Source organism: Equus przewalskii, chromosome 20 (genome assembly GCF_037783145.1).
Source record: "Equus przewalskii isolate Varuska chromosome 20, EquPr2, whole genome shotgun sequence".
NCBI classification, from domain to species: domain Eukaryota; kingdom Metazoa; phylum Chordata; class Mammalia; order Perissodactyla; family Equidae; genus Equus; species Equus przewalskii.
The window spans coordinates 55,850,980-55,923,068 of NC_091850.1; positions in this window are offsets into that span (position 1 = coordinate 55,850,980).

Sequence of the window (72,089 nt, forward strand, 5' to 3'; positions counted from 1 at the left end):
CATAGAAGAATCAGAAGGACCCACAACTAAAATATACAACTATGTACTGGGGGTATTTGGGGAGAAGAAGAAGCAAAAAAAAAAAAGAAGATTGGCAACAGATGTTAGCTCAGGTGCCAATCATTTAAAAAAAATGTATAACTACAACACAACTACACATAAGTGTATGACATTCAAACCATAGAAAACCAAAGACAAAGACAATCTTGACAGAAGCCTGGGGTGGGGGAGCACCACCTAGAGAAGAGCAAATATCCCAGCAGACATCTCATCAGAAACCACGAAAGCAAGAGTGAAACCTTGTGGACGAAATATTTAAATTGTTAAAAGGAAAAACCCACAGACCTAGAATCCCATAGCCAGTGAAATTAACCTTCAAAAGTGAAGCAAAAATAAAGACTTTCTCAGACAAACAAAAAATGAGAAAATTTATCAAGAAATCATAAAAGAAATTCAAGAAACAATAAAAGAAGTTCTTCAGAGAAAAGGAATATGATATAAATCAGAAATTTGGATCTACGTAAAGGAAGAGAGTCACAGAAGGAGTAAATAAGGTAAAATGTATGGAGTGAGTCTAGGATGTGGATAAGTAAAATGAATGACAGTGACATCACAGGGGATGGGGAGGCGGGATGAGAATTCTCCGACCTCAAGTTCCTGCACCACACGTGGAGCAGAACAGTGTTTGCAGGTGGACTTAGATTAGTTTAATATGTATATTGCAAGCTTCAGGAAAATCACTAAATTATTTTTGAATAAGTTTAATTGATATGCTAAGAGAGAAGATAAAGTAGAATCATACAGAATCCTTAATTAAAACCAGAGAAGGGGGGTCGGCCCAGTGGTGCAGTGGTTAAGTTCGCACGTTCCGCTTTGGTGGCCCAGGTTTTGCCGGTTCGGGTCCCAGGCATGGGCCTACACAGCTCTCATCAAGCCATGCTGTGGTGGCATCCCACATAGAAAATAGAGGAAGATGGGCACAGGTGTTACCTCAGGGCCAATCTTGCTCAGCAAAAAGAGGAAGACTAGGGATAGATGTTAGCTCAGGGGTAATCTTCCTCAAAAAAATTAATTAACTAACTAATTAATTTCAAAAAGAAAACAGAGAAGGGCAGGTCCCATTGTGTAGTGGTTAAATTCAGCACACTCCACTTTGGTGGCCCAGATTCATGGGTTTGGATCCTGGGCATGGACCTATACCACTTGTCAGCCATGCTGTGGTGGGGACCCATATACAAAGTAGAGTAAGATTGACGCAGATGTTAGCTCAGGACTAATCTTCCTCAGCAAAAAAATAAAAATAAAAAATAAAACCAGAAAAGGCAGAAATAAAAGCCTTTGACAATGAAGAGAAAACAGTTACAAACGTGGTTGATCACGTTTGATCAACTCATTAGGTCAGTAATCACCTTAACAACAGAATGCCAAAATATTGGAGGGAAAATCTGAAAGAATTGAAAGGAGAAATAGAGTAATACACTATTATAGTTGGAGACTTCAGTGACCAAGAAAGCAGAAAGAATAGGATACAGTTGAGATTTCACATTCAGTAGATTCAAGAAACTTTACGCCTGTTCAGGAGAGAGAGACAGAGTCAGAGAGGCTGCCAGACAGTGCGGCTCTGAGGTCCTGGAGCCCAAGGAGGAAGCTACTAAGGGTGGAAGCAAAGGAAGCCAGCGAGGATGCTGTCCCCAATGTGAGCACCTCCGTCCACCGCAGGGAGCCCGTGGGGGTCACATAGGGCAGGTGGGCATACCTGAAGGTGAGATGTCCTCAGCAGACGTCAGGGAAGATCTGGGAGATGGGAGCTCTTCTCAGAAGTGCTCTCAGACTTTAAGGAGCATGAGAATCCCTGAAGACACTGGGCCCTCACCCTAGAAAATCGGCCTGACTTCATAGGTCTGAACAGATAATCCACAGATTTGCAAATCTGCAAAGATAGTGAGCACCTCAAGTGGAGATCCAAGGATGGGAGCTGAAAATGTCAGACTAGAAGGTTATAGGGTGCATTAGAACCAGGGGGAGCCCCACATCCTGGTTGGAATCTTGGTCCTCAGTCACCAGACAGACCCCAAGGCCCCAACGGTGCTCCTTGATGACAGGGACCACATGAGACTGCAGGGCAGCCAGGAGCCAGGCCAAGCGTCCATCACCAGAGTCAGGCCCCACAGCCTGTGCTCGCTCGGGTCAGTCGGTCTCACAGTGAGTGAGATAACCCATAGGAGGGCAGATCATGGCCCGCCACGATTCACCGCGTTGTGCGCTCCTGAAGGTGGGTTCTAGGCTGGGGAGCGCAGAAGCAACAACTAGTCACTATTTTTCAGCCATAAATGCCTCTCACAAACAAAGGAAGCTGGAGCCAGGAGTGAGGCACAGTTGGCAGGTCCCCGAGGGAGGCCGGGGCTGAGCAGGGAGCCGTTTCAGGTCAGTGCCCGCTCCATTCCATAAATTGATTCCAAAGTGACAATTCATTAAGTCGCGTACGTTGTGCGTGCGCAGCCCCAATTTGAGAAATGCCAAAGCAATCTTCTGTCAATAACCAGATCCATTGTATTATGCTTTCCCTTCCGGCAAAGAGGCAAATAATGCCGCCTGTTTTAGTCATTTATGGGAAATGGGCAGAAACATTCCTGGGATAAAGGTAAAGTGTAAAGAATATTTTTGATAGCCCCAGCTCATAGTTGTCCCTGGAAAAATGGAAGTGACTTACATTCCATCTGACCCAGGGAAGGACGTGAGAAGGATGTAAAATCAGGAACATTTGAACACTTGCGATGGTTGATTAAATTACTAGGTAACGCTAGTCACTAAAAAACAAATGCACACACAGAACCCAAAGTTGGCTATTTTGAACTTCACATCCCTGAGAAGCAGAGTCTCGCTGTCTTAGGTAAAGCATGCACCTGCGCCTCTTCCTTCTGTATCGCTCGCTTGTTCACGGGGGCCCCGCGGAGATGCAGTGGTTTGGGCGGGTTGTCCCGAGCCCTGTGATGGGTCTCAGGTTCCTGCAGCCTGCGCCTGGGCTGCGGGCTCACCACGTGCTTCTCAGCCTTGTTGCATTTGTTTGTCTTCCCCTCAGCATGGACAGGACGGCCAGAGGGCACTGGGGTTGGGTGTTTCTGTTCCCCCAGGTCCGTTAGGCTCTGATAAACCCTGGTGAGTTAGGCTCCGGTTAACTAGTTTCCCCTGAGGGCAGACCTCCTCAAGAACGGAGCCCTCTGGTGCATATTTCAAAATTGTTCCTTTTTCCCTCTGGCTTCGCAAGGTTAGAGGGATTTTCTCTGATCTTCACGGTGGTGAGGATGGTGGAGCTCCAGGAGGTGACACACACGGAAGTGTGGGGTCCCATCACTGGGTCCTCCTGGATTTTCTTCGTCTCAGCCGGTCCACACAGAGCCTCCAGCACGTCCACAGTGCAGTTCAGGTTTCCCACCCAGCTCTGATCCCTGCGTGGGTTTCTGCTCCACAGGTCGTGGTTCTCTGCATCTGTCTGTCTCTCTCCAATTCCGGGGCGGCCACTTGCCTGTGACCTCACTTCTTCGATGGATCCCAGAAGAGTTGTTGATTTTCAGTTTGTTCGGCTTTTGTTTTACTGTGAGGTGGGGAGTGAGGACTTCCCAGCTCCTCGCCTGCTGGGCCGGAAGCTGGAGTCTGACGCTTGCTCTCTTTAAGGTACATAAATGGAACATCAGTGGGCTTTATAACGAAGACGTGATTACTGCTCAGGGTGTGGCGGGCAGCTGAAACCCCGTCCCATGTGGGGTGATCGCAGGGCGGGGAAAGGCAGACCCTCGTCCACGTTACAGGGGCCAGAGCATGTGTGGGTGGTCTCCCCAGGTGTAGGCAGCCGACACAGGTGTTCAGCCAGGTGCCCGGCTCCCAGTCTGTATCTTGGGGAGGGGAGGGGAGGCTCAGGCACCAGGACCCTCAGGCACCAATCACTGTAGCTTATCTGAGTCAAGCACCAAGCAGCCCGGGTCCTGTTGGGCTAACAGATAAATGTACCTTAATGCTGGTGAGAATTGAGACTTCCTGTTGTCTGAGCCTCGAAGTCCTTCTCCAGCCTTTGAATCAATCTTGAGTGCTAGCTTAGGCCTATCCAGCAAATTCCTTTTCTTTTTCTTAAATTATTCAGAGTCCATTGCAGAGTTTGCAATGACAACTCCTAAGGACACAGACTGTAGCTCCTTGCAGCCAGGGCCACTCTCTCATTTACCTCTTTCTACCTCTCCCAGTCTTCAAAACATGTGGGATGAATAATGACTGGGCACGGCTGTGAAACTGAGTTAGCGGACTCCTCCTCTTCCATCAGAGCCCTGCATCAAGCGTGCCCTGCACCAGGCTCCGAGCAGCATGCCGAGGAGACAGCACAAGCGGGCGCGTCTTCCAGGAGGGCACGTCTTCCAGGGGACGTGACACCGTGTCCACTGGGGAGGAGTCAACGTGTGGGATTCCAGCGAGACCTGCCAGTGTGCGCCAACCACCGCTGTGTGTGGAGGGCTGGTGGCAGAGGGACACTTGGCTGCTGGAAATGGGATTGATCATTTTTAATTATTATTAATCTAAAATGATTCCACTGCAGACATTTTGATCTCCTGCTTTAGACGAAACCAAGAAGTGACTCTCTTCTGCCCAGTGAGGGAGAATAAAGGTGAAATTAGGGAAATCCGCTCAAGGGCAATGACAGAGCCTGGACCGCAGGGCCCTTCATGATCTCTCTCACAGAACGCCAGGCCCAGCTTTCGCTTCATCCCCGTGTTTTCCTGAATGTTCCTCCCCTCGCCGCTCTGTTGTGAGCACTCTCGATGTCCTTAAAGGCCTAATTACACTTGTTCTACTGATCAATGATTTAGGAAAGGAGAACAACAGGCAAATTCTAAGCCAAAAAAAGAGAAAACAGTGTCAGGTCCCTTCCTTGAATTCTTTACGAGCCAGGTTTTTGTCTTAGTTTTAATCTGCACTTGACTTCTGGGGGCCCTTGAACATTTTACAGACACTGGTGTTAACCAGGTGTGTATGTATTACACCACGAGCTCACAGGGAAAACCTCATAATGAACTGTGACTGCATCTTTCGTTTCTCCTGGGTTTCTGGGATGGGGATGGTGAGGACGCATGAGCTCCTTGCCTTCATGTTTGAAATACTAAGACGATGGGCACTGGTCAGCTGGCCCCCTGCCCCAAATGAAGGCGCGGTCCATGGCCTGGATATTGCAGGACGGGGAGACGTGGGCTATGAAGGACCCAACTGTGGGCAGAGACTCACGGCTCGTCCATCCTCCAAGCTGTGTCCACTCCACACACATAGCCCAGCAACCACACAGAAGGGACATCAGTCACCAGCAGCTTCACAGTCGGTTCTGTTCTTGTTCCTGATCTTGTCGTTTTAACTCTAGAGACCCTCAACTTGGCAGAAAACATTTACATAAACCAGTCCCCGATTTGTTTTAATTCAACCAAAAAAAGAAATGAGATTTGATGTTCATGTGATGGTCACATGACCTCCAATATTCTAAGCTGTCCATCTGGACAAAATGCTCCTGGGTTGCATTCTACTCAATGTCTGACCCCTGACTGCTTAGAAGCAGTTGCACGGTCCCTTGGTCCTGGTGTGAGCTAACGCATCTGGTGTGAGGGAATACACACAGAAAACGCCAAATAGTGAGATTGGTTATCTCTGCAGTGACAGCCCACTAATGATATTTTTTTCTTTTGAGGAAGATTAGCCCTGAGCTAACTACTACCAATCCTCCTCTTTTTGCTGAGGAAGACTGGCCCTCAGCTAACATCCGTGCCCATCTTCCTCTACTTTATATGTGGGACGCCTACCACAGCATGGCGTGCAAGGTGGCGCCATGACTGCACCTGGGATCCAAACCGGCAAACCCCGGGCCGGCGAGAAGTGGAATGTGTGCACTTAACCGCTGCGCCACCAGACTGGCCCCTCGCGACTGACATTTTGAGTTATTTTTTTCTGTTTTCCAGGTTTCCCTAGTAGAGTTTCTTCAGAATCGTTTTATGAAAATCACATTTTACCGCAACAGATATGAACTTTCTTTTGAGACCACCCCATTCCTGCCTGTGAAATAAACATCCCTCTATCCAAGGTGACTTTGAACCTAGTTTCAAGTGCCAAGGAGCTCTGAGGTTTTCCTGTGAGACGGTGGCCTTGGAAAGCGTCCCCCACTTCCCAAATGGCCGCGGCTGAGCTCCGAGGGAGGCGGCTGCTGGCTCCAACTGTACAGACGTGACTTTTCTCTCAATCGCTGGTTTCTTCATGGTCAATAATAACATAGAGCTTATTTCTGTAATTATACGGTTTTAACTTAGAATTTTGCCAATTTACTAGAATATGACATTATCAGTGTGTTCTCCTCCACCGTTTTCTTGTGACACGTTCTTTTGTTGAGCCCAAACTGGAAATGTATCGATAGGGGACTCTTCTAGTGTTTCCGCTTTTGGCACCAGAATTAGGGTGGCGCGTGTGCATTGACCCCCCTGACCTGGGTCCTTCCCTAAGATGGAAGGTGAGTGCCGTGCCTGGTGCACAGTAAGCACTCAGTGTCGTTAGTTCACCTGGACTTTAGAAGTCCCTCCAGGGGTGGGTTGGGTGATGTGAGAGACCTGCCCTGGGGGCAGGAAATGAGGTGGCTTGTCTGTAGAGAACTTAAAAACAACCGTCAAACAGTCAAAGCCAGGATTTCCATTTTCACCACGCTTGCGTCCAAACAGTGCCAGTAACGAGATAATCTCCCCTGAGAAGCCTTGGGTCGGTCTGCGTTCTCAACAGCTGCTTTGACGACTGTCGGGCTTCAGTAGTCGAGTGCCTGTGAGCTGCAAACGAGCCCATCCGTATCACCGACGCTTTCACAGCCTCGTGTTCTGCATGGAAAGAGGTTCATTTGGAGAAATCCTGACCACACCGTTGGCATACGTGGACTCCTTGTCACGAGTTCATTCTGAGAGGCCACAGGGTGCAGAACCCTCAGCTCAACTTGGGCAACACTTGTGTCTGGATCCCCTGGGGGCCCGTGTGTTGAATCAGTGGATCCGAGTGACAATGACAGCACAGGATGTGCAGAGACGAAGACAGAGAATCAATCACTGCAGCTCCATCCCGTGCTCAAAGGTGACTGACCAGACACTGCCTTCATTTGCTTTCCCTCCGTCTACTACCTGCAGAAGAAAACTTCTGACAATTTTACCCAATTTCAGAGAAATTTATAACAACTTTGCAGATGGGGATATTTGAGTGGAAATATTCTATGGCAGAGATATTTGTAAACTGCTAAAATCAATCCCAAAAAACAAAGTCATAGGCAGTATTGTGATTTCTAGAATGCATTAAAAATATTTTTTAAAATGAAGTTCTGCCAAACTTATCCTCATGATTAAGACTTTTCTTAACTATTTTATATATGTTGCTTCACATGAAAGAAAGTTTTCAAAGTTAAAATTAATAAAAGGTGTTATTCGATCAACTAGGAGTGAGGATGGCGTAACACACATGGCTGCACGTATTAAATGTTAATATGCTGAAAAGATCAATTCTGATGACATCATGGAAAGACTTGCAGAATTAAGGCTGGACCACAGAAATGGTAGCATTATTCACTGTGACACAGACTGATATGTGGGTGTATTTTCCCTTTTCCAAAGAATTACAGAAGCAAGTAAAAAGCATTAATGCATGACTTTTCCTTTTCATATCCTTTAATATTGAATGATTGATTGATGTGTGTATTTCTGACACAATTATATATGAAATAGTCAAGGAGAGTTTTCACTCCCTGCGCTTCTAAACGAGTCACTGCAATTCTTCACTTTAGTTGATTATTATGAGAAAATATTTTGTCCAATAGAGACGGGCCTGTTAAAACACGATATGGTCCAGGTTTCAAGTATGGGGAGAGGTCGCTGTCTCCTACTGACCTCACGTGGGAGCACCCTGCCCGCTGGGCACGGCCGCACCATGGCTGTGGGCACAGCACCGGGGCCACTTGACCAGGGCCTGGCTGCACAGGGGCCAAGGAGCTGGGGAATGAGCTGGGCCCAAAGGCAGGAGGAGAGGTGCTGGATGTGAACAAGAGAGGGTAATTCCAAAGGCATGGAACAGCATTTGAATTAGCAGCTTCAACTGGGGCATCAGATAAGATAGGGAATTTCACGGTGATGTGGGAAGAGAGGGATCTTGGAGGAAGTTAAGTGGACTTTGAAAGAAACAGCAACAAAACAGATGCAGGCTGGCAGGGCTGGCCCACAGGACGACAGAGAGGAACGCGGAGTGTGGAGACACAGTGGGATTTGTGAGGAGGATGACTGGAGATTCCTGACAGGGGCCATGTGCCATCACCATCCACAGTCCATGGGGCCTCACTTGCCCGTCCCCGATGGGCAGTACTGGGGCCTGATTCTCACATGGCCTCCAGGTCTCAGCGTTAGAGGGCCGTGCACACAGGGGCTAACGTTTAGTAAATTTAACCAAGAGGAGACACGGCCGGAGAGCTGCTGTGATGGAGGAGAAGGGACAGAGGCTGCTCTGGGAACACATGCCTGGGTGCGTCCATGGATCTACATGGACCACACACACACAGAGGCAAAGGGGGCTCCTCCAGCGGGACCCCCACAGTGTGAGCAGAAGAGACCAGTGGAAGAAAGGAGCCTCGGGACTCTGAGGGCCGAAGGAGGGAGGAAGCAACCCCAGGAGGCGGACTCTCCTTGGGCTGAGGGACTAGCAGATGAGGCGAGGTGAGGTTTGGCTCAAGAAGCCTCGTGCCAACCAGGAAAAGGTCGGGTTCAAAATGCTGCCGGGTACAGGAGCACAAAGCTGGCTGTGTCGGGGCCAATCAGAGGGCATTCCCTGTGCTTTGCCCTTCCCTGCGCTAGGCTCCTGCCCTCCTGAGCAGACGCAGGTGGAGGTGGAGGGGAGAGTAGAACCTCCTACCCACCCCTCCATAGGGAGACCACCTGCAGCCTCCCCAACTCCCTGCTGGCAGAAGGAGGCTGGGCTGATGGAATTCTTGCCTTCCCTTGTAGCCCTAGCTTTCGTTCTTTTTTGGGGGGGAGGGGCGGTGAGGAAGATTGGCCCTGAGCTAACGCACGTGTCAATCTTCCTCTATTTTGTATGTAGGACACTGCCACAGCATGGCTTAATGAGCTGTGTGAGGTCTACACCCATGATCTGAACCCACAGACCCCCAGCCTCTGAAACAGAGCATGTGAACTTAACCACCACGCCACCGGCTGGCCCCTCCAAAGCTTTTGTCCTTAGGTGGACTGCATTACTGGATTTTCCTTTTTGTTGCTGAACAGCAACTGTCGCAGACTTCAGGTGACTGTGGGGTTTTTCACAGATTGAGGCTGAGCAGAAAAGCAGGCATGGACCTGCCTGGGTCTCATCCTGAAGGCAGGGAAGAGCTAAGAGCCCTGAGCGGGTTGAGGAGCCAACGGAGATTTTAAATTCCTCTTGTGATTTCACCCCATAACTTGCGATTGTCCAGTCAGTGGTTACAATGGCATGGCCACTCACGTGTGCCCGGCTCCACGTTAGGAGTGGGCTCCGCGGATGAAAACCATCGAGGCAGCCATTCTCACCCTCCTTTCCTTCATCATCATGACTCCAAGAGGTCCCCCTCACAAACAGCAGCCAGTGCAGGCGCGGGCAGAGAGACCGTCCTTCTGCTGGGGCAGGAGCTCGGCTGGCTTCGGGCCGTCGGCATTTGGAGCAATCACTGCGCAGCTTATGGGGACAGATGACCTACCCATGATAGCAAGTGCTCGTCCTTACATACGATGGCACCGTGCTGATGGTCACGGAGGAGGTCTGCATCCCTGCTCTGGATGGCTCTGCGCACACCTGCGATGACGAGATTTTTCTCTCCCTCTAAACCACTTGTTATTTCTGCCTGGACGCCAAAAGGAGACTTCTTTCTCTTTTCTGTTAAGTCCAGGAAATTTTCTAAACCATGTCTTAGGTTGGCCATTTGCTCCAAATTCTGACACATTCTGTGCTCCTTCATGTGCCGTTTCAAGGCCTCATCTTCTTTCAATTTCAGGAAAGGTTTCCTGGATTGCAGTTTTTAGTATTTCTTCTGTTCCTGCTCACTTCGTTTTTTCTTTCTGGGGACACCTATTATGTACATGTTGAATTTTCTTTGCTTCACTTCAGTATTTATCCCCTTCAAATCCTTTTGTCTCATTTTTTTTATTTGTAAAACTTTTCTTGCTTCTATGTTTTATTTATTCATCTTTACATTCCTTTTCAGTTATTGTCCATTTCTGGTTCTTTTCTCCTAGTATTTCCTGGATTCCTTCCCTCATTTCTGCATGTTTCTAATTCTGATTTACCTTGGGTTTTCTTTCCTGTCTGGTATCATCTCCCGGCATCTTTTGTCTTGTTTTGAACCCGCGTGTTGGAGACTGGCTCTGCCTGCTCTCCTCGCTGCGTGTGGGATGTTACTCTGCTCCCCCTCCTCTTCCTATCAAGGCTGTGTTTGGGATTTGGCCTTGGTGCTTTTCTACTGCTCATTCCTGGGTGAGTTCTGTTTCCCTGGGCTGGAGAAGGTGGCGTGGCTCCGGGTAGGTCCCCATCTTCACAGAACTCCCTCTGCCGCTGTTTCTGTCTGGGGTGAGAGCTGGCAGCTGCTTCCTGTGACTCCCAGCCCTGCCCCCCCCTTTCTCTGGCCCTCCCTGCCTCACCTTCAGTGTCTCTGTCCTGCTCCACTCTGGGTCTCACTCAGTTTCTTCTCAGAAGGAGCCTTGTCCTGCTAGGAAGCCCGTAGGGGCTGGACTTGACCGACTCTGCAGCAAACCTGGGCTTCTCCACTCACGAGTGGACAGATCCCTCCCCGCGTTTCTCTGCTGTTCTCCAGGTGGCCTGCAGGGCTTTCCAGGAACACCTGTCAGATCCTCCAGGTTCGTAGACACCCTGTGTGTCCTCTGCTTTCCTCCCATGGAAGCCGACACCCAGCAGGGCTGGTGGTCATTGTGGGCTTGCCGTCATCCACATGTTCTTTGGGTTCATGGGGCTGCCTTATCCCATAGTTTTGTTGCAAAAGTTGCTCATCGGTGTTTATTTTGCTATTAATTACCCCGCCTGTTCCTAGGGGTAGATTGAAAGTTTCAAATCTATCCCACGACCACAGCCGCCATCTTCCCGCTACTGTCTTACTCTTTCTTTTAGTAAATTAGAAAAAAAGGGGGGGATAGTTTACTCAGTCTCTGAACCACTTTTACAAAAATGGCCGGTACCATCACGTCGGAGGAGGGCTGCAGGAGCCTTCGCTCACCTGGATCGAGAGATCCGTCCATGGGAACTACAGACTCTGTTACCTGTAAGCCCAATTTGGAAGAAATCTCAAACTAATAAATTCAGACTTTGAAATCAGAATCAAGCAAACAGAAAAGAGCTCGCATCTCACCCTGCTTCTTCTCTGATACACGAACACATCTCCTCCAGCAAGACTACTTTTCCTTGGTGAGTACAAACGTCAACACTTTATTGAGATCGCAAATGTGGTCAAGGGCCCCCAGCCCCTCCTGTGACAAGGTCCACCAGCAGAATAAATATTTTTCCTTCAACCACTGAAGGAAACACGGCCCCTTTGCTGCATCTCCTGTGGTGTTTGCTTTTAGTCTCTGAGCTGTTTCCCATACATTCAAAGACTCCTCTTAGCATCATCAAAGCTGAGACGGAGTGGGTCCATGGAAACCGGTTGTTCCCTTTGTCTGCTTTTCTTCCAGACATGTTGATGTTCTTTTTCACTTTAATTTTAAAGTTTACCTTTTTTAATTATAAAATGATAACTTATGACACAAGTTAATTTAGAAACATTGGAAAATCTGGAAAAACATGAAGGAAATAAAAACCAACTATGATTAGAAGATATCAAAGTTGATCATATCTTCCTTTCTTCTTCAGATGACAACGAAATAAAAACTTTAGTAACTACTATAAGTTCCAGGCAATATCCTAAATCAGGGTAAACAAACCCTCGTGCCTAAGCCAAATTCGGCCCGGGTTTGTTTTTGTACAGCCCCAAGCCATGAATGTTCTTTACATTTTTAAGTGGTTGCAAAAAACTCAAAATGAGACTATTTCATGACATGTGAAAATTAATTGAAATTCAAATGTCAGTGTCCATAAATAAGTTTTATTGGCACGCAGTCTCCACGTTGGCTCACAGATTGCCTGTGGCTGCTTCGGGCTGCAGCGGCCGAGCTGACGGCAGGTCTGACAGAGCTGCACATCCGCAAAGCCGAGGATATTTTCATCTGGACCGGCACAGAAGCCTGAAGACTGCAGGCCACGCCCTCGGCTGATCACTCCTCCCCGGGGCTCTGAGAGGCACCTATTATTTTCATTCCCCATTTTGCACTCAGAAATCGAGATTTAGAAATGAAGAAACTTTGCCAAATATCCCAGTCAGGAAAGCGTGCTGTCAAGACGGAAACAGAGCTCCTATTGGCTGAGTTATTCTGCCATGTTCTGAGATATTTTCTGTGCATCCCGTTTGCATATTTAAAGCCCAATAGAGATTATTCTGCACTGGCTTAATCTGAGTGTTATTATTGCCGTCCCATCTTGTTGCATAGTGTTTAAGACTATGCAAGTCACGTCTGTAGTCTGAGACCACAATTAAGGCAATCAAAGAAAGCCACTGGACTGTCAGACATTAAAGATTCTAAATTCTTTGCTATTAAAACTACACTAAATAAATTTCCACCCATATCTTTTATAATAAAGTCTCTGCCCATATCTATTTATTTCTTTATGGCATAGTCTTAGAATCAGAGTCAACGGGTCAAATTATTTTAGTATTTTTCAGGTTCTTGATCCATATTTGTAGACTTCTCTCATTTCTCTCATGCTATTTCATTCCACCCTCACGTATGTGCGCACCGTCCGCCAGCCCTGGTTAGGACTGGCTGGGCTGTGCGAAAAACTTTCATCCTTTTGAGGGGGAGTTACTGTATCCTATTTAAGTTACAATGTCTACAGTTGCTATGGAGATAAAAAAATTCTTGGTATTCTTTTGTGTTTTTCCAATCACCTATTGATTTTTTTGTTCATGTTTTCATTGCTTTTTGTTAGTTTATAAATGTATACAGGAAAACTCCTTATATTAAATCTGTTAGCCTTTATCTGTCACATTTGCTAAAAGATATATTTCTGTATTGGTGACATCGGCCTTTTAATATTAAATTGTTTTACAAGTGTAGGTATTTTAAAATTTAACGTAGTCAGATCTGAGTGTGTTCTCCCATTGCTTTTACAGGTGGAACATGCTGGCTAGCTCTGAGATGGTTAATATCCAAAGGGTATTCCTCTGTTTTTTTTACTGTTGGTTTTCACGGTTCGATCAAGTGCCCTCCTCTGTTCTCCTTCCTGCCCCCACACGCCCTTCCCACTCCTGTCTACGGAGGCTGCCCGGGGAGCAGCAGAGAGGGCGCCCCACGGCACCCACCTCCTCTTCACACAGACGGGGTCTCCGCATCTCAGGTGCCGTCTGAAGGATGGGCTCTGAAACACAGGATTTCCTGGTACAGAGAGGAGACTCTTGCATCGTCTTTTCAGATTCACCTTGGAAAGCGACCATGTGTCTGTTAGCAGCACTGGTCTAGGGGCGTTTGGACTCATGCCCTAAGTCAGGCACTGGGAGGGAGAAGGGGCACCCAGCATCTTCACGTGCCTTTCTGCTTGTTATCATCTGGCGCACGCTACACACGAGCTAAAGCAAAATTGAGCAAAACCAAACCACCAAGGCTCTTAACAAAACGGGGAGACATTTGAGCCATGACCTCTGTGCCATGGGGACCGTGGTTCCAGGAGCCTGGCCATTCAGAATGCAGGGACATCTCCCTCATGTAGAAGGCAGGGAGGGCCCAGCGCCATAAAGTGATCACGTGCACAAACAGAAAGGGACTTAGGAATTATTTAGGGTTGATCTTAGAGATCACGGCTGGTTTTGTAAGACCCTCAGTTCCAGAATCAGCCTATCAGTGTGCTCAGCTCGCTTGTCATGCAACTTTGCAGCTACTGTTGAAGGTGGGACCTCAGAGGGAGCAAAGGGAAGTCACTGGAAACAAGGACACTTGAATTAGGAAATAGAGCAGTCATGAAGTCAGATCCTCGGGTTTCGTCAAACAGAAAATAAATGGGGGTAGGAGAGCGATGAGTTCTTGTTTGTAGGGGGAATACTTAAATTATTCAGAATATAAGAAAAGTACTTGGCTGCTAAGCCTCAAAACTTCATAAAATCAATATTTTACAAGAGAATGAATTCCAAAAGATTCATTAAAGCTTAGTGAGGGTTTTTAGCATGCCAAGAAAAATCCGTGAAAACATGCCCTCTCCTCTTCCGTACAACTTCAGAGACCTCTGCACTTTCTTCTACGATTTTTCCCCCATTCCGTAGCTTTCCTCTTGTTTTCTGCTTATAACCTTTGTGATACTTTCATGAGCATATGCTATAATTCTCTCCTCTTTCTTTATCTTCTTGTTCCTACAAGCTGGCTTGAATAAAGGCGTCATTATCAGCAGGCCCACAATGGACCCAGACATCCTCAGTCAAGATGTTGTGTGGATGAAATATTGATCAGTGCTCCGTGAGTAATAGTGCGTCCATGAAAGGAGCACGCAGAAGTTAGTGGGTCTGTCCATGCGAGCCACAAACGAGGCATTCAGCAGCACGGAGCCCGGCCCGCAGACCATAATTACTCCCTACAACAATAAACGTCAGCACTGTTTTTATTTATTGACCACAATCAATGATCGTCTGTGGGCTACACATTGAAAATTAGTTTTACAACCAGCACCCGATTGGATTGCTTGCTTTCTTCCAGTGGCTGCTGAGAATTAACCCTCAAGCTGCCTGCCCAGCCCAAGAGCCTGGGATGTGCTCCGGGAGACGCAGGAGGACGGCGGGAGGAGTCCTGGGAGCTCCCGAGGTCCGCCCAGCACAGTGTCACGGGGAAGGACCCTCGGAGGAGGAAGGAGCTGAGGAGCCAGCTTGCTGCTGGCAGCAGCCCCACTCGGCACCCACCACCTGACGGGTGTGGGATCTACAAGCCCCAGCCCGCAGGCAGCGCAGTCAGCTGAGATGGGCAGCTGCACCAGCCCCAACTCTTTCAGACTCTGGTGCCCCCAGATTCCCAAGGAGGCCAAAATAACTCAGTTCAACTTGTCACTGGAAACAGATTTAGATATTAATAAACTTAAACCTCTTCAGTTGTACGTTCAAAGTGCCAATCCCCGGGAGCACATCGCACCCTAAGACAGAACATCGGTACTGCAGGTAGGAAAGGAGACCTGAAGGGAATTGCTGGGGGCTTGTTCAGGAAACACTGAGAGGGTCTCCTCACACCTCAAGGTGACAATATGCAGTGGTTGCGTCTCTGGAAGGACGGAACCCCCAATCCGCAGACCAGAGATGGTCACGAACCACAGACCACAGACGGTTCCTTCAACATGCCTGACGCTGTGCTGAAGTCTGCCGGCTTGTTCCAGACCAGGCTGGATCCTGCGGGATTCTCTGATGGCAGCCCAGTGTCACCGCCCCGTCTCCAAGGATGCCTCTCCATCACAGAAGAAAGCGAGGAGCCCGGGGAAGAAAAAGGGCACCTGCATGCGTGCAGCAGGTGTGGGCAGAGCCCCCTCCAGGTGAGGCCTGGGGAGCACCTGCTGCAGAGGGACGGCTGGTGGGAGCTTCGCGGAGTCCTACAGGGTGGGGGCAGCTCCCAGCAAGGCTCTGGGACACTGCCCACCGGGGCGATGTGGGCTGAAATCCTAACGGTGGCTTTGCTGACCACAGCTCCCAGCCTCCCAAAGGTCACCGAGCCTCCAGTGAAGATGGAAGCCCTCCCCTCTGGATGTACACACCGGCTTCTGCTCCCCTGGTGGAATCCTGCAGATACATCCAGTTTGGGTACAGAAGATTTAATGCAGTTCTGGGTCCAAGTTGCGTTCTTATTTCAAAATTAAATGTCACATCACACATTATATGAGCAGCAGCTGAGTTGCACTAAACACAGGCCATGCCTTTGAGGAGAATGTGATCCAGCATCCGTTCTCACAATGCAAAGAGAGCGATTTCCAGCCCAGAGCTGCCCTACCTACAGGTGAGACCCATGTACTGGGTTCCTAGGAGCTCCAGATTCCGGGTGATTCCCAAAGTGAGGTGATTCCGGGGGTGGAGGCCTGGCCTGGGCACGAGAGCTGGGGCAGGTACCACATCCCATCTGAAGTCCTTGCATCTTCTCACTAGACTTCACACACACACACACACCACTCTCGGACCCTGACCAGTCGTAGGTGGGATTAAGACAAACCCATGGAGTCAGCCACAACCACGGGATTCTCCATGCCACCACCTCTCAAAGCGCGGGAAGAAAAGCTGATGAGACAGTGGTGAGGAGATATGCGGAGGTGGCTCCAGCATTCAAAGCCACGTGCACATTTACCAGATCACCCTCAATAGTGATCCTCGCAAGCGCGTGACCCTCGACAAAGAGAACTTTTAGAACCCGGCCGCTCTCCCCAGGAGGAGCGGATGTTACTTATCTTACACCTGCCCTGTGAGGGCCTCCTGTGGACAGGCACCTCGCCAGGCCACTTCACAGAGAACCGTGGTGCTGAAGCTGGGCAGGCCGCCCTTCCTCTAGAGATGGACCCTGCATGGCTCAGGATCTACGCACAGCATCTCCCGACCCTCTGAACTTCCCTCTCTGAAGTTCAGCTTTCTTGTGTGGAAAGTGATAAAAATGCTTCCTAACTGAAATAAGATCTGGGGCCAGCCCTGTGGCTGAGTGGTTAAGTTTGCATGCTCCACTTCGGCACACCAGGGTTTCGCCAGTTCGGATCCTGGGTGCAGACATGACACTGCTCTTCAAGCCATACTGAGGTGACGTCCCACATGCCACAACTAGAAGGACCTACAACTGCAATATGTAGCTATGTACTGGGGAGCTTTGGGGAGAAGAGGAAGGAAAAACAGAAAAAGATTGGCAACAGGTGTTAGCTCAGGTGCCAATCTTTAAAAAAAAAGAAAGAAAGAAAGAAAGAAGATCACAAGTGTGAAACCCTAGAATGGTGCTGGCAGCTAATGGGTATCCAGCCACTCCCCTCCCCCCCACTCCTTCCTTTCCCTCTTCCCTCCCTCCTTCCCATCCTTCCTTCTCCATCCCCTTCCTTCCTTCCATCACCATTGTTAACCTCAGATTAACAAGCAAAGTAATGTCCTGTTCTTGCTTTGACCAAGACAGGCTGGGAGAAGAAGGCAACTTCAGAAGCCTGCAGAACAGGAGGACTCGGGAGGAAACACCCTGGGTCCTCTGAGCCTTTGAGAGTTACAGGGGCTGGGGCCTGGCTTGTGTGTGTAACTTTTCTTTGTAAGAAAGAGCTGCTTTGTGAAGGGAACGATCCAAGGTGTTATTGGCTGAATTATGTCCCTTAAAAAATGATATGTTGAAGTCTTAACCCTCGGCATCCTACGATGTGGCTGTATTTGTATACGGGGCCTTTAAGAGGTGATTCAGGTAGAACAAAGTCATTAGAGTGGGCGCTAACCCTGCATGAGGAGTATCCTTGTAGGCAGAGGAGATCAGGACACAGACAAGCACAGAGAGACCACCACATGAAGACACAGTGAGGACACGGCCGTCTACGAGCCAAGGAGAGAGACCTCAGGAGAAACCAGCCCTGCCCACACCCGGATCTTGGACTTCCAGCCTCCACAACTGGGAGGATAAAGTTTTCTTGTTTAAGCTGCCCCCTCTGTGATTGTTACGGCAGCCCAAGTAAACCAATGCACAGGATATCAACAAAAAGACACTATTCAAAGGCCCCAGGGTGGCAGTGCAGCTGTGGCCATCAAAACAGCCACGGCTTTGCTGGAAAGACCTTTCCCAGGGGCTCCCTGCCAAGCAGGTGCTGACTGGCAGCATCACCACCAGGTAGATCCCCGGGTTTGGTCTGCCGGGACTAGAAAACCAGCTCTTACCTCTTATCTGTTTAGTTTTGGTTGGGAGAATGCCTTCTTGGGAAAGCTACCAGTACTTAGTGCTGTGGAAGTCACCGACAAGATAGGATTGTTCCCCTGAAGAAACAACAGCTCCAGGAAATATTGCCCCTCCCTCCTTCTGGAGACACATTGTTGGACACATCACTTTCTTCAGAAACTCTAGAGCCAGACATGGGCCCCGTTGCCTGAAGGACAGCCATGCTCACTCGCCCCTCGGTGTCTCAGCATCCCTCCTCCATAAAGGTAAAGAGTGGGTCTTTTTAGACCAAAAAGTCGAAGCCAGGCAGAACGCCAAAGAGCGAAAAGTGAGATCCAGAAGTAACGTGGGGCAATGAGAAAACACGTTGGTTCCACCACACTGGCCCCCAGATGAAGAGCTGGTCCCGCCATGAGGGCCAGGACGGGTTGGTCTCCCAGAAAGTTAATAGAGTAGACCAGAGGATGAAGATGGTGAGCAATGTCTGTGTCCCCATATTTCTAACTGCAATTTGAAGATGATGCTTTGTGCTTTTAAGCCTCTTAACAGGATGGATTTTTGGTTTGCACACTCAGTTTAGCCCCCTGTGTCCCTTGCCTGCTCACAGAGGCACCAGAGAACCACTTTCCAAGGGAAGTTCCTGGAGAGGCAGCTGCCCTGGCATGAGCGACAGGACGAGGCGTGCCGCAGAGATCTGTGCTGTGTCCACACTGGCTGCCCCTCTCCTCGTCTCTATGCCCTGCCCTCCTTGAAATCCTCTCCCCTGCCCGCCCCCCAGAACTGATGCATCAGCATTACCCAGCCTGGAGGAGGAGCCATGCTGGGAGGTGACCTCTGCTCTCCTTGAGAAAAGTCAGCTTATTCCTCAAGAAGGAGGAGCAGCGGGTGCCATGGTGGCTGGAGCTGGGCTTCGGGCATCCAACAGCTGAATCCCCCTCCCACTGGTTCTGAATGTTATGCTGTGTGTTAACCTCCCCTTGACCATAGAGTAGTCCAGAGGAATTCGTGTGATACTGAATGTGGGGCATCTGGGACAGAAGAGGCTGCCCAACGATGGAAGCCATTATTATTTAAATACTATGGCATTTATCCAGGGAGGGTCTAGGTATAGCAACTGGAATCTATTTCTTTTCTGAGTGATTTTGTGTGTGTGTGAGGAAGATTGGCCCTGAGCTAACATCCACATCAATCTTCCTCTATTTTGCATGTGGGACACCGCCACAGCCTGGCTTGATGAGCGGTGTGTAAGTCCGCACCCAGGATCTGAACCTGTAAACCCTGGGCTGCCAAAGCGGCGGGCGTGAGCTTAACCTCTGTGCCACCCGGCCAGCCCCTGGAATCTATTTCTTATTGAGCTGAAGCTGGACCACATCATTTCTTCCCTTAAATAAGCAGTAATGAGAACATCGAATGCATGTACAGGCACACACGTGCACACATTCAATCCAATTCACTGCGCTGAACTAGAGCAGCGGAGATAAAAGCACGTGTGGTCTCTGCTGGTTGTTTTCTTCGATGCCGAGTCTCGGGGCTGAGTGTCCCTGCTCTTTGTCAACGGGACCCACAGCTATCCTCTGGGTAAACCGTAAAACCAGTGCTCGTGGAAGCTGGAGAAACTGTACCCAGGATGCGTCCACACAGACTCTGCAAACTGCCCTCCAGTCCAGGGTGAGGGCATCGTGCTGTCTGCCTGGACTTTCCCCTCCAGCGGACACATGCAACACACCCAGAGGACCGCAGACGACGGGCGATGGATGGAGAGCTTTTGCCACCATTATATCTTAAGGTCAGTGGTAGTAACTGAGCCATCCTGGTAAAGAGAGCATAACCAAAAACAGCAGCTACCAACTGTCAGAACGAAAGGAATCGATTTCCAGGGTTTATTTTGCCCGTACAATGTACAGATTTCCTTTTCGTTTTTTCCCTGCTGTAATTTCAAACTCGGACACACGTCTCTACAGCACATTTCAAGAACCAGACCATTTTTAAAATTAATTTTTAATAATGTGTAATAATCTGAGTGGCCCTGGTCTGTGTGCAGAATTAGAATTCCTCTGATAGGAAGAGAAATATTTGTGCGGAGTTTTATGAGCAGAGTTGACCTGAGGCTTCTGAGGCTGATTGAGGAATTGCGGGCAGCACGCCGCTTAACCCCTCCCTGCTCGGGTCTCCACGGCCCCACTCTCGGCCAAAGCACTGAGTCCCGTCGCTTTTATTAGACAGACCGAGACTGAGAAGAGAGGCTTCTAGATGTTATAAGAAAGACTGACATTGAACATGGGCTTTATTTAAAATGCCCACAGACCGCGAGGGCACAGGTGGACGCTTTCATCCCACCGGACACAGAACATCGAGGTCTTCAAAGATCCTGTTTGGAAAACCCCGTCTGCCCGTTCCGTGCTCCCACCGGGAGAAGGCCAGGAGCCACGGAGTGAGGTAGTGCCTTGGGCCCTCGGCGCCCTTGGTCGGGGGCCTGTCACCCTGAACAATGAGGAATTCCCAAAGGGGTGGATGTCCTAATCCAAGCCGCAGGCCTGACCTCGGTGGTCCGTCCTCTTCCAGGAGGTGTTCCCATCACAGATGTGAGCAAGGGTTAAAAAGAATATTTAGGGGGGCTGGCCCAGTGGTGCAGTGGTTAAGTTCGCACATTCTACACCGGTGGCCTGGGGTTCACCAGTTAGGATCCCAGGTGTGGACATGGCACCACTGGGTAAGCCATGCTGTGGTAAGCGTCCCATATACATATAAAGTAGAGGAAGATGGGCATGGATGTTAGCTCAGGGCCAGCCTTCCTCAGCAAAAAGAGGAGGAATGGCAGATGTTAGCTCAGGGCTAATCTTCCTCAAAAAAAAAAAAAAAAGAATATTTAGGGGCTGGCCTGGTTGTGCAGTGGTTTAGTTCACGCACTTTGCTTTGGTGGCCCCACGTTCACCGGTTCAGAAACCCGGGCGCAGACCTACGCACCGCTTGGCACGCCATGCTGTGGCAGGCGTTCCACATAAAGTAGAGGAAGATGGGCGTGGATGTTAGCTCAGGGCCAGTCTTCCTCAGCAAAAAGAGGAGGATTGGAGGCAGATGTTAGCTCAGGGCTAATCTTCCTCAAAAAAAAGGAAAAAAACACTTATGCTCCTCCAGCATAAAGAGCCTGACACACCCCAGCACTGGTCACCTCAGTGTGTTAATCTCTGTGAACTTTGCCGTCTGAAGGGCCTCTCTCCCCAGTGACGTACTGACGGCAGAATCCCCTGACCTAGTTCTGGTGTTGATGACTATGTTTCAGCAATTTCCAGCAACTCAAAACACTGAGTCTATGGCTCAAAGGATGTTCTTCCCAAAACTAGGTTGAACAGAAACTCATTTCCAGCCCCCATTCCTCAGGGGAAGAATACACCTAAAACCAAAGCTATGCAGTTTTGAAAGGAGAATGCAGGTGGCCGCTGAAGGGAGTTTAGCCTTTTTCTGTTTGGTCAATAATCACATGATCGAGGTCCCTTTGGGTTGTCGCGTCCTCGCCTGGCATGAACAATTTCAATATGACCATCACAGAGCGGTGTTTGGGTTGTTAAAGAGAATACACTTCTTGGAGAAAGTCTAAAACAAAAGAAAACCCTGGACGCGATCTTTGAAAGTATCGTTGGAAGCATCTGTGCTTTGGAGCAGATCATGCAAAAAGTTTTGTCCACCGACAATTTAAAGTGGTTCCACTTTATCCTAAGTCTGCCTACAATAACCAGTTATTTTAGATCAGCGCCTAGTCTTTGTCACAACCAGAAACAAAATGCTCGAGACTGTGGAAAGGGGTGGCTGTTATTTACTTCGGGAGGGAGCCGCACTGCGTTTCCTCTGCTTGTCGTGGATGCTGTGACAGCAGCCTCTGGGCCTCCCTGGAGGTCTGCGTGTGAGCACAGGGACCTGGAGAGTCTCGATGCCCTGGCTGAGTTTTCCCCACACACGCGTCCGCAAAGCCATGGCTGTTGGGCTGCTGCACAGGCACGTGCTCCGCCCTTGAAAAAGAAGGCAGAGCTGGCTGGCCGCTGCTTCCACTGGCCCTTCACTCCACAGTCGACCACCTCTTCACGGACTCTCTGTCTGCACGGAGGAATTTATCAAGCAGAAACAGGTACGGATCTCCATCAGGTGTGCGGCCCAGCCTCTCCCACGCGCCCGCCATCTACTCACCTGGTCTCCACGTGTGTTTCCCTCCACAGCCTTGAACTTGTTGGAACAGCAGGAAATACTGACATGTGGTGACCCCGGACACCTGCCCTCCCCCAGGCCTCTCTGTCTGGGGAGAGAGATGGTGACCTGACATTCCCCATTGGGCACATTTGACTCCACAATATGACCTCCCCTGACCGTTCTCTCCAAGACTAAAACTAAGGGTTTTCACATGACACAGAGAGCCCCTCCTGTGACCACCTCGAAGTCAGAGCATGGCCATCAGAGAGCACTAGCATGGCCCCGTGGCTGTGGTCCCCATGCCCTGGAGAGCCTCTCCAGAGCCCCTCCCTCATGCACATCCTGGCTCTGCCTCCAGAACCATTTCTACCTGGCTTGCTTCCCTTCTGAAGCAGCTGAACCAGCACCTTCGGTCCTTCCCAGGCTGCTGTCTGAGGCTCATCATGCACGAGCCCCACCCTCTCCCCTTCTTGGCCCCACACTCGGTGGCAGAGTCTAGGCTGAGCCTGGGAGGAGACGGGGAGCCTCTAGGCATTTGTCCGCGATCCGGGTGTTTACGAGGAAGTTCAGATACACAAGAGCTTGGGGCTGCCCTCCAGGGCCTCCCCAGGAAGGAGGGCCAGGGAAGGTGGGCAGCCCCGGGGCTTGGTCAGTGAGGACAGCATGGCCAGGGACACTGACATGGTGACAGAGTGACATCAGCATAGACCACTTCACTCCCAGGTGAACCTGCGCTGAGCAGCCCAACTCACCACCATGTGCAACCAACCAAGACTACAGGGATCTCTGCGAGGCTGGAGTTGGACCATGGGAGGGAGGAGGTGTCCGATGGTGCGCGGGCAGAAGATGATCCCCAAGGGGGAGAGGGAGAGTGTATGAAAGGTTGAGCAGGGGCAGGAAGCCACCAAGGATAAGTAATGCCACCCTAAGATGACAGGTCCTGCAGTCGATCCATTTCCACCCCTAGGAATGGGGAGAGGGCAGAGAGTCATCGCCAGGGCAGCAAGAGAGCCAGCTGGCCCTCCCGACAGGTGCCTTGGCCCTCAGCATGGACCACAGCCAGACAGGTAGCCTCCAGTGAGCAGTAGATGCTGGCCTCTCTCTCCTCTGGCCTCCAGTCTCTCCTGCCTCCTCATTGGCCAAACACAATGGGAAGCAGCTGCTTCAGGCGCCTGGTGGGCCCAGAGCAGCACAGGTGGGGAGGGGGACCTCTGGACAGGCAGGTGGAAGACAGCAGCCCTGAGGAAGGCTTTCTTTCTCTGGCTGGAGAAATGAGGCACTAGGCACCTAGTTCCTTTGCTTTAACTCGGAAGAGAGTTCAAACTTGTCTGTAAAACTCTTTGAAATATCCATTTAAAAGGCTTAAGATCATCAAGAGCTTTTTTTTATAAAACTAAAATGTAGCAAACTCAAGGGAGCCTGGTGTGAAGGGAGAAGAACCACCATATGTAAACAGCACTGGGATTCCAATGTGGAGAACAAAGCAATGCAAAGGAGGTCTCAGGACATCCAAATATAGATTTCTTTCCCTCCAAAACTTTCAGTGGGCCCACCGGAAACTACTTGTGTCCCAGTTTGCACATCATGCAAAATGAAGCTAAAAAATCCCACAGAAGCTGCCTCGAATGTGTCTTAAAACCAAGAGTTGATTAGTGACAAATACTGTTTATTGGAATCTGGTCACTTTAAACCACTCTCCAAACATTGGCTAAGTGTATAAAAACCCTCACGGAGATTCATTTGATAAAACTGTAGCAAAGTTCTTATTTCCAGGACATTTTTTGTTCCGACTGTAGAAATTTCATTGTTTCAACAACGACATTCAGTTTTTGAGGCTCTGCTTTGAGCCCCACGTGTTGCTTGTGCCCAAATGCCTGAAAAAGCCTAAAACAACCTCAGCACAAAGAGAACACAACCTGAGCTCATCCAACCTGTCTGCCAAGCTCCGGATTCGCAGCTCCTTCGTGCTGACTCACAGCCTGTCCTGTGGCCTCAAATGGAGCGACTTTCCTGAGAGTTTTCGCTAAAACAAAGGAAGGTTGTGAAAGCAAACTCAGACGTGCATTTCATCCTGCAAGAGCGTGAAATTTTAAAGTACAATTTAAATACTATTACGGCGTTTTAAAAATTTCCACTATCAAACTTTATTGTTTACAATAAGAAAGGAACCCCTTCTCCTTAAAACACCACCACCGACGACAAACTTTCAGCTGAAGATGAAAGGACCCCCAAGCAGAGCGAGCCAGACAGCTGCCACGCAGCTCCTCTCCCACGCGCGTTGACTGGGGCTTTACCAAGCAGATGAAAACGTGACTATAAAATCTGACGAACAGAACATCTTTTTCTCTTGCCGCCTCCAGCATTGCTGTTGCCTCTTGGCAGTTTTCCTGATGGGAAACTCCACAATGAGGGAGTTCCAGAGGCTCTGGCCCCAGGGAGGGGGGGAAGCATTCGAAGGTTAATATGGGGTCAGGTTAGGGACTTTCTAGTGTTTTGAGTGGGGCAATTGGGTTCCTCCAGAAATATTCTCCCACCCCAGCACTGCCCGTCCTCACTTCTGGGCAAGAAAGAGCCGGCATGCACCTCCCTCCATGCCCCGGCCCCCAGCAGCTTAGGTGACCAGAAGGCGGCCAGTGGGGGAAAGGTGGTGTCTGGTGCCCAATGGTGTGAAACAGAGACACCTGCTGGCGGAGCTGCGGGCCGTGCTGCCCTGCTCCGCACTCTGTGGCCCCGGGACGGATGGGGCACTTCCTGTCCTCTCTTAGACTTGAATGGGAGCGGGCTGCAGAGTTTCACACACACAGGCTGGCGTGCAATCTCCAGAATGAGTTTCTCCAGAGCTGTGCTCTGGGGACCAAGCCCCTCCTGGTGGTGACTGCGTCCAGGGGTAGAAAGAACTCATCCGGGCTGGGCCACCAGGCCACCCAAGTCACACCCACTGTTACACTTCTGTGTGTGTGTGTGTGTGTTTAACCTGCAGACTTTAATTCGGGGATAAAATACGGGCGCCAGCCACCAAAGTGTCTTTGAAATCGCTTCATGAATGCAGAAGTAGCCTGAACTCTTGAGTCGGGCGGTTGGAAATGCCACCAACAGGTAGGTGGGTGGGTGGGCTGAAGTTCACACTGGCTTTGCTGTCAGGTCCTTCCCCGTCTGGTCAGCGTCGTATATGATCTGCTGGAGCAAAGCAGGGGTGGCCTTGCAACCGTTGTGTCTCCCCAAGATTTTACTCTGGGATTCTGAATCACACTGGCGGCTGCCAGAAGCCAAAGCGCTTGGATACGGGGGGCTGGTAGCCAAGGGAGGGAATGGCTGGTGGTTTGTTGGGGTTATTTCATTTATTTGCTACTTTGATGGTGCTTTTTTCCCATAAAATGTAAGCACATCTGAGGAGGTGCCGAGATGCTTCTGAAACCACCAGAAGGTCACTGGATCCTGCTCTTGGATGCCCCCCTGGCTGAGCCAGGGGTTGTTGTGGATGCAGCAGTGTGACTCACCCCTCCCTGCTGGAGGACAACTGAATCCACACCCCAGGCCTTTAGGTAAAGGGCAACCTTTTAGGGACCCTCTCTCCACCGGCCGTTCCCCACAGACAGCAGCTACTTTCTCCGTGAAGTCCTGAGATCCCTTCAGCTGCTTGCCCTCCTTTCCCACTGAAGTCCTGAGGCGTCAGCCCAAGCGTCCAGGAACCAAGTCTGCTCTCCAGCTCCGGGGGGAGGACGGCTCTCGCTGTCCTCCTCAGGGTTTTGGAGTCCGCACCAGCTGCACCCATCCTTACGTCGTGTTGTGGTCATGACCGTTGTCCCCTCTCAGGGCTGGGATGGGGCAGCGGCCCCCAGCTCAGGTCTAATTGTTGAAATGTGTGCTTAGTTCCTGGGAAACAATGGCTCCCAGGGAAAATAACACCCCGCCGAGGTGCCCAGCGGTGAGAAGGCTGTTTGGGAGCCCAGCTCCTGAATGGACTTGTTAAATAGCATGGCTGATGTATGCCGAGCGGGCAGGGGGAGGAGGCCCAGGCCGGCGGCCCCTCCTCCAGCGGGGACCGGCCTTCCAGGCTCCTCTGGAGGTAGCCATGAAAGCCAAACCCAGCTCCCTGCTCGATTTTTTTTCCGTCTCTGCCATGCAAAGATAATCAGGTTTATGTAAAGCGTGCGCGCTCTTTTGACAGCCCGCGGTATCTCATTAATTCAATCACACCAAACACCATTGTTCCCACAGTGTTTGAAATGGGGATAGGGACCTCCTTCTCTAATCCTGTCAATCACTGTTAACATTTTTCTTGCAGTTGCCATGGCTGGGGCCAGAGTTCATGAAAACACAGAATAAGAGCCAACAAAACAAGAATAAAGACTTATTTGAGATACTCTTTTTAAAGGACATCTACCATGCACAAAACATGGGCAGTGAATGTAGACAAGTTTGGACACTATGCTGGCTGAGAGGAAAGAGGGGAGAAGAAGAATTTGAAAATCAAATAGGCCTATAAAAACTTGACCCAGGAGTCTCTGGGAAAAATCCAATGAATTGCTCCCTGGTCGGACAATGTTCTTTCTTTCTTGCGTTCTTCAGGGGGACAATGCCTCATATATTATAACACATGCCACTGGGGTCTTTACACCGTTGTAAGCGGCTCAGACCAACAGAATGCTGATAGCCGGCAACAAGGGAGTGCCCGCGACCCGCTCTTTCGCCGGCTCCGCCAAAAACAAGCACTGGGAAAATTATTCATGCATGGAGGCCGACAAAGCCGGGAGGAGTTGGGCGATGTCACACAGCGAGATCATGTGACACCCTTAAAAAAAAGGGCAACACGCATTCACCCCGAGACATTGTTAAAGTCCCATTTCATCTGCATGAGTGTACCAGCAGCCAGGTCGCCTCATCCCGTGGCAGCCACGGCTGTGTCTGCAATGCCGTGCAGATGGCTGGGGCCACAGTGCACACAGTAGGCAAGGTGTGCTGGCAATGACCAAATTCCCCAGCTTCTGGGGTCACAGGTGATGTTCCCCAGGAGTGCTTGGTGGATCCCCTCAAACCCAGCGCCCACATCTTCCCAAAGAAGCACGCTGTGGGATCCTTTCTCACGGGGATGCGGCCGAACGGGGCACAGCTCAGAGAGAACAATGGGACCACTTACAAGAGGCCCCTGCTGCTGCCTCAAGTTCTCATTTGGGAAGAAAGGGATGCAGTATTGGAAATTAGTTCAATATTTAGTGCAATTTGTGTTATTCTTTTCAATTTGTCTTTTCTTTTTTCTATCAGAGCCACTTTGTGTCCAAAACTAGAGAAAGTCCTTCTTGACAAACTGGTCCCTCTGGGTGAATGTTGTCTGGGTCGCCCTATAACCACATCTGCATGCACCTCAGCTCCCTGGAGTCCTGGGCCGCAGAGCCGTCAGCCCAGCTTCGGTTGAGTGATGCTCCACAGGTCGTGATTTAAAACTACTCAGAATGTCAAACAGCAACCAGAATTCACCCATTCTCACAGTTCCCATTGCCAACCCCCGAGTCCAAGGCACTGTCCTCTCACATCTGGGTTCAGGTACAAGATTTCTCGGTGCCTCCCTGCTCTGCTCTGACCCTTACAGCCCGGTCCTCTACCCTTCCCCGTGTGTCAGGGCACGTCCCTCCCAGCTCCAGACCTCCTAGTGGCTGATGGTCACTCGGTATCAGAAGCCTGGGTCCCTCCAGCTGCATCTTCCAGAGTCTAGCTCCCTCATCCCCCTGGGGCCATCGGCCCCTCCTGGCTCCCCCTGACCCTTTGCAGTCGTGTCCCCCTGCACCTGGAGGGCGGTCCCCAGACAGCCACCAGTCCACCTTCCTTCTCCTCAAGGGGCTCTCCAAAACCCAAGCTCCTGCCGCTCCATTGCCTCCCACCCAGCCCTGCTTTCTCCCTTCTCCTCTGAGCATCTGCTTTCCTGGGGCTCCCGCTCCATCTCAGCCCTGGACAGGAAGCACCAGGAGGGTAGACGGTCCCTGTTTCTCTCCTGTGTCCGCAGCTCCCTGAAGGCGTCTGGCTCAGGGCCCATGCCTGAATCTCGGCACTAGGCACATCTCTGCAGAGACTAGATGCGATGCAGGAGGGGCTCAGTCACCAGTCTGCTGCAGAGACGTCTCAGGGGCCCTCCCAGGACCACGTTCCCCTGGAGTTGGTGGAGAGGAAGCTCAGATCGGTGCTGCCCCACTGCTGACCTGCCTCCCAGGCGCCTTTTCTCTGCTGGCTTTGTCTTATCACACGCTCTACACGTCTGTCGGTTGCATCAAATCCCAATTTGGATCCAGGCCAGGCATAAATCGATAGGTTCCTCAGTAATTTGTATTTGTGCAAAAGAAAAAAAGTCACAACCACCTTTGGCTTAAGAACAAGCTAAATCTCGTCTCCAAGTCAAGAAAATATGATTTAAAAAATCTGGCCGCCCTGCCATCTTTTTGTTTTTATTGCCTTTTACACTGCAATCTGGTTACACATTTAGCATCAAGAGCTTGTCCATTTATTCTCGGCTAGAAATCTGTTTATTCCTTTCTCGCTGGTTCCATGTTTAGTGTTCATGATCTTTTTTTCACAGAATGGGTACGGCAACATGTTTTCACCCTTGTGCTTTGCAATTACTAACACTGGGCTCCTGAGAAAGTGCTGGGGGTCCTTGGAACCTGGGGCGCTGGTTCCAGACCTGGCAGCGTGTGTGTCCTGGGACCCACTCCCCTGAGGGCACCTGTTTTTGGGGTGTCTCCAGCCTGCTCCCGCAGCCACGTTGAGCACATCTGCGTGGCTCCGGCATTGCCCAGACATTTTCTTTTAGTTCTTTCCTGTTGAACAATTTTGAAAAAAGAATACTAACTCAGCTAATTCGAGAATATTTTTACTGACTTCATCATCTCCTCTTATTAAAGCTTACATGGCTCACTTTTTAATCAAATGGTATATTAGTTTAATAAAAGAAAATTCCTATTCATCTCACCCTCCAGCATTAACACACTGTGTTTTTTTTAAGAACCTATATTTCTCCCTTTATATTTTGCCGGGCTGCTATAACAGACTCCGTGTCTGGATGCATTTATAATTAATTACTTTTCTTCAGTGCTAATGGCCTTTCACCCCTTCCATGCTTCGGTTTGAGGATTTCCAATACCATATTGCATCTCCCCTTTTCTTCCTTTCTTTTCTCTTGGGGTGGTTTAGCCAACTCTCAATTTTCCATGACAATGGAAGAAAGGGAATGTTTCAGTAATTCCAAACTATAGATGAACTCAAATATTTAATATATAGGTTTGCAAGGAACTCTAATGTCACACACATTGACTTCAATTTTTAATGCTTGTGAAAGAGATTGTACATAAGTTTATATTCTTCTCTAGCTATGAAAAATGTTTTTGATGTGGCTGTTGTGTATTTTGGAATCTTACCTTTACTTTATAAAGTAGCTGGCCTGTCGATTCCCATCCCTCTTCTCTCTGTCTCCTAAACGGACACCCCACAGACCTTTCAAGTTTGAGGCATTTGAAAACGAAATCATGGAATATATATTGACGTATTTCCTATTTCAAGTGTTCTACACATGGAGGTTGGGTTTCTCCAAAATATAATCAAAAGAGGGAGACCAGTTTATTCAGTGTGTTCGTCCTGCTGATTAACATTAAAATCAGGCTGAATTCCTTAAGGTCACACTAACACCCCTCCCCCACCTGCCCTGGTCAGGCTGCTCAGGAGAAGAGGGGGGAAGCCACTCTGTAAGGACATTCACTGGACACCCCAGCTGCCCCCTGCGGGTGTGCCCACCTGAACTGGGCGGTCCCTCCCAGCAGCCTGCTCTCCTGAGAGGTGCGGGGAGGGAGCCGGGCCACTTTGCCGGGTGAATGCAGAGCCGTCCATGGAAGCACTGAGGACCTTCTTGCATGGATGTCTTCTCAGAAGGAGGGGAGAGGTGCCAGTCTGCGGAATGCCTGAAGGTGGAAAAAAAGAAACACTCCCGGCTATTCCAGACCCGCATCTCGTAAGGCCTTAGATCACCTACACTGGCTATTTTGTTTGAGTTGAAATCCAACAGCTGATTATATCTAAACAAACTGGCCAGAAATGTTGGTGTAAAGTAAAGCGATGTTTTACAGACTTGTTTCTAATCGTAATCTCAACATAAGACCAGAAAAATCAAAGGATTCTAAGTCTGTTAAAAACAACAACGGGGACCGGCCCTGTGGCCAACTGGTTAAGTCTGCGATCCACTTGGGCAGCCCAGGGTTTCGCTGGTTCGGATCCTGGGTGCGGACATGGCACCGCTCATCAAGCCATGCTGAGCTGGCGTCCCACATGCCACAACCAGAAGGACCTACAACTAGAATATACAACTAGGTACTGGGGGGCTTTGGGGAGAAGAAGAAAAAGAAAGACAAAAAAAAGAAAAGATTGGCAACAGAGGTTAGCTCAGGGAGCACAGCCTGTGGGGTGGACTGAGTCCTCCTTGGTCTGCAGGATAAGCATGGGGAGGCATTTGAATGCAGGTCTTCTCAGCTTCTTAGTGTTGCCAACTGGAAAAGAATTATTATTATTTTTTTTTTAGATTGGCACCTGGGCTAACAACTGTTGCCAATATTCCTGGGTTTTTGTTCTGCTTTATCTCCCCAAACCCCCCTGTACATAGTTGTATATCTTAGTTGCAGGTCCCTCTAGTTACAGGATATGGGACGCCGCCTCAACGTGGCCTGACAAGCGGTGTCATGTCTGCACCCAGGATCTGAACCCTGGGCCGCCGCAGCGGAGCGCGCAAACTTAAACACTCGGCCACGGAACCGGCCCCTGGAAAAGAATTAGAAGAAAACAGACCTGGAATTAACGGTAATGAAATCTACCCTACGAAAAAGGAATATGTGGCCTCATTATGGGAAGAAACTTGAAGCATAGCTCAAAAATGTACAGGCAGGTTCTGGAAACAAGGGGCCACGTGGCCAAGCCAGCCCCATAGGCACAAGCAGCAGACCTCCAGGGCTCACGGCATTCTGAGTCACCTGTGCATTTGCTGATGGGTGTGTCCTGCGAGCAGGCAGCTGGGAGTCCAAGAGGACCAGGAGGAAGCAGACAGACAGAGGTTTTCAGAGCTATTCGCTGGCACGCCTGAAACCCATGGGAGGCTGACATGACACCCCCTCTTCCATCTGTAGGGAGCGCCCCGTGATCTTCTCAGGAGATGGCAGGTCCTGCCGCTGGCTGCTTCCAGCCCCTGTGGAACATGCAGGAGCTCCCAGACGAGTGGGGAAGGAAACAGGTGCTCGTGTCTGCTCACCATGGTGCCCCCACCATCTAGAAAACCCATTTCCACCCAGTCAGCCTGCTGCCCCACAGTTCTTCCTGTCCCACTCTCCTGCAGCTGAGAGACGGCGTGCCCGAATGCTCAGGTCTGCACCAGCAGCCCCGCGGGTCGCAGGCGGTGTCTCACATCCCTTCCACACGTCTTGATGATGCTGGCTGGGTCCAAAGGCCAAATCAACATCACGGCTGCCCTTCTGTTCTGTCTGCTTCTGTGACTCGCAAAGGCAAAGCCAGCATCGTTGCAATTCCTAGATTTCCTTAACAAAGACATGTCTATGCAGTGGAAGCCAAGCCCGAACCATGAGCCCCGGGCTCGAGCCCAGGCTCCTCCCTTAAGACTTTATACATTTTACTGTAAGACATGCAGGTGAAATGCAAGTTCTGCCTCTTGTCTGCCGCTCTTTGCATCCTCTTCCAAAGGGAGCAGGCTCAGACCTGGGCTCCCCTTCTGGGGTCTGGGATCCACCAGCTTTGGGTCAGGATGGCGCCCAATGCAGGAAGAGGGGCTAGTTCTTGGAAGGCGGCGTGAGGGAGCTGGTGCCGTTGGGCTGGCCAGATAGAGATTTCTCAGCCCTGGTCTTCATCATCCATGTGTGCGCTCAGCCATCCTGCTCCAGCGCTGTTCAGAGCCCCTTTGCCAGCGGGGCCGCCCCTACATGGGCTAGCAGGGCAGCGAGGCATTTGGTGCTCACGGAATGAAAGAGAAAAGCCTCTCTCGTGTGCCCTTGCAATAAGCTGACACCACCGAGCATGAATTTCACTTCACGGGGAAAGAAGTGGCCTTTGTCACTTCACTAAGAATTGCTGTCCCTCAGACCCCCGTCTGCCGCAATGCTGGGATTCTGAGCCTCCAGGGCACTCGGGGAGTCTGGGGCCCTAGAAGCTTTAGCTGCAGGAATCTGCTTTGAAACAAGTTTTTGTGGACCCCGTTGGTTTTTGCCAGAAAGATGTCTTCTTTACAACGTCCCTCTTCCACTGCCTTGAAAAGCTCACTGGCAGAATAATAATAACAAATAACAAATGACCCTTTGGATACCACATTCATTCTTCAGACTTGGGAGACAATATAACCGACTTCTAATTATTTGTGGGGCTGAAGGAGAGAAGGAAAGTGCTTACCTGAAACCCTTAGCTATGCCCCAAATATTTTTAATCAATATTCAATAGTTTCAGACATTTCCACAGGAGAATCGTTACAGACCATTGTAGATCTCAGGGGTTTAGAAAGGATCGTGTGTTTTGTTTTGTTTTGTTTTTTAACTATAAGGAAGGATCCCTAGATGGAAGAGCCACGTGTGCTGGCCCAGCGGACAGCGGGCCTGGAGAAATACAAAACCCCACCCACCACGCTCAGCTGAGTTGACCTGCTGAGCAAAATTCACTAGCTTAGTCTCCACTGATTCAGAATTTCTGAAAATGTGTATGGCAACTGAAAGTTAAATGTAACCTTTTTTGCCATCTCCAAAGTACATCAAGTAAAAGAATGAGTGATGTACCTAGGATTTTCAGAATGCTGCTGAAACTCTTAATTAAGAGGCTGTAAAATATGTTCCGGGTACTCTCAGGCATTTGAGAAAGGTTCACTTATGTATGAATGACCCATATGCCAGACGCATGTCCACATCAGCGGACTGATCTGGAAGTTAAGCCAGTCACCTCTCCCAAAAGCACTCGAAATTCTGGGTCTTCTTCAGTTGCGACCACGTTGGTGGGGTACAGGAGTGCTGGCCTGGAAGACACGATCAGCAAACCCCTGGGCTCCTTTCGATCCATGTTGTTAGGCAGACGTCACTCTCTACTGTGTGCACAGCCCTGTCCGTGTCCCCTTAGTGGGGCTCTGGGCGGGTGCATGCATGTCTGTTTGGGTGCTCAGCCCCCCGCCTGGCTCTTCCCGAGCGGAGGGCCACCTTACACAGTGACTGAGCACACAGCAGGCGCTCAATAACCATTTGGGGGACGCATGATGTCTTCAGCCATGGAATTGAGTTGTGACCTATTTGATATTTAACATGGACTAAGGGTCGCTCAAAAGATGCTCTGAGTTTCCCTGACAGCGTCTCCTCTTTCTTGGAGGAAAGATGAAGAGAAAGGAGAATGAACAGCATGGAGTGAGGGACCAGCTCCTTCTCCCTCTTAGTTTGGGTGTCTTGATGACGGCAAGAAAATAGGAAACAGTCTCTGCCTCCGGAGAACAAGAAGAGTATTGTGAGGAGGAGGATAGGTGGACGCGGGTTAGCCAGCAAAACTGTGTCCTGTTTCGAAGAGCACTTGATTCCATTCGACTGTGTCGGATTGTTGAAAATGCCAACATTGTGTGTGACTATTCATTTTCGTCACCCGCTCTTGATTAATCTCATTCTAAATGGCATCTGTAGCCCCTGAAATCTCATACCACTTAATTAAATTAGCAACACGTTTGTCTCCCCCGTTTTCCTATCAAAGGGCTGTGCTCAGGAGAAATAAAACCTTTGTTCCCTGCTACTCCACATAATTTACACTCTTTTCTCCCCTTTTCTCATCCAGCTCCTGGCTCAGATGCTAAATTGTAGCTGGTAATAGGGAGCTATGGGGGTTAGTGAAGCATGTCGAGGAGGCAGCCAGTGGAAGCTCCTCTCAAAGGGGGCTTGGGCTCCCATGAAATGGCAGGGTCAGGATTCCCGGGTCCAAATTGTTCCGGATGGCTTTGTACCAAAAGTTACACTTTTTGAACTAAAACATTTGACCTCCATAAACAGAGGGGAGAAGAAAGCTGCTACTGAGCAGAAGGACGGAAGGCAGAGACATCAGACCTCCATGCGGTCAGCCGTGGGAGCTAAAGACGATCACTCTGCAGTAATGCTGCCTGGACGTTTTCAGGTCAAGAGGGAAGAGATTGTAGAATTTAACTCAAATGGCTGCTGTAGCCCTGAAACAATCCCAGTGAACAATTAATTAGAATAAGAGTTTAAGCGAGCGAGTGGAAAGACATATGTTTTTCAATAGAAAAGTCTAGATGCCCTGTGATTATCAGCCTTGGGAATTTTAAGGGCGGAAGAGGCACTGTATCCACCTCAGCATTTGTGTGGATGTTTGGATGATAGCTGTGTTTGGGCTTTGATTTTGTTGGTGTTAAAAGTGCTGACTCTTGCATTTTGAAAGTGTGAGACCCATGACAGACTTAGGAATAGTATTACACAACTGAAAGATGCTCCCTTCCTCGTTTAACCCAAAAGGAAGTCTATAGAACCTCTGCTTTTGCACACTGACCACTGGGGAAAGTGTGCCATGTCCAGGGAACTCTGACGGTCTCGTGGGTCCTAGCCCATGACCAGGGCGCACACATGCCTATCTGAGCGGGTGGCAGTCTGCCATTAACCTTGGTCCTGCTAATTCCCCAAAGAGGAAGGCACACGCCATGTGGATCCACAAGTAACTCAAGGGCATTTTAACATTCTCTTGGCTTTCAGGGCTTGTCCTTGGCCTTCAAAGATCGCTTGAACCACACAAACAGACCCTGGAAACCTGACATTCAAGCCGGTTTTTGGCAGCCTTTTTGTCCTTCAGCAGGGGCCCCCTGCACCCACCATTGCATGATACTTTACTACCAGTGAAATAAAGCCGAGAATGAGATTCCGACTGAACCAGCCAAGACAGTAAAATAAAACTGTACACAGTTAATAGAAATGTGAAAAGTGTGGGAAGGATGGGAGCTATATTTTAAAGATAGATCAATGAAATTAGGTGCATGAGGCTACACCCGTTAACAGAAAACAAAGCCAGTCTAGGCGTCCAGCCGTGATGGTGTGAGGGTGTTCACCACCTCCTGACTGCTCCTTATTGCCGTGCAGCGTGTGAGGGCCTCACAGGATCAGCTCCGTCAGGAAGAACTCCATGGCATCAGTTTTCTCATCATACAAGTACGTTTATCATGCTAATGATAAGATGTAATTGATCACGTGACACTGGGGCCCTTAATGGTAAATTATATGGCAGATGATGAACCCAAACTGTTTTTTTTCATTTGGAAGCACCTTAGAAATCTACTAAACCAACTCATTCGTTATTTGAAATCACAAATGCCATTTTCAAAAAAGAAGCCTGCAGAGTGCACTTGGATTCGAATATCTACAAGGCGGAAGATGAGGGAGTCACAGAATGTGGAAGGAGTTTAAGAATGGGCTGAGGGCAAGAGAAGAGTGGGATGAAACAGTGCACAAAGGATAGGCCAGAAGAGAGAAGAAAGGGGATTCCAGGTGCATGTACACAGCAAGAGCACTTAATCCAGAATGGGCACCTGAAGGAGAGCCGGAGGAAAATCCTGGAAGACAGTGGCTTCAGTACAAGCTACGAGGAAATGAAACCAATTTTTAAAATCAAATTCCATGTTCTGGACACTGTGCTGACTTGCTCTGCTAGCCCTCAATCCTGTGACACGGGCTTTGTTCTTCTCATTCCTCAGACTGGAGGTGCGGCAGCCCTGGAGGGGCTCTGTGATTCCGGCAGCCACCGAGCCAGCCAGTGGTGGAACTGAGACAGGGACTGTGACCGGCTTGACTCCTCTAGACTCTGCAGACACAGGTGAGAAGTAACAGTGAGACAGTCATCAGGAGGAGTGGAAACACATCTTCCAGAAATCCGGGTGTGGGATGCGGGCAGGGCACCAGTCCTTCCAAAGCCATGCCAGTCAAAACAGGTATGTAACAGGTCGGGCAAACTCCCACTGGAGTGAGCGTCCCGCTCCGATCCTGTCGTGGGGCCCAGCACCAAGGTCAAGTGTCTGCAGGCTCTTGGTCGGTGGTGCCGAGCATAAGCGAGAACAGGCATGTTCTTACCACACAGGACAACAAAAGAGCTTGGTCGTCTCTTCAACAACTTCCGCCAGATAAACAGATTTTTATTTGTGACCCCAAGTTACAACTTCATTTTCTGTGCAACAGAATGAAATGAGGGCCTTCATTTTCCTTAGGGAAGAAAATGCCTGGATGCATTTATTTAATCGCAAGTTTATTTCAAGTGGTCAAAGAACATTCATTTGCTCTCCTTTCCTGATCTCAACATTACCCCTATTACGATGACTTTGATGGTGTTTTTCCCACATCACAGCATTGGCTTGTGTTCAATTTGTGGGCGACAGAACGCCTTCAGTGGGACTGATCTCCCCTAATCCAGTTTTCAAATCTAATGGTAAGAAATGCACTTGCTATTACTGGAATTGATTTTGTTGATTTCTTTTCATTCATTTTAAAATATTGAGTTTACCAACTCAAATTTTAACCCTCCCCACCAACACCTCTCCCCCCTCCAATAGCTGTGACAGCTAATTCAGAAGCCTTTGACGCGTCACAGGGAGTGACACGAGAAAGGTCCCCCCAACTCCATCAGTACTTCATTCAGTAGTCCCTCAAACTTAAACAAAGTTGTAAACCTATAAACCTGGGGAAAAATTAAAATTTAAAAAAAAAATTTAATTTTAAAAACTGATGTTCCCTAAATACAGCAATTCATTCAGTTTCCAATCACCTAAATCTAATATCATCTTACATAATCATTTAACTACTCCCAGTCCTCAAGAATATCATGAGAATCTTCCTCACATGTCTTTAAAAAGTAGGATCCACCAAATTTGGCACAAGTTTTTCCTGTAATCCTACCAAGGAGGGAAGTTCACTTTTTAGCCTGGCTTCTTATCGAGTCCTCACTTTTTATGCTGCTGATTTCTTGCTTATTGCAACTTCTTCCAAATCATCTGATTAGTTAAATACCAATCAATATTGCATTGCCTAGTCATGATTTCCAAGCCCATTTTCTTCTTTATAATATCCCCACAATTGGCCACTTCCAAAGTCCTTAGCTCTCTCAGGCTCCACAGTTTATCAAAGACCTATGTTGAAAACCTTGATCCCTCAAAGCAGTTTTCCTGTGTCTTAGTCAGTTCGGGATGCTTTCACAAAGTACCAAGCCTGGGTGGCTTGAACAACGAGCACTTATTTCCCACAGTTCTATGGCTGGGAGTCCAAGATCAAGGTGTCTGGTGAGGTCCCATTTCCTGGTTTGTAGATGGTCACCTTCTTGCTCTGTCCCTAAAGGGTGGAGAGGCAGAGCTCTGGTTTCCTTCTCTTCTCATAAGGACACAAATCCCATCATGGGGGCCCCACCCTCATGACCTCATCTAACCCTCATCATCTTCCAAAGGCCCCATTCCCAAACACCATCACACTGGGGGTTAGGGCTTCAATGAATTTGAGTGGGGGACGCAAATGTTCAATCCATAACAGCATGTGTGTTTGTATATTCCATTAAAGAAATGGAAAACAAAGTAAACTATCATTCTGTTGAGAAATTAATGGAATTAAGAGAAGAACAGAATGGAAATCAAGACGAAATCAGAAGAGAGAAAACTGTAGACCAAAAACATGTAGGATAAGGAACCTCCTAAATGTAAGACTTCTCCCCAACAGACACCCAGTGGAACAACAGCCTGCCCTAAGGCCAAAAATAAAAACAGGAAAAGAAATAAACAATAAACGTGAGTCTAAACAGCTTGATTGTACAGTCAGAACCGGATCGGTGGGTGAGCAGACCAAGCCAAGAGGTAGAAACTAGTAGAATGGAGTTCCATAAAAAGAATTGATGGGAGAAAACTTCTAAGAGCTCCAGAAGGGAAGACATATTTAGGTTTAAAGATTCATCAGAAGACTCATGTTTTGGCACAACCTTGTGAAATCTCAGATTTCCAAGAATAAATGAAAAATTCTAAAAGCTTCTAAAGATGAAAAATACCCCGAAATATTTGACTTTGCACAAATAAACAGAAATGAGATTGGCATGACATTCTCCACTGTACCTCTAAATTTAAGAAGACAATGGAACAATGTCTTAAGAGTTCTGATGAAAAAAAAAAGAATTTGTGATAAATGCCGTACCCTGACAAGCCAGCAGTCCTGCCCAGGACTCAGGAGACTCAAGAGGATCTAAGCCCACGGCAGTCTCTGTGTTCACTGGCATTCCCCAGGTGTCTGCAGCATGGTCTGACATGCAGGAGTGAATGTCTTCAGTAATCAGGACTTCTGGAATAATTATTTTAGGATGTAATCCTCCAAAAGGAAAATTGTATTCAAAAAGGGAAATACACAGAAATTAAAACTCTGATGAGCAACAGAATCAAAAAAGTATGGAATTGTGTCTCAGTAATGACTGAAGTGCAATAAAAATAGTAGGCTCCATCTGAAAGAAGTCTTCCAAATTAGAAACAGTAGAGGGTTCGAAGGTTTTGCTTGTCGTGTTCGAAGGTGAGATATATGTTCCCACTTCAGATGGAATAAAAAATCATGAGTTTAAACATTCGTGTTACACATCAAAGGGCAATCACTGGAAGAACTGAAATAGAATTGTGACTTTCAGATCACCAGAGGAAAAATAGAACAACAAATATGACTGAGGCAAAGAGGAGAAACAAATAATAACATGACAAGGGAGAAAGGGGGAAATTATAACCTGAAATTCTCCATTGGAAATGACAGCTCTTAACATGTTAATGTATTTCCCTCTAGTCTTTTTTCTCTGCCCATAAAATATGCATATTTAATTACTTAAATGTGTAGTAGTTCAACTAACATTGTGGAGAGTGCTTAACGTCATAAAATACTATGGAATAGCATCACTCAATCTCACAATGGTTCATCTTATGGATAGGCCATTCTTTAAGTAATCTTTTATAGTTAAACATGTAGGTTATTTCAGTCTTTGACTCTCATAAATATCAGTTCAATAGACATTTTAATATCTCAACATTTTCCTGAGTTTCTTGGTCTTTTCCCTAACTGAAATTACTAGAACGGAAAATTTAGGGGCAAAGTAGAAATGTGAGAACCACTTATCCACCCCAACGCATTCCTTCCTGTGAGCGGCTTAGGGTGCACTGGACTCCGAGTTCTTTCCAACACCGGGTGTTATGTTTAACCTGGATCGTTTAGTAAACAAATATACAAGCCCCTTGTCTTCTGTTTAGTTAGTTTTGTTTTCCAACAAGGGGGAACGTTGAAGAACTCTTTTTTAATCCTTTGCGTTCTTTCTTCTGTGATCCTTCTGTCTGTGCCTTGTCTATTTTCCTATGGAGCAGGGAGGGAACTCACATTCATGTTTCAGCCCCGTTCTCTCCTCCGAGCTCTGCTCTTACCAGCTGCCCAGTCCTCACCTCCGTTTGGATGGCTAGTGGATTTCTCAGACATTTTAAGTCCAAGTCAGAGAGATAGGGTCCTCACATCTCAATAATAGGGAGCCACAGCTGTCCTGGCTGTTTGGGACCAAAACCCAACAGCAATCCTCCATTGCTCTCTCACTCACATCCCTTATCCAATCCACCAGCAGCCCTGTCAGCTTTAGCCCCAGAAAGGATCCAGCATCTAAGCAGGTCACACTGACCTTGGAACCACCTTTATCCTCATCCCCAGCATCTCCTTGGAGTTACAGCAGCCTCCTAACCCGCCCCCAGGGGCTGTTCTCCTCACGCTGACCCAGCTCACAAGGCTCTAGAGATGCCCCTCACCTTGGGATGTAACCAGAGTCCTCACTGGGCCACTGACCACCTCCACCTGCCCTCTGCCCTCCTCTCCAAGCTCATCTCGCTCCTCCTTGCTTCTCTGGCTACATCATCATCGCCTCCTGCTGCTCCCAGAAGACGCAGCACGCCCTGCCTCAGGGCCTTGGAGATGGCGCTGGCCCTGCCAGGTCCCTCACCTTACCTTCCCCCTGAGGCGCTTGCTCAGACCAGCTTCCTGACAACCTCCTTTCTCAGAGCCTCTCCTTCACCGTCTTTTGGTTTTAATCATATCAATCACCGCCTGAGAGTGTGCGTGTGTGTGCATGTGTGGGGTGTCTTATGTGTGTGAGTATGCATGTGAATGTGCATGTGTGTGTGCATACATGTGTGTGTGTGTGTGTATGTGTTGGTGCACTGCTTTCTGCCCGTCTATCCCTCACTGTAACGGCAACCCAATGGGGTCCTTCTCCGTCTCACTCTCTTTAGTTCCCGGCACCTTGGACAGTTCCTGTCTCATCTCAGGCACTTGTGGCTTATACACGCAATGACTGAATGAACCAAAGAAAGCATTTCTTTTGGATTTTTTTATATCGATGCCTTTCATTGTCAAGATATCTTTCCATCTTATTTATGAGGGCTTGACGGTTCAAACCCCTTTTCAAAATGCTACTTTAGGATGAAGATAAGCTTCATTAATGGAAGCAGTCTTTCATTTTTCTTTTGACTTTATTCTCTTTACAAAAGATCATTTGTAATCTCGGTAGAATTTTATGTGCTAAATATGAGGTTTTCTCTTGATCCAATTCCTTGCAGAATCTCTGGTCCTGCTGTCATTGTCTAAACTTGCTGAATTCTGTTTATCATTTTCTAACTTTTGTCGATTTCCTCTGGGGAGTCTGAGTTTGTTCAGCACACCTGTCCTCCGAGGGGCCGTTCTGGATCTCTCCAGAGCCCCTCGCTGTGCACCGACAGTGTGTGCCTCACCCTTAACCTAGCAGAACTGCTGGCTCTGTGGGGCCTGCGGTTGTGCAGGGCTGGGGTCGCCTCTGCTGCTCCGTTGTGTGATCTGGGCCGGCTCTTCAGCTCTTCTGAGCCTTGGGAGCTCCACTGTGGAGTGGGGCTGAGTGGTGTGGTGGTGTCCAGCCTGCCAGAGCCTGCCCAGCCTGGGGCTGCAGCACACTGGGCACTCCCTGGGGCCTCGGGCCCTCTGGCCATGGGCTGCCCTGGTGAACCTCAGTGTCTGTAGGAAGCTTCACTCACCTGGGTCCTCTTGGCCTGGAAGCCCCTGGGTCTCCCGAGAACCTGTCTGTTCTGCACACTTCCTTCAGCTCTTGTCTCTGGCTCCCCTGGGAACACTTATAGGGAGCCCCATTCCCTGGGCGTGCTCCCCAGCTCCCCCACACCTTCCCATAAACACACTGCCTCTGCCAGTGCCCAGGGGAGCCCAGACCCCAGGTCTCGGAAAGTGTAAAAGTGATCACGGCTCCCGTTAAAGGTGCTAATCGCCCATGTTGGGCATTGGTATGTTGCTGGCTGGGATCAGGATTCTTTTCCCTGACACTGTTTCTCTCCTTCCCACCTGAGAATTACTAGAAATAACCTCCAATGTTGACATAAGGTCTTGTCTTTAATCAGAGGCTCTGCTTTGATGCTAAGCATTTGTGCTCGCCAAGTCTCCAAGTTCAAGTGCCCTTAAAAAAGTTAGCCTTCCCCTCGTCAAGGCCACAAAGGAACAGCACTATCTACATCTGCATCTAAATCTACATCTGTATCTATATCCACATCTGCATCTATATCCACATCTGCATCTATATCCACATCTGTATCTATATCCACATCTGCAACTATATCTACTTCTGCATCTGTATCTATATCTGTAGCTGTATCCACATCTGCATCTAAGTCCACATCTGCATCTATATCCACATCTGCATCTATATCTACATCTGCATCTGTATCCACATCTGCATCTATATCCACATCTGCAACTATATCTACATCTGCATCTGTATCTATATCTGTAGCTGTATCCACATCTGCATCTAAGTCCACATCTGCATCTAAGTCCACATCTGCATCTATATCCACATCTGCATCTATATCCACATCTCTATCTATGTCCACATCTGTATCTATATCCACACCTGTATCTATGTCCACATCTGTATCTATATCCACATCTGCATCTGTATCTACATCTGCATCTAAGTCCACATCTGTATCTATATCCACATCTGCATCTATATCCACATGTATATCTATATCTAATATAAATCTACATCTGTACCTAATCTATATCTATATCTACGTATAGTCTATATATCTATGTTATCTACATCTTATATAACTTTATATCTATGTTATATCATCTATATTGATATCTATAATATCTGTATCTATAACTATGTCTGTATCTACTTCCATATCTACATCTACATATAAATTCACATCTACATTTATACAGAGTACACATAAATATCTTTTTCTTCCAGGTTTTCTTAAGATGCTTGATATTTCTAGTCAAAGAATAATTTAGTACCCTGGAACAAAATTTTTTGGCTCATCATTATGGTCCATAAAACAAACAGACTGACAGATGAACAGCCAGACAGACAGGCGGGCAGACACCTGCATGTGCCTCCATCAGCACGGCCAGGATGGTCTTACCTTCCTTCCTTCATGCTGTGATCACACCAGCACTGCGTGTGGGGCATGGCCCCTTGCGGCCTGGCAGATAGACAGCAGGTAGCAAAACCAAGGGTTCTGGGGGCGCTCGCTCCTTGAAACCCGGATTCCTCATCTGTGAAGGGAAGACAATGTGCCCACCTCCCCTCATAGACTCGAATTGCACCTAGCCCCTCGAGGAGACAATGACACCAGCAGTTCCCTTCCAGACACAGCCACACTTTCAGGTAGAGAGCAAGATGACAATGCCGCTGAGCCTCCACCAGCCCCTGACTTGGATAATCTGCACTCAAAGTTGCAGATACAGTCACTAAAGACGCTTTCCAGAATCTTCCCGGAATGAATAGACTCTGTAGCCTCAGTAAGTGGAGGGCGATCTCACCTGGCCCTCTGGGTCCTATGAGGGTGGTCCTGCTGTCCTGGTGACACTCCTCGGGCTGCATGCTCACCCTTGCTGGCAGCCACAGGGCCTCTGCTGAGGAGAGGCTCCCGCCAAACCTGCTGTCAGCTGCCCTTGGGCTCCCCTGCCCACCTAACCTAAGGCATCTCCATCACCCAGAGCTTTAGCCATACACAACCTCTGGCCCCAAGACCCACTGACTCACCTCTGCATTTGACAGATGCGCCCACGGCCAAACTCTCGTGTGAGCTAGAGTCTGAGGAGCTGTGGTCACGGGTGACTGGGCCCAGGTGTTGGTGCCCTCACACCCAGCAAGGGCAGCCCCAGGGGCACCCACGCCCTTCGGCCAGAGGCCAACACGTTTTGTGCTTCAGGGAGGCAGCGGGTCTCTCTCTCCCCTGATGTGGAAAGGAGGCTGGAAGCCCCCAGTGTCCACGTAAACTCGATTTACTCATAAAAAAGCAACGTGTTATGATAGGACTCAGATTTTCAATCGGATGCTGGAAAGAGAAGTTTTAAAAGTCACATGTAATTTGATTTAATAGGGTTGCTTCCCCGGCTCAGCGGGAAAATGGGATGCAGACGGAAGTGCGATTTTCATTTAAATGTCTTCGTATGAGAGATGACGTGGACCATCAATCTTCGGGGGACAAGGAGAGAGGGCAGGAATTATTGATGTTCAGTAGCCACAGGATTATAAACAGGGAAATTGAAAGCGATCCCTAAGTGACAGGGCCTGTCTGTTAGCGTGGGAAAGCTCTGCGCCCTTCCCACCATGCAGGAGGGGCATAAAAACAGCTGGGAGGGGTGCGGTGCTGACAGGATGTTACGGCGAAAAGGACGCGCAGAAGATAAGGGAATGGGTGTAAACCTGAAATGCTTTTCTCGGCCATCAGCGGCTTGATGGTGGTGAGGTGGTCACAACCCCCTGGGGCTTCTGAGGAAGTCTTGAGCACCAAATGGAGAACCTGTGTTTGAGCCACACACACTTGGTGAGGCAGACACATCAGCAGCAGACGGCAAAGCTCGGAACACACCTGGACTGGGCTGTGCCAACCTGGGATCAAGACCCGTGGATCTGGACACCTGCTGAACACTAATTGCTGAGCCTCACGAGGCCGCGACGGCCACTTCCTAAAATGCTGTCTGTGGACCACATCTCCCTAACATGTGATTGTGGGAGTAGGCGGCTGCTGTTTGTGAAATTATCGCGTGATCTAAAGCCAAGCACAGCTGTTATAGCATAGCATACTCTGGAATAATGTATCTCTTGTTTTAAGATCCATGTGTTTAGGAATGTACGCATTTGTTGGTAGCTAGATATGGCTACAAACAGCCACATAGGACACTGTTCCAGTTCAAAGGCTCATTCAACACTTTAGTGCCGAATTAGGTTCCATATTGGAGGGCACCAGTGGCGAAGGTCATGAGCTCCGTTAAGGCTGTCAGAACAAGGTCTTGCCTTCTCCTTTCCTGTCCCAGTAAGTTTCTAGGTTTGCAGGTAGGGAAATGTCTGGGTCAGGTCCTCCACTGAGCTCATCAAAGAATCTGCAGGCTTGCAGGTAAGAGGACGTGTGGTTAGGTGAAGACACACCTGGCTGGGGATGAAGTCTGGTCTGTGTTGCAGGCAGAACAGCCAACTCCAGCAGAACACTCCTGCCTCATCCTGTTTAAAACGCTCACCACGAATGGAACCACTCACAGAGGATGTGCTCAAAACTATGCCGAAACCAATCATATGACATTTAGCAGGGACAAATGCAAAGTGTAGTCGAGGTTTATAAAGCAGCTTCTGGACCCCAGGAGGGCAGTGACCTAGATTAGCAGTAATTCCTTGAAAAGGGCTTGATGATTTCAACCACAAGCTTTATAAAAAGTAATAGGATCAGAGATGTTTGCAACCGTTTGAAACCGTGTAGATTAGACCACTCAGACACTGCTTGCAGATGGAAATGAGAAGAGGGCTGGCTCTGAGCATGTGGCAGGCAGCGGGTCCAGAGATGGAGGAGCAGCTGGAGCAGGAACCCATCCCCACCTCGCCATCCTGGCCGGGCAACTAAGAACTAAGAGAGCAGGTGCTCCCAGCCCTGTGACTCTTGGAGACCAAGATGGGAGACCAAGTCTGCTTGCGCAGACTCCACACCAGTCACCACGTGGATGAACAGAGCATCATCTTCTCAGTATCAACCAGGCTCAGAGGACAGGTGATGGGAAGCCACCAGCAGTCCAGCTCCGCAAGGCAGAGCCCAGGTGGGGGAGCTGTACCCCAGGCATCTTGGGGTAACAAGGACCAGGAAGAGAGCCGGATCATGGGCCGGGAAAATGCCCCTGGCACCTCACAAAAGTATTGGGGACACTGGAAAAAGACTAGACTCCTCCCTGAGTGAAGGTTAAGACAGACCAAGATTTCGTTGTTGCTATAAATTTGTCTTTATTTAGAACTACAGGCTGTTGAAGTCCCAGGTGGAACCTCCAGTTTCCAATCTTTAGAAAATTGCACCCAAGAGAAAATTGACAAGGGGCTTGTTGCTTCCTGCAGGAACTCGCACAGATTCATCTCCCTCCCATAATACGGCTTGCCGCTGAAACACATTTCATCCCCCATCGAGGAAGAATTTTTTTTATAATTAGTCTGTTTATCAATCTAAGCCTCAGAGTTTGGTGTGGTGATTGAGTACAGACTGGAATATAAAATGTTATGAGTGCGGGAGTAACCTTCTCACACGGATATCACAGGATCATGAGTCCCAGGACGCTGTATCAGACCGATCCTGTCTGGCACTGGATAAGTCAAAAGTCTTCCCACCCCATCGGCTCTTCCTACAAGTACCCTGGGTGGTGTTTCATCTCACAGATTCTCCGGTTCATCAGAGAATCAGAGACAGTGATTGATTCCTAACAGGAGCCCACCAACCACAGTTAAAATTTCATAATATTCACATTAATTAAAGTGCTTCATTACCCATTTTCTTTTGCACACAGTGACTTGAGCAACTCCAGGCTTTGGAAAAGCAAACCTATTGGAAACGACGCCCCTGCTCAAAGCTTTTTAACCACCAGGGAAAAAACTGCAAAATGTTAAAGATAGAGTGTAAGGAAATAGTTGCAGAAACATGTTCTCCAAAATAAAAACTCACCGGGCGGGGGGCAGTGATGTCATGGAGAGGAGCAGTGGAGGTTTGTGACACAGAACGTTTTGAGGCACAATTTTTCAGAAACAAATAATGGCACATTTTTTAGGTAATACTGGAAAAGCTTCAATTTACTGAAAAAGATAATATTATACCGTACAGCTGAGAAGAGTGGAATTGGCTCAAGATATATCTAAACTAACCCCTAAGCTTCTAATCTGGTCCTGGGATATGTGATTTCTATATGTCTGACATTCATTTCCCCTCTAGAAGGTCTGGAAGGGTCTAGGAGGAGGCACTAAGGGGTATATATAAAATAGGCATTTATTGAGTTTCTACAACTCCTGTGTTGGATTAAAAATTAGAAAAAGAAAAATCAGGATTTAAAGACAACACTTTATTAGTACACAGAATATTATATAGATACATACGCTGACTGAGTCTCTCCTTTTTTTTGCTCTTTCTGCTTTTTCTCCCAAAATCCCCCCAGTACATAGTTGTATATTTTATTTGTGGGTTCTTCTAGTTGTAGTTGAGTCCCTCATTAACCGTGACAATGTACCACTACAGAAACTTAAAAAGAACAAATTGATAAGGCCATGCTCCCTGCTGCTCCGATAGAAAATTCTCAGAGTACTATTGGATTGTTGGCTGTCACATCTCAACACCAATAATTTTACCACAGGACAGGATGGTGAAAAAATCGTTGGAATGGTTCTTGTGTATCTACTAAACAATATAAATTATATTTCCAAAGTATTTAATAATTGACAAGCTCTACCTAAACCCAGTCTAATTTTTGCTGACAGACACAATAATTAAAATAATAATCTAAGCTTATCTTCTGTGGTATTGATCTCACTAACTAGAAAAAGTAATTGGAACATAACTTAATAATTGTCACTATAAAGCACTAAATTGGACAGAAAATGGTTTTCACTCTTCCTTATAAGATGCAGAAATATAGAAAACATTCTCCCCCAATTTTTGAAACTAGTGAAGGAATTCTGTCACAGTAGATGTAAGAAGAAAAACTGTAAAATTGAAATAAGCCTAAAATTTGGCAGGAAGAACCTTAAAGTAGCCGGAGCCTGACAATGACTTGGAAAGACAGTAATGAGAAGTAGAGACATATGCTCCCCAACCACCTCTGAGACATGGGATTGATGGATTAACATCGGCAATTCTTGTATACCTTTTCATGGCAATAAAATGATTGAAATTGAAATTCATTCCTCTTTGGTGCTGGTGGAATCACTTTAAGCTATGAATTTAAGGGTGGAATTACAAACAGTAGGGGGCCGTGCATAACTAGTACTCTCTGTAGAAAGAAGTCATTTCTTGGAGTTCAAAACTCTTGCTTTTTTGTTCATTCTTCATAATGGAAGGATTCACGTAGCACCCAGCTTATGAAGTTCTCATTTTCTCTTCTGGGTGGAAGCCCATGTCGCTCAACTGTTCCTCTGTACATGGTAATAAAGATGTTGAAAATGCGCAGAGTAGGAAAAAGACCTTTTCAGGAGTAAGTACAAGCTGATGTTGGTGATGGTGACAAGGATGATGATGGTTGTGGTGATGATGGTGATGCTGCTGATGATGGTGGTGATGATGGTGATGATTATGGCAATGGCATGCTGGTGGTAATACTGGTAATAATGATGGTAATGATGATAATGGTAATGATGGCGATAGTTGTGTGGTGATGGTGATTGTGATAATGATTTTGATGGTGATGGTGTGGTGGCGGCAATGGTGATGATGGTGATGATTATGGCAATGGCATGCTGGTGGTAATACTGGTAATAATGATGGTAATGATGATAATGGTAATGATGGTGATAGTTGTGTGGTGATGGTGATTGTGATAATGATTTTGATGGTGATGGTGTGGTGGCGGCAATGGTGATGATGGTGATGGTTGTGGTGATGATAGTGACGGTGATGATGATAATGGTGGTGGTGATTTTTGTGAAGTGATGATAATGGTGACAATGAAGGTAATGATGATGATGGTAATGATGGGGATGATGATGGTGGTGATAGTAAAAGTGAAGATGATGGTAATGATTGTGTTGATGATGATGGTGGTGATGTTGAGTATGATGGTGATGATGATGGTAGTGGTGATAGTGGTGACAATAACAGTGACAGCTAACATCCATTGGGTTCTTACCACAAGTATGCTTACTGTGTACCAGGCACAGTTCTAAAGGCTTTGCACATATTATCTTCTTTAACCTTCCTGAAATCCCTATAAGGTAGTGATCATTATTATTTTTATTTTACCAAAAAGAATATTAATATTTAAAGCATTAGAAAAAGTGCTCCAGGATACTCCAGAATCTGCTTTTATCCATTCAAGCTCCATAGCACTGAAACAGCAAAAAAGCGTAAATGACAGGCAGAGGTTAGTACTGATATAGTCAGTTGCCACTCGGGTGTTCTTAGCTGCCAGCACACTCATCATCTTCCTCAGGTTCATCAAGGGTCGCATCGGCTCATTGGTAGCCTGCAGAGAGGAGGGCATCATGAGTGCTCAAAGCAACTCCAGACACACTTACCAGCTACACTGTCGCCCCCTTTCCCATAGCATAACTACTGTCGAAAGGGACCATTTCAACTCTTTACAGAGCATTACAAAGAGATTTATAAAGTCTAATATCCAGTAAAAAATTACCAGGCATACAAAAAAGCAGAAAAACATGATCCATAATGAAAGGGAAATCAATCAATAAAAACAGATCCAGAAATGACACAATATCATTAGTAGACAAGGATGTTAAAGCATTTTTATAACTATATTCTATATGTTCAAGAAGGAGAGGTTAAAACTTTTAAGAAAATACGTGGAAGATACAAAAATAGGCTTCAATCAAACTTCTAGATATCAAAAATAAAGCATCTGAGATGAAACGCACACTGGATGAAATAACGGCAGTTAGACACTGCAGAAGAAAACGTTAATGACCTTGAAGGAACAGCAAAAAGAAGCTATCCAAAGTTAAGCATGGAGAGGAAAAGAGGAAAGCTACTGCATTCTCAGTAATTTCATATACTTCATAACTTCAAACAGCTTAACACACACGCAATTTGAGATCCTGAAGGCAGAGGGAGAGAAAACAAATATTTGAAAAAGTAATCTGAAAACTTCCAGATTTGGTGAAAACTATAAGCCTGCAGACTCCAGAGCTCAACAAACCTCTAGCACAGAAACATGAAGAAAACTAGCACAGAGTGCATTGTAGTCAAATTGCTTTAAGCCAGTGATAAAGAAAGTAATCTTAAAATTAGTGAGAGTAAAGATATATATCATGAACATGGAGCAAACAAGCAGGTTTGTCTTTAAAAATAATTCAAGCCAGAAGGCAATGAAGTAGTATCTTTAAAGTTCTGAAAGAAAAACACAAAACAAAACAAGAGGGGCCGGCCCCATGGCCGAGTGGTTAAGTTCACGCACTCCGCTTCAGCGGCCCAGGGTTTAGCTGGTTCCTGGGTGTGGACTTAGCACCACTCATCAAGCCATGCTCTGGCAGCATCCCACGTAGAAGGACTTACAACTAGGATTAGAGCTACGTTCCGGGGGTTTGTGGAGAAAAAAGAAAAACTAAAGTAAGAATATTATGAAACGAAAAGTTGGATTTTTTTGAGAAGATCAGTAAAATTGATAAACCTCTAGCTAAATTGACGATGAAAAAAGAGAGATGACATAAATTAGCAATAGTAGGAAGGAGACATCACTACAGATTCTACAAATATTAAAAGGAAAATAATGGAATAATACAAATAATTCAATGCCCTTGAATTTGACAACTTAGATTGAAAAAAAAACAAATTTATTAAAAGAACACACTATCAGATCTTACTCAAAAAGAAAGAAATAAGTTGAACAGCTCTACATCTACCATGAAGGTTGAAATTGCAGTTAAAAACCTCTGCACATGGAAAACCAAAGGCGGATTCCCTTCTAAGACTTCTGAACGTTCAAGGAATAAATATCAATTCTACACAAACTCTCCCAGAAAACTGAAGAAGACACAATAACTCTGAAGTGATTACGGCCAGAATTGCTCTGACACCAAAACCAGACAGAAAGACATTATAAGAAAACTACAAACCAAAGTCTCTTGTGAATATAGATGCAAAGATTCTTACCAAAATTTTAGCAAATCAAATCCAATAAATGAAAAAATTATAATATGCTATAACCAAATGGGGTTTATCACAAGACCCAAGATTATTTTAAAATTCAAAAATTAATCAATGCGTTCCACCACATTAACAAATTATAAAAGAAAACTCTTATGGTTATCATAATAGGTAAAGAAAACGCATTTGACAAAATCCAATATCCATTCCTGATAAAAACTCTCAGTAAACTAGGAATAGAAGGAAACTTCCTCAACCTGATAAAGGCTTTCTACACAAACAACAACAAATACAGCGAATACCATACCTAGCGATGAAAGAGCAACACCTTTACCCCCTAAGATCGGGAAGGAGGCCAGGATACCTGCTCGCAACACTTCTATCCAACATCGTAGTGGAGATTCCAGCCAGTACGATAACTTTAACACTAAGTTAAAAAATAGAGAGAGAAAAGGGGGAAAGTATTCCAGGTTGAAAAGAAATGAAACTGCCCTAATTTTTTGGATGACAGAATCATCTATGTGAAAATCCCATGGAACCTAGAAAAACCTACTAGAATTAATGAGCAATTGTAGCACAGATGCAGGATACAAGGTCGATATAGAAAAACCAATCAGGTTTCTACACACTAGCAACGAATAAGTGGAAATTGAAATAAAAAAGAAAATGATATTATCTACAAGTATATTAAAAATATATTAAACACTTAGAGATAAATTTGACAAAAGATGTGTAGGGCTATATGTCATGTAAAAACTATAGAACATTGCTCACAAATATCAAAGACTGAAATAAATAGAGATACGCCTGTGTTTACAGGTCAGGAGGTCCAAGTTTGCTAAGATATCAACTTTTCTCCACAGGGATCTATACATTTCATGCAATCCCAATCAAATTCCCACCAGACTTTTTTTTTGGTAGAATTTAACAACCTGATTCTGAAATTCAATGGAAATACAATAGGCCTTAAATAACCAAAACAATCTTCAAAGAGACGAACAAAACTGGAGCACCTTCACTGTGGTGTCAGGATTGATAAAAAAGTTATAGTAATCAACATAGTGTGACATTTACGTAAAAGCTGGCAAATGTGTATGTAGAACAGAACAGACAATCCTAAAATGCACCCACACAGGGGAGATCAACTGGTTTTCGAAAAAGGATAATATTTTCAAGAAATGGTGCTGGAACACTTGGACAGCCAGTTGCAAAGCCCAGACCTCACTCCTTCCTCACATCATCTACAAAATTACCTTGAAATGAAAGAGCTAAATATTTAAATTTCCTGAAGAAAACATAGGAAAAATCTTAGTATTTAGGTTTGGCAAATATTGCTTAAATGCTTCACAAAAATGCACAAAATGGTCCCAAGAACAAACATCAATAAATTGGACTTATCAAAATTAAAAGCATTTCCTCCTCAAAATTACAAAAATCAAAAGTCAAGCCACAAATTGGGAGAAAACTGTTTGCAAAACATCTATCTGACAAAGGCCTTCCGTCTAGAACATATAAACAACTCCTACAGGCCAATAGAAGGAAGACGACTCCGTCTAAACGCGGGGGCACTATCTGAACAGACACTTCACTAAAGTAGAAATATGGACAACAAACAGTCACAAGAAAAGATCGTCAACATCATGAGTCATTAGGTGAATTCAAGATAAAAACCACAGTGCGTTTCCCCCTGGATGGCTAAGTTTAAAGGACGCCCACCCCAGGTGCTGACAAGGATGCAGAACGACCGGCCCCCTCACACTCCTGGGGTCGGCCTGTGAAGGGGTGCAGCCCCTTTGGAAGCCAATCGGGAAGTTTCTTAAAAAGTTATACCTAAGCCTACTGTGTAATGAAGGATTCTCCTGCCAGGCATTTACCCACGAGAAATGAAAACACAGGTATGCAAAGACGGGAAGGTGCATATTCACAGCAGCTTTATTTGTAATAGCTACACAACAGAAACAACCCAAACGTCCATCAGTGAATAGACAGACAAACAGTGGTACATCCATGCAACGCATGCAATGCATTATTCACCAGCAATAAAGAGCTACAAACCACCGGACAAAGAAAAACCTGGAGGAATCTCAAAAGAATTACGATGAGTGGAAAAAATAAGCTGGCAAAAAAAAAAAGTATGAACCATACATTTCCATTTTTATCAAATCTAGAAAATGCAAACTGATCTTTTGTTACAGGAAGCAGATTAGCAATTGCCGGAGAACCAGAGCGGGGGCTGGGAGAAGAGAGAGGGCCCACCAGAGGAATTTTGGGGGTGACGGGTAACCTCACGGCCTTGATGACAAGGATAGATGCACCGACACGCGCATATACCAAAACTCACGAAATTGTGACTTAGAGATGCATGCGTGCAGACTATTGGATGTCTATTATATTTTTTGAAAGATGAAGAAAATTAATCTAAGTTCGAATAGAACACATGTGCCCTGGTCCCAGAAGGACTCTCCTCTCTTTCCACTCAAACTCGCCTGACTCTTGAGAGGAGAAGGGAACGGATATTTGGGGGTGTCCAGCTGGCGCCAGGCTGCGATCGTCACTTGAGTGACATCATCTGGGGGAAGCCTCCCAGCCTCTCCAGCTGTATTCTGCCCACAGCCAGGAAAGGGGAGCCTCCAGGAGGTCAGCAGCTGGCCCAGGTCACAGCGAGAATGGAGTGGGTCTGGGAGCCAGAGCTGTAGCTTTCTCAGATGAGACAACGGTGACAGGGGACCACTCACCCACCCACAGCTTCCAGTCTGGACTCTCCAGGACCTACTAACGGGCGGGAAGTGACAGGAAGGGGTGTGTCCTCTCTCCCCATTCCTCTGCAAGTCTGTCCATTTTCCAACACCTACCCGGAACCACCACCAGGCCACTGGGGGTCGTTTCTCAGGAACCCATCAAACCATCTTCGCTTACAAAGCAGGTAACGAGCAGCAGGAGCCTGGGCGTTCCCTCTCCTCAGAGTGGGTTGGGGCTTGCCGTTTCATAAGGAAGACTTTCAAAGCCTCACGGCTAATGACCAGGACTGCACCCTGGTGGCTGGTGCTGGAGCCCAGCCCTGAGCCTGGATCCCCGGCTGCTCCTCACCTCCTGCCCCTCCACTCGGCCACCTTCCCAGAGCCCCGGCCAGAAGGACAAGTGTCAACTTTAGGAATTTGCACTATTACTCATCAATAATCAAACCATAGTACTAATTAAGGTAAATACTAATCAATTTAGAGAACAAGTGTCTACTTTAGTATTTTAATTATATGTATAAGTGCCTTTAAAGTCTGGAGTCTGTTCTCTCCCTGCCCAGAGGGAGTCTCCTGCCCAGACGTAGGATGAAAACAGTCCCAGCGGCGGGGGAGCCATTTTCCTCCAATGAAGAGGGGTTTCTCTGGGCAACGTCCTCAGAGAGAGACCAGGGTTCATCTCCCCGGTGATGCTCCGCCTGCAGGTGGAACTGAGGGGAGCAGCCTCCTTGACCGGGTGTTGGAAAGCGAGGAAGAGGAGGAGGAGGCGGTGGTGTCCTGCGGGGCTCCAGGCAGCCCCTGGACATTCTGAGAATCTGTAAGGCCCAGGGTCAGGGGCCTCGGGGTTCCTTACGCTAAAGGAGCCGGTTTCCCGTTAGCTTTCGAGAGACCGGAGGACACCACCAGCAATGTGTCCCATCGCCACCACCCCGCACACCTGCTCCCCCCGAGCTCGGTTCTGTAACATTCCGGGGGCTTCACCCTCCACCTGGGACTTATGTGCAGCGCCGTCTCCACCCAAGACCTGCCTGCCGCGTGGACTCCTCCCAGCTCCCTGGCTGATCCCGCAGCGGCGTCAGCAAACCCTCTCCCAGGGCCTGCTCCTGGCCTGACCTTCTGATCCTCCGCTCCACCAGCTTTGCCAACAGCTGTGGGAAAAGTGCTCAGTGTTATCATTTCACATGCTAACTCTACCCCAAATGTATAACATAAATTCATCTATTTATAACACATAGACCTATTTATAACATAAACATGTATAAATTTATCAGTATCTAGTTAATTTACATGTTTCCAAAAGGATTGATACGACAGACATTAATTAAAGCAGAGTAGTCATAAAATAGAACATCAGAAATTTTTTTAAAATACAGCATCCAAATAAGAGAAACGGCAGAAGTAAATATAGCAAAAGCATTTCTTAAAAAGTAAATGTAATTAAGCATAAAATTTACCTGTATGGGTTAGGAATCCATCCACGTGCAAGTCACAGAAAAACTGACCTGATTGTGGCTTAAGTAATAAGCAATTATTTTTTCATGTAACATACAGCCCACAGGTAGATGTCGCACATGGAGCCTCCATTTTTTACAGTCCACCATTCTCCCATGTTGACTCTTGTCTCCATGCTCGTTGTCGCATGGTCACAAAACAGATGCTGCAGCTCCAGGCATCACATCCCTTTGCCAGCCTTCATCAGAGTGTCACAAACTTTCTTCCCACCCTTGGGACAAATTTACCTTGGGTCTCAGAGTCTAGGTCACTTGTCCACTGCTTGCTGAGAGGAAACTGGATTGTCATGACTGACTTGGTCCAGCTGTGGTGCATTGGCTCAGGCTGGGCAGAAGCTGGGTGACATTCAGTATGCCTGAGCATCATGGGAGCTGAGGTAAAAGGAGAAGCTAGATGTGCTCGACAGCTTTTACTAGAAGCAGCAAAATGCTAAGATGCACTGGCCACTCAGATCCCCAGGGAAGGGACATCGAACAGGACACCAGGTGGACAGTGTCCCCTCTGCAAGAAGGGCCGCCCATGCATGCCGCAGGTGGGAGCCAATTGGGGTGCATTCCTATTTTCTAGGCCCCTTAGGCCATCCCTCTATCCTCACTTTATGTCCTTGCCCTTTGGCCACCAAGACCTTGACTCCACCCAGACCTTTCCCCTCCCAATGGATGCACAATTGGGTCACCTTGCCAGCTCTGGGAACTGGAGGTCCATCTCTGAATTCCGACCCCCTCCATAGTGTCTACGGTGCCTGGCACCCCACACCTGGGTCCTGCCTACGGTCCCCAGGGTCAGGATCCTGCTTGTGGGAGGCTCCTCAGAGCTGGAACCCCGAGGCTGATTTATGGTCCCCAGCCAGCTAAGAGGGTGGGTGAACAATGCCTGCTGCAGGATTCCCTAGCTGACACTCTCAGGCAAGGAGCCGAGCCGGGGGGGTGGACACCAGGCCAGGGTCATGTCCACCCTCTGCCCCGTGCGTTTGCTGCACCCCACAGCATGTGGGGCCTGGTCAGACACTGGAGAGCTGCTTGTGGAGTAAGTGAACGCATGTGCAGCCCCCTCTGTCTAGAGCGCATGGCTATTCGGGTTTGTAGTGGGTCAAATGGTCACCCAGGATGTCCACGTCCCAACTCTAGGAGTCTGTGAATGTGACCTTGTTTGGAGAAAGGGTCTTTGCAGAATAAGTTAAGGATTGTGAGACGAGGTCACCCTGGATTACCCCTGTGGGCCCTAAATCCAGTGACAAGTGTCCTTGTAGGAGGAGGGACGCACAGGGAGAAGGAGGCGTGAGAAGATGGAGGCGGAGGCTGGAGCGAGGAGACCACAAGCCCAGCAGCACCTGGAGCCCGAGGAGCTGGGAGAGGCAGCAGGCACCTTGCCTGGAGCCCGAGGAGCTGGGAGAGGCAGCAGGCACCTTCCCTGGAGCCCGAGGAGCTGGGACAGGCAGCAGGCACCTTCCCTGGAGCCCGAGGAGCTGGGAGAGGCAGCAGGGCACCTTCCCTGGAGCCCGAGGAGCTGGGACAGGCAGCGGGCACCTTCCCTGGAGCCCGAGGAGCTGGGACAGGCAGCGGGCACCTTCCCTGGAGCCCGAGGAGCTGGGACAGGCAGCGGGCACCTTCCCTGGAGCCCGAGGAGCTGGGACAGGCAGCAGGGCACCTTCCCTGGAGCCCGAGGAGCTGGGACAGGCAGCAGGCACCTTCCCTGGAGCCCGAGGAGCTGGGACAGGCAGCAGGCACCTTCCCTGGAGCCCGAGGAGCTGGGACAGGCAGCAGGCACCTTCCCTGGAGCCCGAGGAGCTGGGACAGGCAGCAGGGCACCTTCCCTGGAGCCCCTGGGGGTGGCGTGGCCCTGGGACACCTCCATTCCAGACACCTGGTCTCCAGACTGCGAGAGCATGAGTGTCTGCTGTTGTGCGTCGCTGGCGGGTAGTAACTTTCTACGTCAGTCCCAGGAGACTCATACAGGGTTTAAAGAAAGGAAGAGACTTTGATGGGGCCGGCCCCGTGGCCGAGGGGTTAAGTTCGCAAGCTCTTCTGCGGCAGCTCAGGGTTTTGCCGGTTCAGATCCTGGGCGCGGACATGGCACCACTCGTCAGGCCACGCTGAGGCAGTGTCCCACATGCCACAACTAGAAGGACCTGCAACTAAGATATACAACGATGTACGGGGCGCAGTTTGGGGAGATAAAGCAGAAAAAAAAAAGAAGAAGAAGAAGATCGGCAACAGTTGCTAGCTCAGGTGCCAATCTTAAAAAAAAAAAAAAAAAGAAAAGAAAGGAAGAGACTTTGATGGGCCAGCCCAGTGGCGCAGTGGTTAAGTGCGCACATTCCGCTTCGGAGGCCTGGGGTTCACCGGTTTGGATCCCAGGTGTGGACATGGCACCGCTTGACAAGCCATGCTGTGAAGGCGTCCCACATATAAAGTAGAGGAAGATGGGCACAGATGTTAGCTCAGGGCCAGTCTTCCTCAGCAAAAAGAGGAGGATTGGCAGATGTTAGCTCAGGGCTAATATTCTTGAAAAAAGAAAAGAAAAGAAAAGAAGACTGTGAGAACAGCACCGGAATTGGATGGTGAGGGAAACCCCAGTATTTGGTGATGGTTTGTAAGCCAGGCCAGAAAGAATGTTAAAATGCAAAAGGGGGATTGCCCCATAAAGAGATGGAGCAGTGCACTCTCAGATCTGCCAATTACGGCTGTGTGATCTTGGGAAACTGACTCACCCTCTCTGTGCCCTGGTTCCCAAATGTAAAAGGGTCAATAACTCTGCTCATCTTATAGAGACGTTTTGAGAGTTAAATAAATTAATAAACATAAGCACTCAGAAGCTCTAAGTGTAAATGCCATCATGATTTTCCTCTCAATATCTTGAAGTAGCCAAGATGCACAATTTGGTTTGAGGGAAAGAGTAAAGGGCCTGTGCATAAGTGAAATGACGGCCTCTTACCTGGTTTGTGGACGGAATACTAGTAAGCAGAAACTAACTTGAATGGACTAGGACTGGAGCCTCGGGAAGCTCGTTGGACCTCCCGCTGAATGGGTTCCATAGCCTGACGTTTCTAGATGATTTGTAAAGTCCATGTCCTCACGCATTTGCCCCGGACGCTTGTGCAGCGGGCCGTGGTTGCGTTCCCAGGAGAGAGCTCCAGAAGAGGAGGCCTGCTCGTGGTGGCCCTCCCATGTCTCTCTGTTCCTCACCAACAGCGACTGAAGTGCGCGGAGCGGCGGAGCCCCAGGGCAGGTGGGCACCAGGCCGCAGGTGATGGCCGTAAACCAGGGGTTTGTATCCTGTAGCTGCAACAAAATACGGAATTCTCTAGCGACTGTTAAAACTATCTAACTAAGGGGTGAGAGGACTGTTAGTAACCTCGGGAAGAGCAGCCACCGTGCGGGCCCCGCGCTGCGTCCTGGTGAGAGGGAGCATGGGGCCTTGGCTCCCTGGAGACTCCTCCAGGCCGTGTGCATCCCACCCTCCTCCTCGTCTTTATAAAGCTTGGGAGATGGACACGTCTGTTGGGGTTGAGTTTGTAAAATAAAACCTCAGGGTGGATGTTCCAACTTGCCTCTACCTCTCTGGCCAGCTGGGCCCCCGGTGGCCTCGGGGCACAGGAGCTGCGGGGTGGTGGGCGCGGGCGTCTTCTGTCCCTGGCTTGGACTTTGTAAACGTCACAGACACATACCACAGCTCTGCGATCCTCACGTATGGCGGATGCGCTCCAGACTCCCCCAGTCCTGACGGTGAGCTGTCGTCATCACGGGCGTGGATGCGTGATTGTCACCTGTGATAACATGATCGCTTCCGTCTGCTTTGGTCGTGTTTCAGGCTCCTATGGAGACATGTGGCTCTGCGTTTCCCTAAGTCTGCACAAGAGGACAATCACACCTGTGCCTGGTCAGGTCCCCTCGAGGCTGGCCCTCCAGGGCGTTGATACAGGGACCGAGGAAGAATGGGTCCGCTGAGGCCCTGAGCCCAGCAAGCTGGGGCGGTTCTGAACCTCCCGCTCCTGGTGAGGATCGAGGCTCCCAGCGGGGCAGAGCCGTTGAGGGGTGAAGTGGAGCCGATGAACTCTGGACGAGGATGTTCTGTTCTCTGCAGGTCAAACTACCTGAGTCAACAGATTGCCACTGGCTCTCAGACTCCCCATTGTTGGCAGAAGGCCTGGCCTCCCCCGTGGGCCTGGCTCTGTCCTGGCTCGGGCTTGAGTCTTGCCTCATTTGGGGACATCAACAAAGGTGGGAAATACTCTGAGGCTTGCTGGAGGTGCTGGACGTCCCCCTGCAGTGTGAGGCCTGCCTGTGAATATACCCCACACTCTGGCCCCGTAATAACAAGCTGCCCTCACCGTCAGGCCAGGCAGGTGAGCTGGACCAGCTGGACACAGCCAGGAGCCATGTCCTCACATGGCAGCCCCCGCCCTGCCCCAGCCCCCATCAGGGCTGAGGACACAGTGAGGGAGGGCCAGCATGCACACACCCCATGCTGTGGGGGGGGGGTGGGAGGTACCAGGTACCAGGGCGGCACGCAGCGGGGACGGCTCACTGAGGCCCAGACACAGTTCCTCTCCTGGAGAAAGAGACCCAAGGAGCCTGAGAGTGGGCGAAGGTGCCCGGAGCTTCCGCAAGGGCAGAGGGCCCCAGTGCTGTGGGACTAAGGTTGACACAAAGCCAAGCTCAGAACAAAGGCAGACGCTGGTCCTGAGGCCCCAGGGGGCTCCTGAGGCAGCGATGGCTGGTCTGGGAGCTCAGGGTTAGGCCCCCAGCAGGGCCTGCAGCTCCAGGGCAAGCCGTCTGGATGGAGTGTGAGCAGGAGCCAACCGCCTCCTTCATCCTGCTCTTCCTCCAGAGGCCTCCCCAGGGGACTGGACCCCAAGGTGGCCGGCAGCAACAGGAGGCGTGAGGTGGGGAGGTGAAGGGAGCTGTGAATTAATGAATTTCACGTAATATCCTGACGTACCAGCAGCCCGAACCGTCGCGTCCAGCCAGCCTGAGCCCCGGCTCCTTCCTGCCCTCGGTGGGCCCACCACCCCACCTGTTGCAGTCAGCAGGTTGCAGACTGGGGTCCTTGCTCCACAGCCCTTTGCATTTCACTATGGAATTTAGGAATCTGGAAATATTCCAGGCCCCTGAAGAATGGAGGAATAACGGTCCACTCCAGGAGCTGCTGGTGGGCTGGGCAGCAGAGTGGCCGAGTGGCTTCCCACCACCATCCGATCATTTGGAGCCCAGGCGCTCCACGGATGCATCCAGAGCCTCCCCATGCCTGAGCCCGCCTGACCCCAGGGCTGAGGCTGTGGGACAGGATAAGGACTCCCGATAGTGCGGACGGCTGTGGGGAATTCACCATCTCCCCCGCGATGGAAAGCCCACAGGAGGCCGTTGTCGGACGCGGAACGATGCACGGTCATCTGGGCTGGCTGGCGCTGGAGACTGGCCGAGCAGACAGCCTCGATGACCACGAGAAGCTCACGTCCAAACAGCGAGGCTGCCTTCCACCACGCGGAAGAGAGGGGAGCAGGAATTCACGGCCCAGAAACCAGGACGGCTCCTCCTGGCCAGCCCTCAGCGTCACAGAGTTCACGCTCCGGGGTTCAAAGGAAAAAAACCGGTTCTTACCTTCCGAGTGCTTGGAACTACATGAAAGCTATTTGTGTTTTCGGATCCCCATAGATGTAGCTACATATCTATACAAGCTTTCTGTACAGCGATCATTTAAATCAGTCCCTTAAAGACTTGAATGTGTATTTCATTCATATTCAAATTCAGTTATTTGAAATAAATTTACTTTTAAATAAATGTACGCCTTACAAATCACAGTGATTATGAGTAGGAAAATGACAGGCACTGAGTTAGGAATAAATCAGGCATTTTCCCAGCGAGCGATCAAATGATAACTTGGCCATTGATGTTTTGACTCGCGTTTTTATCCAGAATTCCATCTGCAATACTCAAAGTATGTTCAAAAGGCCCTGATCACCCCAGGAGCTTTTCGGACTTGCTGGGGCAGAGCCGACTGTCTTTCAGACGCAAGCCAGAGCACAGAATCGCGCGTTCCTGTCATTCCCTGCCCAGCTCATCCACTTGTTCCAAGGAACAAAGAAGAAAGATGGAGAGATGCCCACCCTGTTTATCGTGCATGATCTGTGTGGGTTTGTGCTGTTTTCCTTTCTGTTTCTTGGGATCCGTTTAAAAGCCTCGAATCACAGGAACACGGGTATGGATCTACCTTACAAAGAGAACAGTCGAGAAGGAAGTAAATGATAATCATCAGTTTCAATGATTAAGAAAATTGACTAACAGACAAAACCGTTCTTCCTAAAGGAATTTAAAAGCATGTTTCTGATATCCACTTCACTGTTTTAAACAGCATAAGGAAGCTTCAAGAAAGATTGACTATTGTCTTAAATATGATTAAAACCAGAGGGAGACAGAGAGAGGGGACCAGTCCCCAAAATCGGTGGTTCCAGAGCGCAGTCTCCAGACCAGTAGCAAACCTGGAAACCTATTACAAATGCAAATTTGCGCCCCCCCAACCCCAACCCCAACCCCAGACCTGCTGAATCTAGCATTCTGGGGGCCCAGCCATCTGGGTCTGAGAGCCTTCAGGAGACTCCAACGCACCTTAAAATGCTAGAACCCCTGCCCTCACCCTGGGCCACCTGCTCTGTGTGCCCCCAGTCCTGGTCACCGTCCCTCCTTTGCTGTCAGACCTGGCAGGGTTCACAGGGAGGTGGCCCAGCCCCGGCCTGTTCAGGGGAGGGCCACTGTCCAGCTGGGCTTCCAGAGGTGCTGCGAGGCTGCGGGGACGCATTTGGCCTGGCAGGAGGCCGGGCAGGCGGGAGTGCAAGGAGGGGAGGGCAGCCAGCTCTCTCTCAGTGGAAACAGACACCCACAGGGTACCCTGAGGTAGTCCATCAAACACCTGTGCGTGAGTCACCTGGGGACAGGTTTGGAATGCAGAGTCCTGGGCAGCATGACCCATGGCCCTCACTACACCCCTGCTTTGCTGGATTTCTGCAACTTCGTCAGAGAAACTGTCACTGATGACCTGGAGCGGCCGCCCAAGAGGCAAGAGGAGGTGCAGAGCGAGCAGAATCCATCCAAATGCTGTTTGCTCCTAGAAGAAGGCAGGCATGTGAGCCGCGGGCATCGGTAACTCCCTAAGAAACACATGAAATAACACTAACAATAACTCTAACAATACGGAAGGGAACAGCACAGAATTGTTTTTTAAAGTAAGTAAAATAGTTAAGAACCGTGAGCAGCGTGGAAGATGCTGGATCGTCTGGTGAATGGATCCTGAAATGGTGAGCTGCTGGCACCGTCCGAAGCATCATGCAGGTGGGCTGTGGGAGGTGGAGCCGCTGTCAAGTCACAGCAATTCAACCACCAAGTTTCCAGCACAAGGATCTAGCCCAACACCCACTCCCCAGTCCTACATGAAGCCGCTGGAGGAGACCACGGCCCCCACCCCACGCCCACGGAGAGATCTGCCAGGGCCTGGGCCCACATCACACATCATCTGTCAGAGTTTTTTCCAGTTAAAATTCACAGTTTTAAATGTAACCCAGGGAGGGTGTGCAATACTGGGAAAGTACTCGTGAAGATTTACATGGACTCAGAATGGCAGAGGAATTTCTAAGCCTCTCGCCAAACGCAAAAACTGTTGAAAAATCAGTTTGCTGGGTTTGACGAAATACAAATGAAATGGGACAGCTCATGGAAAAGAGTAGTGAATAATTTTAAAAGGCAACGATGAAACTGCGGAAAGCACTTTCTTTAGAAACAGCAGAAAAGATGCCCTTGTTAGGCATCTCTGAAATAGCGGGAGACTGCACAGCAAAACCAGGCAAATGGATAATAAAAGCCATTTTGGAAAAAAAAAAAAAAATTAAGCAAATCCTAATGGGCGTTGATATTGGAAGAGTGCCTGTCCACACCACACACGACTCCCAAACTGGAAACTGAGTCAGAACAGAGAGCAGAGCGTATGCGTCCCCCACCCGCTGGCACAGAGGGACCTGCCACGCCTGGGCTGGCGGGGAGGAGACAGGGCTCCCTGTGCTGGCTGAGGGGACAGTCTCGACCTCTGACAAACAACCCCAGGCGGATGGATCTTAAGACGGCCACGAACGAGCTCCAGAAATATTCATTACAGGATGTCTGAAGTAGAAAATAGGAGCCACTCCAAGTGCATGCACTCAGGGCGGAGATGGGAAGAAAAACAAAGAAGGGCGCTTAGGCACACTTGGCAGCTGTGAGAAATGTGACCAAAATCAATAGCAGATGAGTTCAGTGTATTTTTTTCTAATAGAAAAAGTTTACAAAGCAATGTGAAAAGTGCTGCTTTTTTGCTGTTGTACATCTGAAAAAAATCTAGAGAGCATATCATTATTAAAAATGATTAAATCTAGGTGGTAAGATACACACACACATTTTTTATTTCCATCTTTCATCTGATTTCTATTTGACAACATAATGACATTTTAATAGTTACCTTATTACGTTTATACTAAGAAAAAAATAAAGAGGATCATAAAAGAAAAAGACCTCTGAACTCTGAAAGCTCCGTTTTAATCCTCTCTAGGGTGAGGGTGTCCAGGTAAACGTGTCTCAGGCTCCACCCAGCACCAGAAAAAGTCCTGTGATTTGCCTGAAAATTCAGCCTTGTGCCCCGACTCCTGCTCCAACCAGATTTTGAATGGTGGAAACCTCGCAGAAATTCCTAAGCCTGCTCTGTCTGCCGCTCAGAGGCGCTCCGTGAATGGAGGGGGATGAGAAATAGCTCGACGCAGAGGCGAGGTAAGGTCGATGCTCAAGTATGAGGTATTATTGCCATTGCCAGGCAGCTCACAGAATTCACAGGACACAGCAGCAGAACTTGCGTCGAAGTACCCTGTTCAGCCTTATTATCTAGAGTCTCCAAGTCTATAGAAGTGCCTCTCAAAGAACTTTTCACCGTCCTGGTGCTCTTAGGAGGCGTTTAAACAAGCTCCTGGGGAGAGACCCCCCTCGCCCCCTGTGTAAGAGCCCTCTGTCTCGGTTAGAGATCTAAATCTCCCTCTGTCAGAACGTCAGTCGCACCATAAATAACCCAGACTTCCAGGTCTGTGCAATTCCATAATTTCTCATTCTTTCCCCCTGGGGCTGAATGCTCCTGCTACAAATAGCAGCCGAGAACCATGTGAAGCCATTCTACAGAGTCCGCAGACCATGCCCAGACTTCGAGACCACAGATAAGATGAATAATCCCGCGCGTATCCCTTCTCTGGCATGGCTCTGCTTCACCGTCCCCAGGGCTGCAGAGAGACGCAAGCACGATTGCCAACAGGCTTCACTGAAATGAAAACATCGTTTTTCCTTCTGTCCATCTCAAGGAAGTCTGAAACGGCCTCTGATAATTAATCCACTGAGGGAAATCAATACTACCACTGGTTGAAGATGAAACAACCCATAGCAAAATAAACTTCTCGAAGATGCTTCAGCAGTTTCTGCAAGCACACAGTGTCTGCGGCAGACGCGGGATCTAAATAAATGTTGCTTTCTCTCCCAAAATCGTCTCCCCCGGAAAGTCAATTACCCGGACCATTTTATGTTGTACAACACTTTTGTTATAAATACAGCCTTTGTTCTCCAAAGGTGGACTCGTCGGTTTTCTTTCTCCCATTAGGAACAGCAAATGAGTCTAGAATTTGATAGTTGCAAACAGACGGGAAGAAATGGTTTCAGCCGTGAGTGATTTATGGGTGGTGAGGAAAATTCAGGTTTGTCCTGTGGGCCCTTCATAAATCCAGGGCGTTTTTGTTTTTTTTGTTTTGTTTTCTTTTTCTGGTTTTTGGTTTAGGTTTTGTTTTTTCATTTAACGTACCTTTAGAAAGCAAAGGTAAGCCAGCAGGACAGACTGCTCATGTACTGAGCTCAGCCTGTAGCCTGTTGTAGGGTGTGACGGCATCGCGGGTTGGAGGAGTGCGTGAGGTCTGGAGCATTTGCTCGTGGTAAGTCATGGAGTGTTCAGCTGGCTGAGGGACCACAGTTCCCGGAGGAGTGAAATTCGAACTTTGTGGGTCAATAGTGGCAGGTGATGAAGCTTCAATGAGAGAAGCATTATTAGAGAAAATGACCATCACTTAGCGCACTGCCGGGTCATCTGCTGTCTAATTTAACTGAGGTCATTGGAGCTACCTGATTGGCTGTGAGGATAGGAGCCTGCATTTGGCAGGTTACATAGTCTTTTTAATTCTTACAGCAACCCTCGGGGCAGATCTACGTTAGCTCACGTATGAAGTCTGGTTGCCAGTCTCGGCCTCTTGATAGCTGTGCAACCCTAGGCAAGTTGTTTGCCCTCTCTGTGCCTCAGTTTCCTCTTTTATCAGAAGAATGCCTCTCTCCTGGGGTTGTCATGAGGATTAACGAAGTCATATGTGCAATAAGGCTTAGAACTGGGCTGGGGATTGGGGCGGGGGGTGGGGGGGCGGGTGCCAAGATCTGGAGAAATGTTAGTTATTGCGATTGTTATCTCGGAAAGACCTGGCCACTTGCTCGAATTTACACAGCGAGGGTGTGTCAAAAAAGAACTTGAATGTGTCGTTCAGACTCCAAAGTTCATATTCTTTCCATTGTTTCTAGACGTGGAAAGAAGATGAATGAGAGCTTTGGCTTAAGCTTGCTTTGAAAACGGCGTGTGAAGGAGGTGGCCCTTGGAATTCCTCCAGACCCCGAGACTCCTTGCGCAGAGCGGAGCCAAACGCAGCCCACATGCTGGTGTCTCTTCCAGCCCCTTCTTTCTTTCTAAAGGCACAAGTGTAATGCATTGACTATTTAAACCAAGTCTTCCATTATAAAATTCATACATGCTTTAGACTAAAAATTGGGGGAACATAGTCAACGTGGAGGGGACATTCAGTGGAAGCCGTGACTAGGAAGAGAGAAACGGCACCCCCAAGGCTGGCGACCGCCACCAGGCGCCGCTCTTGGTCCCACCGAAGGAGGGGCAGACAGCTGCATCTTTTAGAGGCACAAATTAAACGCTGTTCTGAACTGAGAGTCTCTTCCGTTGACTTCAAAACCCAGCGACAGAAAAGGTCAGTTCCTCTCCGCAGGAAAGAGCAGTGTCCTGGGACACGGGCGGCTCTTCCTGCTCACCCCGTTCTGTTCTGTTCTTCCCCTCGGTACAGAAGAGTATTTGCACAAGCAGTGTTTTCCCTGAGGCCTCCACCGGTCTCTCTCCTCAGTGTTGAGTTCTGGGACGAAGCTTTAACCCACCCTTCAGACCTCTCCCTTCCCAAAGTGGTTTGGGTTTCGCTTTCCCATTTTGCAGAAGGCAACGGCCGCTGTGATGCTTAACGGGAGGCCACATCGATTATCCGGGGCCCCCCCGAGCCGCAGGATGATTCATTAGCTGCTCCTCCGCTCCTCGCAAAGGCATTTGAGGATGACGGCGCAGGTCTCAGAGCAAAGGGCTCAGCTCACTATAACTGACGTGCGGACAGTCTGCCTCTGAGGCCCCTCTCCCTCCTGCCTCCTTCCGATGCGTGAAGCTTTCCCTGGGGTCCAGAACAGATTGAAGTGGTTTTGGAAGCTCCCTCTGGGCAGACGTGGGAGCTCTTTTCTCAGAAGAAGTTGCTTTTCCACTATTGATCTGCTCGCTGCTGGCCCACCGCTGCAGTGCTGGTCGCCCGTTCATTTAGGAGTCGGCAGCAAGGCTGACTCCAGTCGTAATCATTACCTTGACAAATACCGAAACTGCAGACAGAGGGTCCCCCCACCCCACACAGTGGAAGTGCTCCACTTCCTGCAGAGGCCAGGCCTCTCCCCTCTGCCCGGGACGTGCCCACATTTTCTCTGTCCCCAGAGCGAGACAGCCCAGAGGAGGAGGGCCTGCATGGAGCCGGTGCTCAGCCCAGAGGGGTGTGTCCAGTCTCTCCTGCCGTGGGCCGGTGGGTCTCATGGCCCTACATTTGCCACTTCACCTCTGGCTCAGAAGGAAGGATGCCAGGAGGTCTAGGCGGGGTGGGCAAGGGATCCAGGGGAGGAGCTCAGCTGGATGCTCCCCAGCAGCAGACCAGGGTCCTCAGAGGGCCCACGGGGATCTTGAAGCAAGAACAAATCCTGGGCAGATTGCCCAGAGCCACGGCCACCACAAGACCTCCAGCAGGGCAGGACGGAGGCCCCTGACAAGGAGTGGGTCTGGCCGCCGTCTGGGGCCGCGTCCACAGCCACCCTCTGATTGTTCAAGAGAGGCAGCCCCTCCTCTACACGTGCGCCCTGCCTTCTCGCCCACCGTGGACGCTGACCGGCAGCCTTGGCTGGGGACCCGAGTCCAAAAGGGGAGGACTCGGGACTTCACTGACGGTTGCTGCCCGGGAGCAGCCCCGATTACCTACGGGCAGAGGCTGTTATTCTTGCTACAAGTGGGAGTCCTGTCTGAGGGCTCCGATTGGTGAGGCTCCGGCCCGCCCTGTCCACTTAAAAGGTCATTCATCACCACCCCAGTTTATAAATCAAGGCAGCCGGCTCGCTGCGTGCCACGGTGAGGTCGCAGTGCCCAGAAGTACTTAGCCAATTCCCAGAGCCGGCCCGGCGAGCCTTTCTCTCCGCCTCCCGCAGCCAGGCCATCCATCATCCCGCACCCACCGAGGCAGAATGACGTGGACAAAAGAATGCCTGGGAGCCAGACAATATGATCCGTTAAGACTCGGGGACCGGGAGCTCTTTAAAATTTCCAACCAGTCCCTTAGCCTTTTGTGTTAACAAAACCTATTCATTTCAGGATTTGGCAGTTCAAATTATTTCAGACAAGACCTCAAGACAAATGGTTATTTGATAGAGTCACACAGGCGCAAGTGGCAGCAACGGGAAAAATGGAGGCTCCCCTGATGGTGCCTCGGGAGCGGGGTCCCGGCCCCCATCACAGCGGCCTGTGTTTTCCAGAAACGGGGGACACTTGCTAGAAACCCTCAATAAAAGTTTCCCTGGACTGCACATATTTGGGGTTTAAGAGAGTTTAGGGCACAAATTTTTCTCAGTAGTTGTCTGTGCCTGGCACATGTAAAGAAGACAGCAGACAATTATATTTCTTCTTGTTTTGTGTTATATCTAAGTTGATTTTTACCTTTCTCGCACAGGATTTTTTTTTTAATTTCCTGCAAGGAGGAAACATAAACGGTCCATTGTCCAGAAGGAAGTGGGAGGGCGCGTAAGTGGTGGACACGGGTCCCATTACCCCTCAGGGTTACAGGGAGGGGTTGGCAATGGCTGGAAATTGTGTTTGAAGCGATGTAACAACATGTGATAATTTCCTGTCGGCATGTCAATGAGACGTGGGACGAGGGGGACCCTTGCCGTGGGCCGCCTTTGGAGGGGCGGGGTGGGCATGGGGGAGCAGAGGGACAAGGAACAAGGGACGGGAAGGTCTGGGGCAGGACCCCCGGATTCAGAGACTGACAAAGTGCAGTTGCGAGGAACAGGTGTAGGGCCCCATGAAAGCCGGCTCTGGGGAGCAGCCCACCCGGGGACTAATTCTGGTTTGTTCCCCATTAATCTCACATAAGATCCCAGAGCGCAGGTCCCACCACAGGGCGCATTCGGCAGCTCCCATGGCTGGGAAACAGCTCCAGAGCCAGAGAGAGGACCAGCCCGGAAAAGGTCCTTCCACAGGGACAACCGTCCCCGCTGTGGCACACAGAAATGTTTTTAATCTCAGGTTGCCCTGAAGGAAGAAAAAAGGCACAGCACAGCTATAAATACAAAAAGAGTTTGTGCCTGACTCTCTGCTCTTGTCTCAGAGCACGCTGCGTCCTGGGCGTCAGTGACGCCGCGGTTTATAGATCTGCCCGAGGTGGATGAGGAGCTGCTCTCTCTCAGCGTGTCTCCCTCGTTCTCTCCTCTTGAGCTGAAAGGAAATAAAGCTACGTTTTGTTACTTATTAATTTTGTTACTTTGTTTTCCTGGAAGAACTGGCCCAAAAACGGTGTTGACCCACTCGCTCCAGGAATATGCACAAGCCGGTCACTCCAGACAGACCTCATGTGACTGAGTCTTCCACTGAAGACAAGCGCGGTCCTCAGCCACCCCAGCCCAGTGCGCGTGCCCCCTGTTGTCCAGTCGAGAGGGCCGCCGGAGGGATGGGGACCGGGTCCTGCAAAGCTGCTCACAACCATTTCAAATCTTCTCTCCAGAGCTGGTGTTCCATCCTCACCCACGCCCGTCCCCTGTTCTGGACGTTACTTGTCTCTGGAAAATGAGCCACGTTGTCCGGGGAGGCTTGCCCGTGTCAGCTCTGATCTTAAAAACAGCCCTTTCCGGAGCAGACCTGGTGAGGAGCCGTGTTCAACTGTCGTTTCCAGGAGGGAGACTTTGGAATTGCCTGACGTCCTGGGGGCGCAGAGCCCAGGGGCAGCCAGCCCACCTGGACCCGCTTCCCGGCCACGAGGAAGCTCGCTGGACGTGCTGGACTTCCCGCTTTAAAAGTGTGTGGACCAGCCTTTCAGCGGATGCAATGTCATTAAGTTATTCAATTACTCTTCCTCCTCTCCCCCGGAAGGAGGGGCAGAGGCCACACTGGGTTCAGACAGGCCCGGCCGTCCCTTCCCTGCCCTCAACCCGCCCGGGGGGAGGCGGCAGAGGTGAATCCCTGAGCTCTTCATCCCCTGTGTTAGTCCCCTCTCCCCTCCCCGTCGCTCGCTCTCTTTTCTCCCCTGCTTTCAGGATAGCTCTAAGGATGGGTGAAACTCATTTACATGAGAATATAAATGACTTTAAAATGTCAAAATGTTGCCCATGTCACTATCATTTATCATTATCCAATAATCAGAGTTCCCTTTGGCACATGTAAAGAAATAAATATCTAATTATGAAGTTCTAAGCATCCGTACCTGTGCTTATTTATTTTTTTATTGCTGGATAACAAATTCCCACAAATGCAGCAGCTGAAGACAACGTGCGTTTGTTAGCTCCTGCGTGCTTCTTGGGGTCAGGAGTCGTCACAGCTCAGTTGGGCCTCTGCCCAGGGTCTCCTCAGCCTGCAATCTGGGTAACAGTGGGCTGAGTTATCATCTGAAGGCTGGATTGGGGAAGGATTCACTTCCAAGTTCACTCTGGATGTTCCCAGACTTTGTTTCCCCATTGTTGTTGACTGAGGTCCCCAATTTTGCTGGCCTTGCCTAGGGGCTGCCGTCGGGTCGCAGGGACCATGCACGGTTCCTTGCCATGTGAGGTTGCCCTACACAGCCGCTCACTTCATCAAGGTCACAGGGAGAGTCTGTCTCTCCAGTGTGCTGAGGAGTCTTGTGTAAAATATCACAACCACGAGGGCGACGTCCTCCCCCCTGCCCACGTTCTATTGGTCGGAGGCAAGTCACAGGTCCTGCCACACTCAAAGGTCAGGGATTGCACAAAGGCTCCCACATCAGGAGGTGGGGTCGTGGGGGTCGCCTTCAGGTCGTCTGCCCCCTGCAGAGTGAGCTGTCCCCACCCAGACGCCTGCCTCCTGCATGTAGTTGAGACGGGCCTTGCAAAGAGCTTGGTTCTGGGATCCGCATTCTCTCCACGTTAGCCAGAGGGTGACCCTGTCCCTTGGACAGTAGACTGGACAGTCCGGTCAGCCCAGCCCTGCTCGCTGCCGCTGTCTCCCAGCTCATCCGAATGGAGGCACCAACATGAGCCACTGTCTTGGTGTCTGATGCCACCAAGACACAGACGAAGGCGGCTCACATTTTGATCACTTTGCTCTGTCTCCATCTGTAGATGGGCTGTTGGAACCAGAAGACTTGGTCATCAGCGGATGTAGGTGACATTTACGGAGCATCGACTGTGTGAGAATCACTGGGAGCCACGGGAGGGGGTGTAGCACCCGTTTGGGGTCAGCATATATTTTCCCAGTAAAGGTCCAGAGAAGAATGATAGGGTGTGCTTACCACCAGCTGCAAGTCCCTGAAAACAAGCGGTTCCAGCACAGAGACCCCCACCGAGCTCTTTGCGCTCCTACAATCTCGCCCGACAGTTGACTCAGGCGATCCTTGTGACAGCTTTGCCTTCAGTTTCACAGAGCAAAAGCAAACACAACCACGAACACAGAGCAGGGTTCTCTGAGGGTCCCCCGGCAGCAGCAGAGTCACCCAGGAACTTACAAAGGCATCTTTGGGACACCCAGGCCCCGCTCAGTCAGAACCTCTGTGGGTGGGGCCCAGACTCTCCTTCACGAGCCCTCGGTGACGCTGATGCACACCCACGTCTGAGAGCCTCAGCCCAGCTCACAGGCTGGGCTCCTCCACCTCCAGATCTCAGCCCTGTAGCAGACACGTGTGCAGGCACACGCACACACACATGCGTGCACACACCCATCCAGTCACACACATGTGCACATGTGCACAAAAACGCAACATCATCGGAGGAGCCCTCTCCATTCCACGTCAACTGCACTTTGAAGAAATTGTCTAAATAACTTATCTGTTAACATTTTCATTTTCACTGGCATTTAAACATTTTTATGGTAATATATTATTATTTGGCATACTTTTGTGAAAAATTATAGACCAAAGCACAGCAATTACACACGAAGTATAAATTATGAAATTATAAAATAAGTTTTATGAACACCTTTAATTATAGGGACAGAAAATGAGTTGTAGCCTCTTTATTTGTCCATTAGAAGTAGAAAGACATACTCATGTTCTTTTTAATCTTTACCAAAAAAGATAGTGGGTACTGAGTCAGGCCCATTAACTTGTTAATTAATCAGGAAAACAGTCTTGTGCTGATTCAGGAAATAAAAGTCGTGGCGAGCGGTCTTGTGCAGGGCTGTGACAGCATCGAGCCGTGGCACCTGCTCAAGAGAGCTTGCTGTCTGGGTCTCCTCCTTGTTCCGTCACAGGCTCCCTGGTCTCTGCTTTCATTCTAGGCTCAGGCCTTGATGGTCTGCTCTCCGGGCCAGCCTTCATCTCTGATCTGGGTGGGTCACCCGGCCCTCAGCTGACATCGGAAGAAGGTCTTTCTTCTGTGACGTCCTGTGCTTTACACGTGGTTGAGATTTTAAATTCTTGTGGAGCCTCCTGTGGGTTTTCTGGCAGAAATAGGGAGCATAGAAAGCAGAAGTAAACTAAACTCAACATAAAGATGTGTGGACGGGAACCAAGCCACTTGTAAAGAAGTGTCCAGAACTTTAGTAAAGCCAGTCATCAGGGATGGCACTAAGATGGAGCCTGAGAAGTGAGGGTGGCAGGAAGCTGCTGTGGCAAGACCCACACGTTCAGGTTCTCAGTCACCCATTACTGAGTCCTCTGCTGCGTGCCCGCCCAGACCAACAGCAGATGCCCTGCGGGCTTAGGGCTCCTGATACCAGGCAAACAGGGGAACGTGGGAGAGCGGGCAGCGGGAGGTCCCCCTGCGGGGAGCCGGGCAGATCCAGGCCAAGAACACCGCAGGCAGCTGGAGGGAGAAGTGTGGCTGGTCGGTGTGGCTGGAGGGCGAGGGGACGCTGCCTGGAGGACAAGATGAGGCCAGAGCT